This window comes from Calliphora vicina, chromosome 3 (genome assembly GCF_958450345.1).
Source record: "Calliphora vicina chromosome 3, idCalVici1.1, whole genome shotgun sequence".
Lineage (NCBI taxonomy): Eukaryota > Metazoa > Arthropoda > Insecta > Diptera > Calliphoridae > Calliphora > Calliphora vicina.
Window position 1 is genome coordinate 125,304,468 of NC_088782.1, and position 72,089 is coordinate 125,376,556.

The window sequence follows — 72,089 nt, forward strand, 5'->3', positions numbered from 1 at the left end:
GAAATTTTCTATGGAAAATATATCTCTTTCCAACAGAAATTTTCTATGGAAAATATATCTCATTCCAAGAGAAATTTTCTATAGAAAATGTAGCTCTTTCCACTACTAAATTTTTATGGAAAATGAATCTCTTTCCAAGAGAAATTTTCTGTAGAAAATGTGTCTCATTCCAAGAGAAATTTTCTGTAGAAAATGTGTCTCATTCCAAGAGAAATTTTCTATGGAAAATATATCTCATTCCAAGAGAAATTTTCTATAGAAAATGTATCTCTTTCCAAGAGAAATTTTCTTTAGAAAATCTTGTCCATATCTATTGGACATGGGATATTTTCTACAGATTTTTATGTCATGACAGAAAAATGAAATGACCTGACTTGATTATTTTTCTTAATTGCTTGATTACGTGCCTAAATTGTTTTCTTTATTAAAATGTAATAAACCACAAAAACTACAATTTTCTTTAAAAACTTATAAATGTCTCAAGTAGATTTCAATGGGTGGGTATTCATGTCACAGGGCCAGTTTGAGTGCTTGAGGGAGAGTGTCAGTTGAAGTAATTTTACTAATTTTCCTTACATTTTCCAATGCATAAATTTACATTTACCTGCAGTCCTATTTACAAAATGATATCAGTACTAACATACATACATTTAAAAACATAAATGAGTAAGTGTTCATGTATTTGCGTATTAATGTGTAAATCCTCTTAGTGTTTCTGTAGTTGTGTATTTAATTTCTTTTCTGACATTTTGTCGTGTCATTCATTTAGGGAAACATGTGTGCCACTGTTAGTTAAATGCGTGCAACTTAATGAGTGTGTGAATGTGTTGCAGGGTTTCTTACACTTTAGTGGCGGTTATGTGTGCGTTTGTGTGTGTTTTGAAGTGTATATGTCGGCGTCAGCGCCGGCTTAATTGATTTGTATAAAGCGACAATTAATTGCAGTTAATTAGACGTTTATAAAAACACTAACGAAAATAACATGTGGGACACAGAGAGAGCGAGAGCAAGACACCACAAACAAAACAAGAAAAATTAAGAAAAACCATTTTGTACCTTTAAACAAATTACCACCCTCTGCACATTGTTTGAATAAAGTATTTGTCATTAAAAATAATTGCATGAAATCAAGTCAACAAACGGCTTGTTGTTAATTAAATGCCAGGAAATTTAAACAATAATTTAACAGCTCACAGAGACTTAAATAAGCAATTCTAAGCAAATATATATTAAAATAACCAATACACTTCTTTATACAATTACTGAAATTTAATGAAACTGTTTTACTTTAAAGATTCTTATATAAGTATTATAAAGTTTGCTACATTATTTAATTTTAATTTATCTATCCAGTTTGCTATGTTTGTACTGTTGTTGATTTATTATTTCATCATTTAAATTGGAATCTATTTAGTTGCAATTGTTGTTAGAAAACACCTTAGAGATTTTTATAATACAAAATAACAATCATGTTGATTAGAAAATTTCATTTATATTATACGATACAATAAATTAAAGCACACGGACACATGAACAACTAAACACATACGAAAACAGTGAAAAACAAAACTTTATATTTTAAAAAAGAAAGCATTTCGACGCAGAATAAAATTTCATGTCAACACATGAAGCTTTTTTCATGTCTAGACATGGGCGAGATTACATATAGAGAATTTGGTTATGTCAAGAAATTTTCTATAGAAAATGTGTCTCTTTCCAGGAGAAATTTTCTATAGAAAATGTGTCTCTCTTTCCAAGAGAAATTTTCTATAGAAAATGTGTCTCTCTTTCCAAGAGAAATTTTCTATAGAAAATGTGTCTCTCTTTCCAAGAGAAATTTTCTATAGAAAATGTGTCTCTCTTTCCAAGAGAAATTTTCTATAGAAAATGTGTCTCTCTTTCCAAGAGAAATTTTCTGTAGAAAATGTGTCTCTCTTTCCAAGAGAAATTTTTTATAGAAAATGTGTCTCTCTTTCCAAGAGAAATTTTCTATAGAAAATGTGTATCTTTCCAATAGAAATTTTCTATAGAAAATGTATCTCTTTCCAAGAGAAATTTTCTATAGAAAATATGTCTCTTTCCAAGAGAAATTTTCTATAGAAAATGTGTCTCTTTCCAAGAGAAATTTTCTATAGAAAATGTGTCTCTTTCCAAGAGAAATTTTCTATAGAAAATGTGTCTCTTTCCAAGAGAAATTTTCTATAGAAAATGTGTCTCTTTCCAAGAGAAATTTTCTATAGAAAATGTGTCTCTTTCCAAGAGAAATTTTCTATAGAAAATGTGTCTCTTTCCAAGAGAAATTTTCTATAGAAAATGTGTCTCTTTCCAAGAGAAATTTTCTATAGAAAATGTGTCTCTTTCCAAGAGAAATTTTCTATAGAAAATGTGTCTCTTTCCAAGAGAAATTTTCTATAGAAAATGTGTCTCTTTCCAAGAGAAATTTTCTATAGAAAATGTGTCTCTTTCCAAGAGAAATTTTCTATAGAAAATGTGTCTCTTTCCAAGAGAAATTTTCTATAGAAAATGTGTCTCTTTCCAAGAGAAATTTTCTATAGAAAATGTGTCTCTTTCCAAGAGAAATTTTCTATAGAAAATGTGTCTCTTTCCAAGAGAAATTTTCTATAGAAAATGTGTCTCTTTCCAAGAGAAATTTTCTATAGAAAATGTGTCTCTTTCCAAGAGAAATTTTCTATAGAAAATGTGTCTCTTTCCAAGAGAAATTTTCTATAGAAAATGTGTCTCTTTCCAAGAGAAATTTTCTATAGAAAATGTGTCTCTTTTCTAGTCAAAATTTTCTATAGAAAATGTGTCTCTTTTCTAGGCAAAATTTATATTTGCAAAAGAATTTTTTTTGTTACACACTGTTTATTAACACATCCTTACTTACATGTAAACATTCTCTAATTGCATTAGTGTTAGTTATAATGACTATGATTGTGTTGCACTTAGGTGTATCCAGTGAGTCAATAATATTGTTATTCCTTTTTGCAACATGTCTAAATAAATGCTAAATATATTTGTTAAACACACATCTACTGCAGCTGTGTTGGAAAAAAATTATGCTTTTTTGTATTTGCTTAAAATCTATTATTTACCCCTGTTTTAACTACCACTTGATTCCCAAATGATCAACTGGGCAACAAAGAAAAAAACAACTAGTGTTGAACATGGTTTTTGCATTTGTTAAACAACAAATTTGCCATTGACACTACACTGTGAACAGGAAAAATATGTCAGCACTTGCTAGTTGTCTCTTTTAGCAAATCGTACACCCTTTCAACCCATTGACATCAACATTAAATATATTATATTTTCTATCATTTGCATGTTTATGGAAATTTAATTTATTGCAAAAATTTTACAATTCAATTCAATCAGTTTTATTAACATTATGTAAATTTAATTAACAACAACAGCAACTGCTGATGCAACAACACTAACTGACATTGGATGCTGCTAACAATGCCTGGATAATATTGTTGTTGCTGCTGCTGTTGAGGTTGAGGTTGTTGATGATAACGACAATGTTGCTGTTCATGTTGATCAGGATCATTATTGTCGTTATTGAGGCAAGTTTATTTTGCTGCTTGTTGTTGTTATTATAGCTGTTGCCTGGTTTGTTTGTTTGTTTGCATTTTATTATTGAATTTCATTATAATTGTTATTGCTAAATTTATATGAAAATTATATTTGTTGTTTATCTCCCAAATGATTCTAACGAACATGCAAGTTATTTATAACAAATATCACAAAATGACTATGAAAAAATATTTCTATTAAGGGCTTCTAGAATTTAGTTCACCCGGAATGTAATTTTACCAGAATTCATTGTCTTCAGTTCATAATTTATTTAAGGTAATTTCTGGTCACTGATTTTTGAAGGGACCTAATCAAATAAATTTTAGGGTGTTTTATGGTCATTGTCTACCATTTTAAATTATATCAGCTTTTAATGTCAAGAAATTTAATTCTGTTTTTGTTATTATTATGTTAATGAGAGCAAAAAAAAAACTACAACAACTTTTTATATTTTATAATCAGATTTGATAGAGATTTTTGTTATTGTTTACAAACAACGCCAGCATCAATAACAATAATAATCATAATAATTGAGTTTATAATAACAATGCTTATATCGAATATTTAATAGTAAAAATACACCATACTACAGGATTAGAGACACATTTAAAATGTGAGAAATTTGCTATAAAAAATCTCATGTCTTGACATGAGAAATCGTATGTCTTTACATGAGAAATCATGAATTGAAATGAATAAAATCTCATGTCTTGACATGAAAATCTTTCATGTCAAGACATGACAAAATTTTCTATAGAAAATCTTTCATGTCAAGACATGACGAAATTTTCTATAGAAAATCTTTCATGTCAAGACATGACGAAATTTTCTATAGAAAATCTTTCATGTCAAGACATGACGAAATTTTCTATAGAAAATCTTTCATGTCAAGACATGACGAAATTTTCTATAGAAAATCTTTCATGTCAAGACATGACGAAATTTTCTATAGAAAATCTTTCATGTCAAGACATGACGAAATTTTCTATAGAAAATCTTTCATGTCAAGACATGACGAAATTTTCTATAGAAAATCTTTCATGTCAAGACATGACGAAATTTTCTATAGAAAATCTTTCATGTCAAGACATGACGAAATTTTCTATAGAAAATCTTTCATGTCAAGACATGACGAAATTTTCTATAGAAAATCTTTCATGTCAAGACATGACGAAATTTTCTATAGAAAATCTTTCATGTCAAGACATGACGAAATTTTCTATAGAAAATCTTTCATGTCAAGACATGACGAAATTTTCTATAGAAAATCCTTCATGTCAAGACATGACGAAATTTTCTATAGAAAATCTTTCATGTCAAGACATGACGAAATTTTCTATAGAAAATCTTTCATGTCAAGACATGACGAAATTTTCTATAGAAAATCTTTCATGTCAAGACATGACGAAATTTTCTATAGAAAATCTTTCATGTCAAGACATGACGAAATTTTCTATAGAAAATCTTTCATGTCAAGACATGACGAAATTTTCTATAGAAAATCTTTCATGTCAAGACATGACGAAATTTTCTATAGAAAATCTTTCATGTCAAGACATGACGAAATTTTCTATAGAAAATCTTTCATGTCAAGACATGACGAAATTTTCTATAGAAAATCTTTCATGTCAAGACATGACGAAATTTTCTATAGAAAATCTTTCATGTCAAGACATGACAAAATTTTCTATAGAAAATCTTTCATGTCAAGACATGACGAAATTTTCTATAGAAAATCTTTCATGTCAAGACATGACGAAATTTTCTATAGAAAATCTTTCATGTCAAGACATGACGAAATTTTCTATAGAAAATCTTTCATGTCAAGACATGACGAAATTTTCTATAGAAACTCTTTCATGTCAAGACATGACGAAATTTTCTATAGAAAATCTTTCATGTCAAGACATGTCGAAATTTTCTATAGGAAATCTTTCTTATCAAGACATGAAAAAATTTTCTAAATTAAATCTTTCATGTCAAGGCATGACGAAATTTTCTATAGGAAATCTTTCATGTCAAGACATGACGAAATTTTCTATAGGAAATCTTTCATGTCAAGACATGACGAAATTTTCTATAGGAAATCTTTCATGTCAAGACATGACGAAATTTTCTATAGAAAATCTTTCATGTCAAGACATGACGAAATTTTCTATAGGAAATCTTTCATGTCAAGACATGACGAAATTTTCTATAGGAAATCTTTCATGTCAAGACATGACGAAATTTTCTATAGGAAATCTTTCATGTCAAGACATGACGAAATTTTTTATAGGAAATCTTTCATGTCAAGACATGACGAAATTTTCTATAGAAAATCTAATGTCTTGACAGGAGAAATTTTCTATAGAAAATCTAATGTCTTGACAGGAGAAATTTTCTATAGAAAATCGAATGTCTTAACAGGAGAAATTTTCTATAGAAAATCTAATGTCTTGACAGGAGAAATTTTCTATATAAAATCTAATGTCTTGACAGGAGAAATTTTCTATAGAAAATCTCATGCCTTGACAGGAGAAATTTTCTATAGAAAATCTCATGTCTTGACAGGAGAAATTTTCTATAGAAAATCTCATGTCTTGACAGGAGAAATTTTCTATAGAAAATCTACTGACATGAATAATCTTCTAATACAACGTTCATGTCCTAACATGGGCTATATGTTTTATTAATATCTCTTTAAAATTTTGTCATTTAAATTCCTCAAACTCTAGTTTTCCCCGATCTCTCTCTCTCTTGCGTAAGCAAATGTCTCATTAAGAGTTTGCAATTTTCTTGTTGTCGCAGTTTTTTTTTTGTTGTAATTTTCTCATTTTGTTCTTGTGTTTGTGAAATTAACCACAATCATATGTCTGACTTTGTGGTTAACAATGTCATCATATATGCGTTACGGTCATTAATTACCTTCACTCACATGCCTTGTCAACGACTTGAGTTAGTAGCTGGCAACCGAAATAAAAACACCAGCAATAACTAAGGGACAAAGGAAGAGTTGCAACAGCAACTATGAAAAGACATCAACTTCATCCAAAGACTACAAGGACATGTTTTGAGAAAAGATAAAGAGCATCCTTTCGAAAATAGAAAGTCAATGACATTTTACAAAAAAAAAGACACACACTCACCAAATGACTGACAGGATATAAAAAACACCATATAAGTATTTGGGTAAGCCAGCTTTGTTATAAAGCAGTAAATCCTTTAAAAGTTAATAAATGATATTTTCAAATTCAATACAAATTCTAAGAATTTATTATGGCAGAAACTAGCAGCTCCCTTTAAAATTTATTTTTAAAAAATAACTCTCTCATACTGTTCAATTGGGGTTTTGTATAATTTTATGTCTTGCTGCAATCATCTTAGTTGCATCTCTAGTATATTAGTTTGATGCTGCAATCACATGTGTAGAATTATACACAGATACACACTACTAAAGGACGACCACCAAAAACAACCAAAAGATATACATGAGTGACTTCTAACGATAAGAAACACTTGCATACAATTACTACTATAAACACACACATACATAAACGTGCATAAGGATACAGTACAATGCAACACCAATACAATGACACCACGTTTTACACATCCTTTCATACAGATATACATATGACCAATACACCTTGGTGTGAGGGTTTGAATGTCAGTTTGAATGTTTAAGTTTTGTAGTTCAGTTCTAGTTATCCTAAATAACAGTATATGGTTACAGAAACCATCAGACTCAGAGTTACTTATTTAAAGAGTATCAAGAAAGTACCTTATAGTTGGTAGGAGGAGGTCTGAGAAATTTGAAAAATTTTCTCATGTCAAGACATAAATATTTTCTATAGAAAATTTCATTTTTCTCATGTCAAGACATAAATATTTTCTATAGAAAATTTCATTTTTCTCATGTCAAGACATAAATATTTTCTATAGAAAATTTTCCCATGTCAAGACATGGATATTTTCGATTAATAATTTGATTCATGTCTAGACATGAATATTTTCTATAGAAAACTTTCTAGAAAATTGCCATATGTCAAGATATGGATATTTTCAATAGAAATTTTGTTCATGTTAAGACATGTATTTTTTCTGTAGAAAATGTTCTGTGTTTTTTTATAGAAAATTTTCTCATGTCAAAATATAGATTTTTTTCTCCAATTTTTTTTTTTATGTCAAGACTTGAATTTTTTCTATAAAAATTTTTTCATGCAAGACATGGCTATTTTCTATAAAAAAAAAAATTATGTCAAGACCGAATTTTTTCTATAAAAAAATTGTATTTTTTCAATAGAAAAATTTCTCATGTCAAGACATGAGAATTTTCTATAGAAAATTTTTTCATGTTAAGACATATTTTTTCTGCAGAAAATGTTCTGTGTTTTTTTATAGAACATTTTCTCATGTCAAAATATGGATTCTTTTTTCTTCAAATTTTTTTTTTTATGTCAAGACATGATTTTTTCTATAAAAAATTTTTTTATTTCAAGATTTGGCTATTTGCTATAAAAAATTTTATGTCAAGATCAGATTTTTCTATAATACATTGTATTCATGTCAAGACATTGATTTTTTTCTATAGAAAAAATTCTTATCTTAAGACATGGATATTTTCTATAGAAAATTTTTGCATGTCAAGACATGGATTTTTTCTGTAGAAAATTTTCTCATGTGAAAACATGGATCTCCATGTCTAGACATAAGAATTGTTTCTATAGAAAAAATCGATGTAGAATTTTTTCTATAGAAAAAATTCGTATGTCTAGATATGGATATTTTCTATAGACAATTTTATGCATGTCCAGAAAATTTCTCATGTTCAGACATTGACATAATTTGTTTGTAGAAAATTTCTCATGTCAAGAAATTAGCTTACATTTCTATATAAAATTTCTCATATCCGGATATTGACATAAATTTCTATACAAAATTTCTCATATCAAAATATTGACATAAATTTCTCAAGGCAAAACACTGACATAGAAAAATTATCAGGTCAGTATATTGACATAAGTTTCTATAGAAAATGTCTCATATCAAGAGATTGACATAAATTTCTAATGTCAAGACATTGACATACATATATTTTTATAGAAAATTTTTCATTTTAAGACATTGACATAAATTTCTATAGAAAATTTCTTATTTCAAGGCATTGACATTATTTTCAATACAAAATATCTCAATTCAAGTTATTCTATAGAAAATTTCTTATGTCATACCTCTTTGTTTTTTTCTATAGAATAAATTCTTATGTCAAGACATAGATATTTTTTATAGAAAATTACTTTAATTCATGTCAAACCATAGAATTTTTTACCAAAAATTTGGATTTTTTCTGTAGAAAATGTCAAGTCAAGGATTTTTTTCGTAGAAAATTTTCTCATGTCAAGACATGGATTTTTTCCGTAGAAAATTTTCTCATTTTCTATAGATAATCTTCTGGTTTTTTCTATAGAAAATTTTCTCATGGCAAAACAAAAATTTTTCTATAATTTTTTTTTTATGTCAAGACATGGATTTTTCTATAAAAATTGTTTATGTCAAGTCTGGATTTTTTTTTAGAAATATATCTGCAGAAAATATTTCAATTCAAGATAGTCCATAGAAAATTTCTCACCTTTCTGATTTTTTCTATAGAATAAATTTTTATGTCAAGACATATATTTTTTATATAAAAAATTATTATAAAATTTTCTGATGTCAAGGATATTTTCTATAGGAAAATTTATTGATGTCAAGACATAGAATTTTTCTACCAACAATTTGTTTATGTCAAGACATGTATTTTTTCCGTAGAAAATTTTCAAAACATGGATTTTTCTATAAATTTTTTTTTTATGTCAAGACATGGATATTTCCTATAAAAAATTTTTTATGTTAAGACATGGATATTTTCTTAAAAAAAATTTTTATGTCAAGACTAGAATTTTTGTATAAAAATTTTTTTTTGGTAGAAAAATATCTCATGTCAAGACATGGATTTTTTTTTGTAGAAAAATATCTCATGTCAAGACATGGATTTTTTTTTGTAGAAAAATATCTCATGTCAAGACATGGATTTTTCTGTAGAAAATTTTCTTATGTCATGACATGGTTTTTTTTTGTAGAAAATTTTCTCATGTCCAGAAATAGATATTTTCCTATAGAAAATTTTCTCATTTTTTTTATTAATTTTCTATAGAAAATGTCTAATGTCTAACCTCTGGACATGGCTGACAATTTCTGTAGAAAACTTCTCATGTTAAGACTCAAGATATGGATATTTTCGATAGAAAAGGAGGACATGCAGAAGATTTCCTATAATACATTTCTCATGTTACAAACCTTTCATTTCATTCAAAATGCCCACTACGTATTGTCCTTACTACAGGATGTTTTCTATATGCAGCAATAAGAAAAACTAGTTCCCTTTTATAAATGAAAATGCATTTTCAACTTAAGTGAAGCATAAACTATACACGCACACATCCATTTACATACAGACGTACACATGGAAATGCACATACAATACTTTCGCGTTTGTAAATATTTTCGCAAGAGTCGGTGTGTATTTGAGAAATTATAGTCATATGAAGTGTTAAGGGAGCGGAGCAAAGGCAGTGGTGGTGGTTGGGGATGCAGTTAGTGGTATGCAACTGAATGTATATGTGTGTGTGTGTAAGTGTGTCCGTGTGAATATTTGTGTGTTTAAGTGCAGGCAGGCAGGCATGTTCATGTTTAGTTGATATTTGTCGTTTTGACACCCTTTTTTGCCAGTAATAGAGTAGCTGCCACATTGCTAGCTAGTGATGTTTCTGTTGCTGTTCTTATTAATGTTGTTGCTGTTCTTTATAGTGTTGTTTTTGTTGTTGTTGTTGAATACAGCAGTCCCCTTCATTGTTGTTGCTAGTTGTATTTCAGTTATAGCATTTGTTAAGTTTTTGGACAGCAGTGGCAATTTGCGTGTATTTGACTTAAATGACTTTCGTATGTAAAGCGTCACAAGCACATAAATACAAAAACTGCATTATATACAAAATATATAGCAGTCTATAACGTTGCAAATGTAGGTATGTAACTGCATTTAAGTACAAGGGAGTGTTTGGTTGAGTTTCATATGCATGTGAAATTTTGTACAAATTTGTTCATTTATATAGTAAATTTTTACTTACTTATAATGCACAACTACCATTCAAACTGTAGCTGGCTGTATTATGTTCCCTCTTCCAGCCATCGTTGCTGTTATAGTTCTTGTGTTTTTCTTTTTTTTTTTGTTTTCAAAGGTTTTTGAGGTTTCAGTGGTCTTTTGTTGCAACTACTACTTATTGTCATGCCACTGTTCTTCTGCTAGTTATTCATGACTGTTTAGTTGTGTGGCTTTGCTAGTTTGTTTGTGTAAATTTGTATGTATTTTTGTGTAACATTTGTTGTTGCCTTTTTTCCCGAAGAACACCAAATCTCTGTGTGACAATTTATATATCTCTTTGTGTGTTTATGCAACATATATTAGTGGATCTTTGGTTTTTCCATTCATTCATTTTGAAAATTTAAAACTTATTTTTTTGCTAAACGTTATTTAGTATTTGTGATGTGCATGTGTTTGGTTTACGTACATATTTGTATTGTATTTTAGTTGGAAACCAATAAATTTTCTAAAATTGCATTCTAATTTGTATTTGCAACAAATTACTGGGTTGATCTCTGTGAGTGTTGCAAAGGCGTGCTGTGTTTATGTGCTATTTGTAGAATTTTTTTGTTGGCTGAAATACGAAATTAGTTGAAATTTATTTCGAAAAACAATTTAAACTGAATTTATTGTTGTTTGGCAACTAGAAACTATTTAAAAGAAGAATATTGTTTGCTAACTAATTGTAAAAAGCATGATATAAAATTACATTTTTTATACAGAAAATGCTTCATGTGAAGAAGCTGACAAGATTTGCTATAGAAAATTTCTCATGTCAAGACATTGACATAAATTTTCTATAGAAAATTTCTCATGCTAAGACATTGACATAAATTTTCTATAGAAAATTTCTCATGCTAAGACATTGACATAAATTTTCTATAGAAAATTTCTCATGCTAAGACATAGACATAAATTTTCTATAGAAAATTTCTCATGCTAAGACATTGACATAAATTTTCTATAGAAAATTTCTCATGTCAAGACATTGACATAAATTTTCTATAGAAAATTTCTCATGTCAAGACATTGACATAAATTTTCTAAAGAAAATTTCTCATGTCAAGACATTGACATAAATTTTCTATAGAAAATTTCTCATGTCAAGACATTGATATAAATTTTTTATAGAAAATTTCTCATGTCAAGACATTGACATAAATTTTCTATAGAAAATTTCTCATGTCAAGACATTGACATAAATTTTCTATAGAAAATTTCTCATGTCAAGACATTGACATAAATTTTCTATAGAAAATTTCTCATGTCAAGACATTGACATAAATTTTCTATAGAAAATTTCTCATGTCAAGACATTGACATAAATTTTCTATAGAAAATTTCTCATGTCAAGACATTGACATAAATTTTCTATAGAAAATTTCTCATGTCAAGACATTGACATAAATTTTCTATAGAAAATTTCTCATGTCAAGACATTGACATAAATTTTCTATAGAAAATTTCTAATGTCAAGCCACTGGACATAAATTTTCTATAGAAAATTTCTCATGTCAAGCCACTGGACATAAATTTTCTATAGAAAATTTCTCATTTCAAGCCACTGGACATAAATATCTATAGAAAATTTCCCATGTCAAGACATATACAATTATATCTATAGAAAATATTTCATCTTCTTCTAATTTTTTAGATAATTTAGTTTAAATCAAAATGTTGTGTATTTAATACCCTCTAAATGTAAATTAAAATCCAAGCAGTAGCAACAAAATACACATCTAAATGATAATAAAACTCATTACGGCAACATTTACTTTCAAGTTTTGAATTGATGTGATTAATAACAGAAATCCTTAAGATAAAAACTTCAAATCAAATAAAATTAAAAACAAAATACATTCCAAATCATACCTCATATAATTTACGACACTAAGACAACAGCAGCAGCAACAACAACTAAATCTTGATTACATTTCTTTAACTTTAGTTCTCTCCATTCCTCGCCCCTCCTTCCCTGACATTCCTTTTTAATTTCATTCTTTTGCCAGTTTTTTTTTTTTTTATTTCTGTTCATTTCTAACAACCACAAATCATTCATATGCTTTCACATACCCGGGGTAATCCGCAAAATTGTCATTTTCTTGTAGTGTCTTTTATATGTAGGGTATGAGCGGAAGTTCTCTGTCTGTGTGTGTTGAATGTCTCTTATAATTCCATGCACATCATATAATTCATTAACTCATGCCACAGTTTTCCTAGCTTAGAGACAGACACCCACATATTGAGAATTATTTCTAGTGTGTTTTTTTTACCCAACTGTGCAATAGTATTTGCAGCCATGCCATCACATCAACTTCATCATCATACGAGTTACAATAAGAACACATTAGTATGTATTTGTTTTTGATTTTTCATTTCATTACGTTGATGTTATTTTACTTCATTTTATTTTTTTTGTTACATTAAAGAATGCCCTACAGTTTATGCGGAAGAATATCGAATTTCGAGATTTATAGAAAATTTCTCATGTCAAGACAATCATTTTCTATAGAAAATTTCTCATGTCCAGACAATGACATACATTTTCTCTAGAAAATATTTCATGTCTAGATATTGCTAGAAAATATCTCATGTCAAGACATTGACATAAAGTTTCTACTGAAAATTTTTCATGTCAAGACATTGACATACATTTTTTATAGAAAATTTCTCATGTCAAGACATTGACATAAATTTTCTATAGAAAATTTCTCATGTTAAGACATTGACATAAATTTTCTATAGAAAATTTCTCATGTCAAGACATTGACATAAATTTTCTATAGAAAATTATTCATGTCAAGACATTGACATAAATTTTCTATAGAAAATTATTCATGTCAAGACATTGACATAAATTTTCTATAGAAAATTATTCATGTCAAGACATTGACATAAATTTTCTATAGAAAATTATTCATGTCAAGACATTGACATAAATTTTCTATAGAAAATTATTCATGTCAAGACATTGACATAAATTTTCTATAGAAAATTATTCATGTCAAGACATTGACATACATTTTCTATAGAAAATTATTCATGTCAAGACATTGACATACATTTTCTATAGAAAATTATTCATGTCAAGACATTGACATAAATTTTCTATAGAAAATTATTCATGTCAAGACATTGACATAAATTTTCTATAGAAAATTATTCATGTCAAGACATTGACATAAATTTTCTATAGAAAATTTCTCATGTCAAGACATTGACATAAATTTTCTATAGAAAATTATTCATGTCAAGACATTGACATAAATTTTCTATAGAAAATTATTCATGTCAAGACATTGACATAAATTTTCTATAGAAAATTATTCATGTCAAGACATTGACATAAATTTTCTATAGAAAATTATTCATGTCAAGACATTGACATAAATTTTCTATAGAAAATTATTCATGTCAAGACATTGACATAAATTTTCTATAGAAAATTATTCATGTCAAGACATTGACATAAATTTTCTATAGAAAATTATTCATGTCAAGACATTGACATAAATTTTCTATAGAAAATTATTCATGTCAAGACATTGACATAAATTTTCTATAGAAAATTATTCATGTCAAGACATTGACATAAATTTTCTATAGAAAATTATTCATGTCAAGACATTGACATAAATTTTCTATAGAAAATTATTCATGTCAAGACATTGACATAAATTTTCTATAGAAAATTTCTCATGTCAAGACATTGACATAAATTTTCTATAGAAAATTTCTCATGTCAAGACATTGACATAAATTTTCTATAGAAAATTTCTCATGTCAAGACATTGACATAAATTTTCTATAGAAAATTTCTCATGTCAAGACATTGACATAAATTTTCTATAGAAAATTTCTCATGTCAAGACATTGACATAAATTTTCTATAGAAAATTTCTCATGTCAAGACATTGACATAAATTTTCTATAGAAAATTTCTCATGTCAAGACATTGACATAAATTTTCTATAGAAAATTTCCATCATATTACTGGATAAGATGGATTTTCTCATATAGGGAGAATTGGACAAACTTCTCTTTAGAAAATATTTTATGTCAAGAGATGTGGGCATTCATTCGGTGTTTACCTTTCAATTTCTCTCACTTTTCTTTTTACAATAATATAAAATCTTTTTGCCTGGTTACAAATATGTTTGTAGTTAGATATGCACGGATATTTGAATTCATTTGCAACAAATTTTGTAGCAACATACAAATACATACTTTTGAACATTTCATACATTTAAGAAGTAAAAAGTCCTTATGTGTCACACTAACACTCAGCACAAACAGTCATAAATACTTATTGTATAGTTTGTTGTAGAACTCTGTACGAGTGTTAGATATAAAGTAAAAAGGAATGCCAAAGAAAATTTTAGAAAATTGTTGCAATTCCATTGAGTAATCGAAATGTATAGTAGATGATGATGATGAAAGTAAAGACAAACTCAAACCAAGTAAAAACTTTGTTAGACTTACCCTTACTCCTAAACATTATAAAGCTATGGAATGTATTGTAGCTGAGCGGAGAAGGGAAAATAAGGACAGACAGACAGAAATGCTTTATTTCATCAACTTCAATATTGTCACCATTTGTTTGCCAGCAGCTGTTTACAGCTAAAGCTAAAGTAAGGCTGTTTCTAATGTATCTCCAAAATACACAAAAAATACATGATGATGTCTTGTGTATTAATGGCAATGAAAGAAATCTGCAATTGAGTTTTGCTATTTCTGTTGCCAGTCCCTTTTGTGGGAATATTGTGTGTTTTTTTTGTTGGCACGTTAGTATTAAAATATCAACAATAATAACGCAAACAAATTTGTAGATATTTTAACAAAAAAACCAACTTTTTTTAAATAATTATTTAAAATTTCTTGCTTCTCATACACTTATTTTATGATTTTATTATGGCAAATAATAAAAAAACGAAATCCTATTTGTTTTGTTTATCTATCATAAATTTTGTTCACACACCCACCATATTATTTCATGGTCGATTTTCAGTTTTTTGCAAGACTTTTTTTTTATTGCTGTTGCACAAACGTTGCTGTTTTTTCGAGCTTCTCTAGCTCTGCTATCATCTGGGGAAATCAAACATTTTATAATTAGTCATTGGCACACGTTGCTGGCGTTCGTTCCTGGGTTGTGGTTATTATGAATGACTATCATACAATTCTATAAAACAGCAGCAAAAAAAAAAAACATGGAAAAAAAAACGCAAAAAAATAAATGAAAGAACAAACCATCATCATCAGCGCTAAAGCTTTGGGATATTTTTTTCTATATATTCATAAGGTTTTAAAAAATTGTATACAACAAATATCCACAGTCACAGGCAAATACTACAAATTCAAAGCACCAATTCTCAGCAAATATTAAAAATATGAAAATGTTAAAGAAAAAAATAAATGAATTGACCAGAAGGACACTCTATAATAATAATTGAAACAATCATTAAAAAATTCTACAATTTAAAGATAAAGAGTGAATCATTTAAATTTGCGCAAATTCTTTAGAAAGTTTTACAAAGTTTTACTAATGAAATTTGTGTTAATTTGTGCAAAATAAAAAAATATGTTGGGCAAATTATTACCAAAGAAATTTCTGATATTTTTAATTATTAAAAATTTTTCTTACAAAAAATTTGCGCAAAGAAATTTGGAATTTTTTATTAAAGAAATTTGGAATTTTTTATTAAAGAAATTTGTGCAAATTTTTTATTAAAGAAATTTGTGCAAATTTTTTATTAAAGAAATTTGTGCAAATTTTTTATTAAAAAAATTTTTGGATTTGTGCAAATTAAAAAAAAATTCGAAATTTTTACTAAAGAAATGTCAGTTATATTTAAGCAACGGAATTTAAAAAAATTTATTGACAAACAATTTGCACAAATTTTTTTTTTTAAAAAAAATTTTATTTACGGAATTTAAAAAAATTTCAGGAAATTTATTTAAAAAAAACAATTTTTACTAAAGAAATTTGTGTAAATTTTAATTAAATAAATTTTTGGATTTGCGCAAATTAAAAAAAAATTGTGCAAATTTAAAATTTTTTTTGTGCAAATTTTTACTAAAGAAATTTCAGATATTTTTAACTAACGGAATTTTAAAATTTGTGCAAATTTTTTGTCAAAAAATTTCAAACTTTTTATTAAAGAAATTTGTGCAAATTTTTATTAAAGAAATTTGTGGAAATTTGCACAAATTTCTTTATATTGAATTATTTTACTTTAACCAAACTTAAAAAACTACCCACCATATTCTGTGTAGCATTCAAATACTATGAAAAATACAAATCAAATGATGTTTGTTTGATTTCAACTTTATGGTAAATAAAACTGCTCCAATAAAAATTGGAAAAACAAACCCATCTGCAAAACAAGACCTGAACAAAAAAATAAATAATACATAACACACAACACACAACAACAAATAAAAAAAAGATTGTACTTTAAACGTTATTGAACAAGTAGCCTGAAAAGCTCTTTTAGTCTGCTTGCTCTCCCTATACAATTTATGCCGCTTGATAAATACATTTCTTTTTCCTTACATTTTATGGGATTGTTTTTTTCTGCTGCCATCATCAGCAAAAGCCTTCATTCGTCGTGTTTGTTTGAGTTTTTTTTTTTTTTTTGTACAACATTGTGCAATTAAAAATAAATCGCCAATGGTGCTTTTTATGCAATTTTCAAAAGCTCAAAGGCTCATCGATATATTGAAAATGGTTAAGGAAAAAAATTGTTATGATTCTTTATAAATTGTACATAGAAACCGGGGTTGGAATATAAATAATTTAAAAGATGAAATTGGAATGAATAAAAAAAATCAAATGAATTCAAACATAGAAAAGGTAAATTAAGATATTTGTTGGATACAAATGGGACACAAAGGAACAAAAAACTGGGACTGATGAAGGGAAAAGATTTTAGTGAAAACAAAATTAAAAAAATTTATTAAATTTAGAAAAAATATAAGACTGATACAAAGACAAAAACAAAAACCAAGACTAAGACAAATACTATGACTGAGACTAAGACTGAGACTAAGACTGAGACTAAGACTAAGACTAAGACTAAGACTAAGACTAAGACTAAGACTAAGACTAAGACTAAGACTAAGACTAAGACTAAGACTAAGACTAAGACTAAGACTAAGACTAAGACTAAGACTAAGACTAAGACTAAGACTAAGACTAAGACTAAGACTAAGACTAAGACTAAGACTAAGACTAAGACTAAGACTAAGACTAAGACTAAGACTAAGACTAAGACTAAGACTAAGACTAAGACTAAGACTAAGACTAAGACTAAGACTAAGACTAAGACTAAGACTAAGACTAAGACTAAGACTAAGACTAAGACTAAGACTAAGACTAAGACTAAGACTAAGACTAAGACTAAGACTAAGACTAAGACTAAGACTAAGACTAAGACTAAGACTAAGACTAAGACTAAGACTAAGACTAAGACTAAGACTAAGACTAAGACTAAGACTAAGACTAAGACTAAGACTAAGACTAAGACTAAGACTAAGACTAAGACTAAGACTAAGACTAAGACTAAGACTAAGACTAAGACTAAGACTAAGACTAAGACTAAGACTAAGACTAAGACTAAGACTAAGACTAAGACTAAGACTAAGACTAAGACTAAGACTAAGACTAAGACTAAGACTAAGACTAAGACTAAGACTAAGACTAAGACTAAGACTAAGACTAAGACTAAGACTAAGACTAAGACTAAGACTAAGACTAAGACTAAGACTAAGACTAAGACTAAGACTAAGACTAAGACTAAGACTAAGACTAAGACTAAGACTAAGACTAAGACTAAGACTAAGACTAAGACTAAGACTAAGACTAAGACTAAGACTAAGACTAAGACTAAGACTAAGACTAAGACTAAGACTAAGACTAAGACTAAGACTAAGACTAAGACTAAGACTAAGACTAAGACTAAGACTAAGACTAAGACTAAGACTAAGACTAAGACTAAGACTAAGACTAAGACTAAGACTAAGACTAAGACTAAGACTAAGACTAAGACTAAGACTAAGACTAAGACTAAGACTAAGACTAAGACTAAGACTAAGACTAAGACTAAGACTAAGACTAAGACTAAGACTAAGACTAAGACTAAGACTAAGACTAAGACTAAGACTAAGACTAAGACTAAGACTAAGACTAAGACTAAGACTAAGACTAAGACTAAGACTAAGACTAAGACTAAGACTAAGACTAAGACTAAGACTAAGACTAAGACTAAGACTAAGACTAAGACTAAGACTAAGACTAAGACTAAGACTAAGACTAAGACTAAGACTAAGACTAAGACTAAGACTAAGACTAAGACTAAGACTAAGACTAAGACTAAGACTAAGACTAAGACTAAGACTAAGACTAAGACTAAGACTAAGACTAAGACTAAGACTAAGACTAAGACTAAGACTAAGACTAAGACTAAGACTAAGACTAAGACTAAGACTAAGACTAAGACTAAGACTAAGACTAAGACTAAGACTAAGACTAAGACTAAGACTAAGACTAAGACTAAGACTAAGACTAAGACTAAGACTAAGACTAAGACTAAGACTAAGACTAAGACTAAGACTAAGACTAAGACTAAGACTAAGACTAAGACTAAGACTAAGACTAAGACTAAGACTAAGACTAAGACTAAGACTAAGACTAAGACTAAGACTAAGACTAAGACTAAGACTAAGACTAAGACTAAGACTAAGACTAAGACTAAGAATAAGAAATAAGAATAAGAAGCCAGGCAAAGACTAAGAACTAAGACTGTTTTAGCTGAAAGCCGGGTAGGGGGGAAAAGGCTCAGACTCTCTAAGCCGAAACAAAACGTTTAGCTTTTGTTACTCAGAACAATTGGACAAATGAATATGAAAAAAGCAAAGAAATAAATCGAAGTAATCAGTAGCGGAGTTCAGTATTAAGTGCGAATGGCATTGCATCATTGCAAGTGCAAAATTGTAAATGTTTTTGTGTGTATTTTGTTATTGGATTACGGTAAAATTTTGCATTTGCAATGATGCTAGACCATTCGCACTTAATACTGAACTCCGCTAGTATATTTTCTAATTATTTATTCAATTTTTTAAACAATGGATTCTTACCAAGTAGAAAGAATTTGGAGTAGCGACGTGAAAAGGTTAAAGAATATTTTTTGTCTCTCTGAAAAAGAAGTATTTACGACTCTTTACGATTAATTTAGAACTAATGACAATTGGTAGTATACGGCCACACATAGAATTCAGCATTAAGATATATTGAGGAAAAATAGGAATTCCAGGGAAATGAGGAAAATTGCTAAGTGTTGTTTTGGCGTAAACAAAGACTAAGAACTAAGACTAAGATCTAAGAATAAGAACTTAGGCAAAGACTAAGAAAAAGAATTAAGACTAAGACAAAACACTCTTTCTATTATATTTTACTAACAGTTTATCTTATCTGTGCTGCTACTTTTGTTACTTCTATATTAAGTATTAATATTAACACTTACTATAATCAACCTCAATTCACCTTTTCAAATATAACTACCAATCAAACTGTATTTAAACTTCTACACTCCCTGAACTATTCCAAAACAACCCTATCTAAAGTAATAAACATAATAAAACATCTAAACCAAAAAAAAAAGAACCGAAAAACGTAGGATTGCATGAAACAAAAGTCCATTTAACATTTTGTCATTTACAGTTTTCGAATTCAAAAAACAAAAAAACAAAACAACTTTGAAGTTTGACATGTCCTGCAGCATCAGCAGCAAACCAGCTACAACTTCTATTACAACAATAATAAAACAGCTCGTAATAGTGACAATGACAATGACTACAACGACAACTAGTAAAAATGACATTAAATAGAAAACAATAAGCACACGAAATAAATGGAAAAGTTTTTTAAGCGAAACTGCAAAACAAAAAATCCAAGGAAACCAAAACAAATTCTCACACACAGTAATGAAAACTTACACATTCGCATAATAGTAATATTACTTTGGCGACAGGATATTGTCCAGTAATCCAAGCAGGACTTTTCAGCTTAAACTGCTCTCTCTATGCCTGCACTCAACAGTCGCTTAAAGTAGTGGACAAATAAAACTATTGCATTGTAACGAGAGAAATGCTGGCTGTGTGGCACGCGATAAAGTTTTATTGTTGTTGGTTGGTGCAACAAACAAAATGAAAAAAAAACAGTCACAGAAACTAGAAAAACAAAATATAAACAATTTAAATAGAAATAAATAGAAGCTAAAACTGAAATTGTGGAAAGGATACCCAACTCTTTCTAAGGAACATTTTAAAAATTCTGAATATTTCCAACTGATACAGAAATTCATTAAGATTTCCTGCAAACATTAATTGCAGTTTGTGCAAGTTTTTTCTGATCTCATAGAAATTTTAGCAACTTTGTTCAAATTAACTGAAAGTTGTGCAAATTGAAGTTGATTTGTTCAGATTAATAAAAGTTTTGCAAATATTTATAGATATTTGCGTAATTCACAGAAATTTGTGCAAAATCCGTACAAATTTGTAAAAATTTCAAGAAATTTTTTTATAAACATTAACAATATTTTCAATATTTGTGCAAATTTCTTTAAGATTTGCACAAATTTATACAAATTGTGCACAAATTGGTCAAATTTTATACAAATCGGTACAATTTTACAAAACTGTGTGAAATTTACCTTAAATTGGTACAAATTTAAAATATTTTTTTATGTAATTGCACAAATTTCTCCAATTTTTTTTTTAATTTTCCCAAAAATTTTTTAAAACTAAATTTGACTTAAATATCTATAGAATTAGCACCAATTTAATGTAAGTTTGCAGAATACGCTAAAGATTTGTGCAAATTTCTTTAGAGTTTGCACAAATTGGCACAGATTTACACAAATTTTATAAAATTGCACAATTTGATAAGAAAATTGTAAAATTTTATACCAAAACTGCACAAGTTTATACCAAAACTGCACAATTTTATTTAAATAGAAAAAAAATGTCTTAAAATTCTATAAAGCTTTTAAATATATTCCCAAATTTGTACGAATTTATATAAGATTTGCTTAATTTGTATACATATCGGAACAATTTTACACAAATTGGTAAAAATTTAATTTTTCTTTTTATGAATTGCACAAATTTTTACAATTTTTTTTAGCTTTTCCCAAATTTGTGCAAATTTCTATAAGATTTGCACAAATTTAGACAAATTGTACACAAATTGGTAACATTTTATACAAATCGGTACAATTTTACAAAAATTGGTGCAATTTTACATAAATTGGTACAAATTTAAAATTTTTTTTTAATTTTCCCTTAAATACGTATAGAATTAGCACCAATTTAATGTAAGTTTGCAGAATATGCTAAAGATTTGTGCAAATTACTTTAGAGTTTGCACAAATTGGCACAGATTTAAACAAATTTTATAAAATTGCACAACTTGATAAGAAAATTGTAAAATTTTATACCAAAACTGCACAATTTTATACAAAAATTGCACAATTTTATACCGCTATAAAGCTTTTAAATATATTCCCAAATTTGTACAAATTTCTATAAGATTTGCTCAAATTTTATACATATTGGAACAATTTGACACAAATTGGTACAATTCGAAACAAATTGGTGCAATTTAACACAAATTAGTACAATTTGACACAAATTGGTAAAATTTTACACAAATTGGAAAAAATTTTCTTTTTCTTTTTATGAATTGCACAAATTTATACAATTTTTTTTAGCAATTTGTGCAAATTTCTATAAGATTTGTACATAAATTGCTAAAATTTGACACAAATTGGTACAATTTGACACAAATTGGTACAATTTGACACAAATTGGCACAATTTGACACAAATTGGCACAATTTGACACAAATTGGTACAATTTGACACAAATTGCTAAAATTTTACACAAATTGGTAAAAATTTTATTTTTCTTTTTATGAATTGCACAAATTTATACAATTTTTTTTAGCAATTTGTGCAAATTTCTATAAGATTTGTACATAAATTGCTAAAATTTGACACAAATTGGTACAATTTGACACAAATTGGTACAATTTGACACAAATTGGTACAATTTGACACAAATTGGTACAATTTGACACAAATTGGTACAATTTGACACAAATTGGTACAATTTGACACAAATTGGTACAATTTTACACAAATTGGTAAAAATTTTATTTTTCTTTTTATGAATTGCACAAATTTATACAATTTTTTTTAGCTCTTCCAAAATTTGTGCAAAATTTCTATAAGATTTGCACATAAATTGCAAAAATTTTACACAAATTGGTAAATTTTTACACAAATTGGTGCAATTTAACACAAATTGGTACAATTTGACACAAATTGGTAAAATTTTACAAAAATTGGTAAAAATTTTATTTTTCTTTTTATGAATTGCACAAATTTATAAAAATTTGTTTAGCTTTTCCCAAATTTGTGCAAATTTCTATAAGATTTGCACATAAATTGCAAAAATTGTATACAAATTTGTACAATTTTACACAAATTGGTACAAATTTTAAATTTTTATTATTTAATGCTCAAATTTATACCATTTTTTTTTTTTAAAAAATTCAAATTTCGCGTTACATAAAAATCATCTTGTAGGAAATATTTCACTCCAAGAAACCTTTTTGCACTTTTACAGGTATATCCTATTACTCTGAGCCACAACATTTTTTCTTTTTTTCAAATTTAAAATTCCTTATAATGTAAATGCTTTCTAAAACTAACATAACTAAGTAATTAACCAAACTTTTTGCTTAAAACATCTATAGAGTTAGTTAAAGACTTGTTCAAACAATTAATGTAAACAATTTAATGCAACTTTGAAGAATATTCTAAAGATTTGTGCAAATTTCTATAAAGTTTGCACAAATTGGCACAGATTTGCACAAATTTTTAAAGTTTGTTTACAAAACTGCACAATTTAATAAGAAAATTGTAAAATTTTACACAAAAACTGCACAATTTTATAAAAAAATTGCGCAATGTTTATAAAAATAAAAAAAAATTTGCACAAATTCAATATTTGTGCAAATTTTTATAAGATTTCCGAAAATTTAGTCAAATTGTACACAAATTGGAACAATTTTTTTTTATTAAAGACGTATTCAAACAATTAAATCCCTCTTTATATTGTTTTTTGTTTAATAAACTTTTAATATGTAGAAAAACATTAACCCTTAGTTACACATCTTTTAGCGCCTTATCTTAACAACTCTTGTGACCTTGGTTATTCATTCATATGTTTTAATATCATTTCCTTTGGGTATACTTCCTCCTGCTATCAACAACAAAATAGTTTTATGATGAAAACTATGTGTTGATTATGTTGCCAGCCAGACATATGAGTTGTATTTTCCCTTCACACTTTAACAATTCCTACTACAAAATTCATTCGAACTTCAAAATTGCCTGCATGTGTGTGCTCTAGATGGTCATTTCAAAATGAGAAACTACAAAATTGTAAAGGGTAATAGAATAAAATGAGGCTCTTGATGCAAATTGATTTGGATTAGGCAAAAACGTAATAACAATAGTGAGCGGCAACTATGAGTATAAATGCAGCAGCAACAAAAACTCATAAAACTTTAATAAAATTCTAGCAAAGTGTGACTACAATTAAATATTTAAAGCTAAACAACTGTTAAATGCTGTTGTATATAGCAGCTGCATTTACTATAGTTATTACTAAATATAAATGAAGGGTTTTTTTTTGTGAATTTTTTTTTTTTTTTGGAGTTTCAATGTTTGTAATATAAATAGAAGTTGGTGTCGAAGTTGTAAGTTTTTGTTTTTGTAGTGCTAAAGTAAACTGCATGTGACAACGCCTGGTTTTGTCACTAGTTGTAAATATTTGTCTGTCTGTCGTCTTTTTATAACGTGGTCGTAGTGTTTAATAAATATACACAAACACCCAGCTTTTATTAGAAACATAAATGTGTGAATATGCTAGAGAGTGTGAGAGTGAGTCTTTTGACTATACACATGTGTGCGTTTAAGCGCATAAAAATTTATTGCTTTGGACATAAACCTACTCAAACGTACACTTGCATGCAACTCAAACATTGCACAGTGGCGCCGATCCAAAAAAAGAAGTGGTAACATATCTTCTAACCTTGTATTCAGATTGAAAAATAATGTCTAAATGAATTATAGAGGAAGACAAAGGCTTTAAGCAAATAGAATTTGAGACCACCCTGATACAATACAATGTGAGATACTGGGTAGCAAAGTTGACCACCTCTGGTTAGGGGCACTTTGTATAGCTTGTAACTTGTACAAATATGGGCAGATTTCAGGGCATGGAACTTTGTTACAAAACAAATGGGAAGGTGTGAGATATCATTGGGCAAACCGATAAAATGGGTTGGCTTTGTATAATTTTGGTATAAAATTGTGCAATTTTGTAAAAATTTTAGACAACTTGTGTAAATCTGTGCCAATTTGTGCAAACTTTATGGAAATTTCCACAAATCTTTAAAGTATTCTGCAAATTTCTATTAAATTTGTGCCAATTTTTTAAAAATTTTGGAAAATTTGTATAAATCTGTGTCAATTTGTGCAAACTTTATAGAAATTTTCACAAATTTGTTGCGTTATCTGTACACTTCTATATAATTGGTGCCAAATTTGTAAAAATTTTGGACAATTTGTGTAATTCTGTGCCAATTTGTGCAAACTTTATAGAAATTTGCACAAATCTTTAGCATGTTCTGCAAATTTCTATTAAATTTATGCCAATTCTATAGATTTTCTTATAAAATTTGTGCAAATCTGTGCCAATTTGTGCAAACTTAATAGAAATTTGAACAAATTTTTAACGTATTCTGCAAATTTCTATTAAATTGGTGCCAATTCTATAGATTTTGTTATAAAATTTAAATTTTTTTTAAAAATTTTGGACAATTTGTGTAAATCTGTGCCAATTTGTGCAAACTTTATAGAAATTTGCTCAAATCTTTAGCGTATTCTGCAAATTTCTATTAAATTTATGCCAATTCTATAGATTTTCTTATAAAATTGTGCAATTTTGTAAACATTTTGGTAAATTTGTGCAAATCTGTGCAAACTTTATAGAAATTTGAAAAATTTTTTAGCGTATTCTGCAAATTTCTATTAAATTGGTGCCAATTTTGTAACAATTTTTGGATACTTTGTGTAAATCTGTGCCAATTTGTGCAAACTTTATAGAAATTTGCACAAATCTTTAGAGTATTCTGTAAATTTATATTAAATTGGTGCCAATTTTTTAAAAATTTGTATAAATTTGTGCCAATTTGTGCAAATTTTATAGAAAATTTCTATTAGATTGGTGCCAGGTTTGTAAAATTTTTTACAATTTGTGTAAATCTGTGCCAATTTGTGCAAACTTTATAGAAATTTGCTCAAATCTTTAGCGTATTCTGCAAATTTCTATTAAATTTATGCCAATTCTATAGATTTTCTTATAAAATTGTGCAATTTTATAAACATTTTGGAAAATTTGTGCAAATCTGTGCCAATTTGTGCAAACTTAATAGAAATTTGCACAAATCTTTAGCATGTTCTGCAAATTTCTATTAAATTGTTGCCAATGCTGTAATAACTTTGGACAATTTGTGTAAAGCTGTGCCAATTTGTGCACACTTTATAGAAATTTGAGCAAATTATTAGCGTATTCTGCAAATTTCTATTAAATTAATGCCAATCCTATAGATTTTGTTATAAAATTGAACAATTTTGTAAAAATTTTGGACAATTTGTGTAAATCTGTGCCAATTTGTGCAAACTTTATAGAAATTTGCACAAATCTTTAGCGTATTCTGCAAATTTCTATTAAATTGAATTAAATTGAAGCCGACTTTGTAAAAATTTTGAACAATTTGTGTAAATCTGTGCTAATTTGTGCAAACTTTATAGAAATCTGCACAAATCTTTAGAGTGTTCTGTAAATTTAATTAAATTGGTGCCAACTTTATAGATTTACAATTTTGGCATTAAAATGTGCAATTTCGTAAAAATGTTTGAAAATTTGTGTAAGTCTGTGCCAATTTGTGTAAATTTGTGCAAACCTTATGACAGTTTTGGCAATAAATTATGCAATTTCGTAAAAATGTTTGAAAATTTGTGTAAATCTGTGACAATTTGTGTAAATTTGTGCAAAACTTGTGACTAAAACTTTAGCATTTTCTGCAAATTTATATTAAATTGATTCTATTTCTATACATATTTATGCAAGCTATAAATTGTTTAGGAATTGTTTCTTTTTTTGCGATTGATCCCACTGTGCATACACCTAAACATGCACCCGCACTTGCTCAAAAACTATTGTGTTGAATTGTCCTTTATGTTCAACTCTGTATTTGTTGTTTCTATTTCTGTTGTATTTTAGACGCTCAACTTCACTTGAAGCTTGTGAACTTGTGTGTGAAGATTGTTCTAAAACATGAAATGGGTGTGTCCTTTATCTGTGCATATTTGTTATTTTCTACTATTGTCCAGAGATTTTTCAATTTTGTTTGACGTTCCACTGCGTGTTTAAATATTTCTGCATAGATCTTTATAATACACATTCTAGTCCTTAAAATATATACATATGTACATGGATATAATAAAAGTGTTTTCTTATTAAGTAATGAAATTAGGTTTTATGCTTATGTGTCATTTTATGGAAGCAAAACTAAAAAAAAGAAAACTATTTACTTACAAAAACTCTCCAACATTTATACGAGGTATTTTTTAGTACATTTATGAACGAAGAAAAGTTTTTTTTTGCTTAGTTTAGGGTTATTGTATTTGTTGTTGCCAATTTCATTTTATAATAATGTCTTGTTATTGTGAAATGTGTCAATTTCAATAATTTTCTATGATAACACACACGAAGCAAGTATTGTACAATTCAAGGATATTACAGCAGCGTAATTGCTTAGTTAGTTTAGTTTTAGAAAGCATTTACATTATAAGGAATATTAAATTTTAAGCAAGGAAAAAATAAGCTGTGACTCAGGAGAATAGGATAACCTGTAGAAATGCTAAATTATTTCTTAGAGATAGAAAGTTCGTACAAGCAAATTTTTTGTAATGTGAAATTTGAGCAATTTGTAGAAATTTGGGAAAATTTTTCAAAAAAAAATTTTGTAAATTTTATACAAATTTGTGCAATTGAAAAAAAAAATTTCTACATTTGTACCAATTTGTGTAAAATTTTACCAATTTGTTTAAAACTGTAGCAATTTGTGTAAAATTGTAGCAATTTGTGTAAAATTTTCCAAATTTGTGTAAATTTTTCCTAAATTTGCGCAAATTTTATAGCAATTTGCACAAATATTAAATTTTTTTAAAAATTTGTATAAATCTGGGTATATATTATTTAAATCTTTAGAGAAATTTAAAAAATTATTTAAGATTTTTTTACTAATTTAAAAAAAAAGTTCTAAAATTGAGCAATTTTAGTAAATTGCGCAGTTTTAGTATAAAATTGTGCAGTTTTGGTATAAAATTGTGCAGTTTAGGTATAAAATTGTGCACTGTTGGTCTAAAGTTGAGCAATTTTGGAAAAATTTTGTAAAATTTGTGTAAATATGTGCAAGTTTGCGCAAACCTTATAGAAATTTGCACAAATCTTATGAATATTCTGCTAATTTATATTAAATTGATGCTAATTCTTTAGATATTTATGCAAGCTATAACATATTTAGAAATACTTTAAAAAATTTATGCAACTTTATTTAAATATAGAAAGTATTAGCAGGCTTTTGCAATTTTTATAGAAATTTGTGCAAATTTGCAACAAGTTTGTAAAAATTTTATACCATTTTTGTAAATTTGTCTCAGTTTGTGTAAATTTATGCAAAACTTATAGAAATTTGCACAATTGCATAAACAAATTTTGAAATTTGCAGAAATTTGTGTAAAATTGTGTAAATTTGAGCAAATTTTATAGAAATTTTAACAAATATTAAAATTTTATAAAAATTTGAGCAATTTCTAAGGACATAATTTTTATATTTTTTCTATTTTTATACAAATTAGGCATCATTTTATGGAATTTTTTAAAATTTTTGGAAAATTTGTGTAAATCTGTGTGAATTTGTGTAAATTAGTGCAAACCTTAGATAAATTTGCACAAGTCTTTAGATATTCTATAGATATTTACGTAAGCTATAACATATTATTTAGAGGCTTTTGCTATTTTTATAGAAATTTGTGCAAATTTGATACAATTTTGTGCAAGTTAATAAAAATTTCTTCTTTCTTTAAATTTTTATCAAATTTTATAAAAGTTTGTGCAAATCTTATACAAATTTGTGTGAATTCATAAAAATTTTAATCTTGTTTGTAAATGTTTGCTAAATTTATCAAATTTATTTGAAGTTTGTGCAAATTTTAAATAATTTGTGCTTTTTTTTATAGAAATTTTTAATTTTTTTTTAAATTATCCAGATATATTCGGATACATTTTGAGGAAATGTGCAAATTTGTTAAACATAATGGAAATTGTTTGTGTATTTTTTTTTTACAAATTTTATTTTAATTAGAGCAAATATTATGGAAGTTTTGAAAATTCTAAAAAGTTTGTGCAAATTGAGCAGAAATATTTGAACAAAATTTATAAAAATATGTGCAAACTACTATAAATAAATGGAAATATTCAAAAATGAATTGAAATTTGTGCAAATTAATAAAAATTTGTGCAAACTTTTCATGCAAAAGTTATTAAAGCAATTTCAAGTGAAATTTGTTTGTAACATTTTCTTTTTTGTTAAAGATTTTCAAAACTTTCAAAACATTTAATTTCACACGCCACAAAAAAAAAAACAAAAAATAACACATCTAACTTATTAACAAGGCTTTTGATTTTAATTTTCTATATGCATTTTGTGTGGCTTCGTTAATGAGAAAACACAGAGCTACTACACAGAAGTTAATATAACATCATCTTCGTCAACAACTCAATGTCCTGGCAGTCATCATCACCATCATCATTACCGCGCCAACATCATCATTAACAGCAGCATCAATGCTATCTATCGTCAATGTACATTTTAATTAGTTTCAGTTGATTAATGCACATTGATAATCTAGGCAGTGTGTGATATAAGGAAACTTAATACAAAAGGCTACATTGCATGCAAATTTGTTTAAGCAAACACATTGAATTACTCATGATGTGTGGAAGCAAAAAAAAAGAAAAAAATTTAAAAAAAAAATTGTGAAATTTTTTCTCAAAAAGAGTTGAATAGATTAGTTGAAAAAGGAAAAAAAAAACAAACAAACACATAATATAATAGAACTCTGACCATACAAAATGAATAAAGCTGAATTTGATTATAATCACAAAGTACTAAAAACATCAGCGACAAAAAACGGCTGAAAGCACATCACATCATCAGCAGCGTTAAATTAGAAAAAGTGACACTTTTTTTCTAAAAAAAAAAAAACAAAATAAAATACATTTTAAAAACAAAAGCGTTGCAAACTTAATTAAATGTAAAATGTTGATCAATGGCAGTTAGCAGAAAAAAAGGACACGTCAAATAAACGAGAAAATTGAATCAACATTTTTCTATTTTACATTTAAAGAAAGGCTGTTTAAACAAAACAGCAACACTCTCTCACACACACACAATAACAAATGACCAAGGGGTGGATCTGGAAAAAAAATAAAATATTAAACTAAATTAATTAAACTGAAAGCTTTGTTTAACGGGGGTGTAATAGAAAAAATGGATGAACTTTATATACAATTTTGTAGTTTTTATACCCTACACCATTATAAGGAGCTTATAAGCTGAAGATTATGACACCCACAAATATTAGTACACCGCCCAAGGTATACCGATCGACTCAGAACCATTTTTAATCATGTCCATCTGGCTGTTGGATCTTTGTAGTAATTTATAGAGAATTTATGAAAATTAGTGAAAATTTTACAGAAATTTGTGCAAATCTTATAGAAATTTGTGCAAATCTTATAGAAATTTGTGAAAATCATAGAAGTTTGTGCAAATTTTATAGAAATTTGTGCAAATCTTATAGAAATTTGTGCAAATTTTACAGAAATTTGTGCAAATTTTACAGAAATTTGTGAAAATCTTATAGAAATTTGTTAAAATTGTGCAAATTTTACAGAAATTTGTTAAAATCATAGAAATTTGTGCAAATTTTACAGAAATTTGTGCAAATCTTATAGAAATTTGTGCAAATCCTATAGAAATTTGTGCAAATCTTATAGAAATTTGTGAAAGTCATATAAATTTGTGCAAATCTTATAGAAATTTGTGCAAATTTTACAGAAATTTGTGCAAATCTTATAGAAATTTGTTAAAATTGTGCAAATTTTACAGAAATTTGTTAAAATCATAGAAATTTGTGCAAATTTTACAGAAATTTGTGCAAATCTTATAGAAATTTGTGCAAATCCTATAGAAATTTGTGCAAATCTTATAGAAATTTGAGAAAGTCATAGAAGTTTGTGCAAATTTTATAGAAATTTGTGCAAATCTTATAGAAATTTGTGCAAATTTTACAGAAATTTGTGCAAATCTTTTAGAAAATTTTTGCAAATATTATAGACATTTGTTAAAATCATAGAAGTTTGTGCAAATTTTATAGACATTTGTTAAAATCATAGAAGTCTGTGCAAATTTTACAGAAATTTGTTAAAATCATAGAAATTTGTACAAATTTTACAGAAATTTGTGCAAATTTTACAGAAATTTGTGCAAATCTTATAGAAATTTGTGCAAATCCTATAGAAATTTGTGCAAATCCTATAGAAATTTGTGCAAATCTTATAGAAATTTGTGAAAATCATAGAAAGTTGACAGAAATTTAAGAAAATCTTATGTAAATGTTTGCAGATATTCTAAATATTATTTTACTTAGAGCAATAAATAATTGGAAATAATCCCTGAAAAAATCCATAGAGAGAAATCTGCAATAAAATGGCTGGGATATGAAAAATTCTTACAAGATTTATATTTAAAGTGATAGTTGTGCAACCTTTGTAGCAATTTGCCGAATATCTATAAAAATGTGTTAAAATTTTACATAAATTTGTGCAAATCTTATAGAAATTTGTGCAAATTTGACAGAAATTTAAGAAAATCTTATAGAAATTTGTGCAAATCTTATAGAAATTTGTGAAAATCATAGAAGTTTGTGCAAATTTTACAGAAATTTGTGCAAATTTTACAGAAATTTGTGCAAATCTTATAGAAAATTTGTGCAAATCTTATAGAAATTTGTTAAAATTATAAAAGTTTGTGCCAATTTTTACAGAAATTTGTGCAAATCATAGAAATTTGTGAAAATTTTACTGAAATTTGTGCAAATCTTATAGAAATTTGTGCAAATTTGACTGAAGTTTAAGAAAATATTATGTAAACTTTTGCAGATATTCTAAATATTATTTTACTTAGAGCAAAATTTGGAAAAAATCCCTGAAAAAATTCATAGAGAGAAATCTGTGCAATAAAAATGGTGGAATAAGAAAAATTCAGACAAGATTTATATTTAAAGTGATAGTTGTGCAACCTTTGTAGCAATTTGCGGAAAATCTATAAAACTCGTAGAAATTTGTGCAGATATTTTAAATATTATCCTACTTATATAATCGCTGTAGGTTATTATATGGTCCAGCTTGACCGACTATACTTTTTTCATGTTTTTTTCTTTATTGTTTTCTATAATCGATTGTTACTGAAAAATTGTTTAATTTATATTAAGTGTTATTTTTAACTCTACTAGAGCAACAATATCGACAACAACAACTTATATTACAACAATGACATCGAGTACACAATGACATTTGCTGTTCTTGACAAGCTGTCATATGATTTTTGTTACATGGCAAAGATACACAACCAAAAACAACATTTAATAAAGTTAACACTGGAACATTATTTCTATAAAATAAATATTGTTAAAAATTTTATTAAAAAAAAATCTACTATATAGGAAAAGAAAATTACAACTATATTGTATTTATATAGGCCTTGTGTTTGTATATACGTTGCTGTTTGTAGAGTCAGGCATAAAAAAGTGACAAGAGAGACCTTTTTTATATTTAATAAAAGTGTTGTTGACATAGCAAAATTGATATTGTAGTTATATGTAGAAAAAGAAACAACATTTTCCAGCGTTAGCTGGTCAATTGGATGTTATTTTATAATTACCCTACATTTTCACCAGGCAATTTGTTATTAACAGCAGAGGTGAAACAAGGAAATAAATAAAAAAATCAGCGTAATTTTCATTAATTTTCTATGAAGACGAAGAAAGTTAATTTGAAAATATTCTGGCATAATTACTTAGGCTTGATTTGTTTTAAAATGATTTAATACTCTATAGGAAAAATCACTGCAAGCCAAATGATTTTGTAGAGCAAAATGGCTAAATGGCTTGAATTTGGGAACAATTGGACAAACTTTTAATTTACAGTGAAATATTTACAAGTTTTTTAGCAACATGAAGACATTTTATAGAAATTTTATGGAAATTTGTGCAAATTTTATAGAAACTTGTGTTAGATGGCCTGAATAAGAAGAAAAATATTTTTAAAGTGATAGTTGGCAAAATTTGTGCAAATTTTACACAAGTTTGTGCAAATTTTACACAAATTTGTGCAAATCTTATAGAAATTTAACAATTATTATCATTAAAGCTATAGTTTTTTAGAAATTTGAGCAAATTTTACAGAAAATTGTGCAAATTTTATAGAAATTTGTGCAAATTTTTTAAAAGTTTGTGTAAAATGGCTTCAATAACAAAAAATCTAACACGATTTATCTATTAAAGTGATAGTTGTGAAAACTTTGTATTAATTTGCAGAGAATTTATAAAAATTTGTGCAAATTCTACAGAAATTTGTGCAAATCTTTTAGAAATTTGACAAGATTTATCATTAAAGCGATAGTTGTGCAAACTTTGTGGCAATTTGCGGAAAATGTATAAAAATTTGTACAAATTTTACAAAAATTTGTGCAAATATTCTAAATATTATCCTACATAGAGTAAAAAATTTGACAAAAATCCTGAAAACGATGAACAATTTTTCATACAAAGAAATCTTTGCAATAAAGTGGCTTGAATAAGAAAAATTTGGAAAAGATTTATATTTAAAGTAATAGTTCTGTAAATTTCGTAGAAATTTGCACAAAATTTATAAAAATTTGTGCAAATTTTACAGAAATTTTTTAAAAATTTAAAGACAGATTAATGTTACTTAACAGATTTTTTTGTAAATGTATAGAAATTTGTGTAAATTTGTGCAAATTTTATAGAAATTTGTGTAAATTTTACAGAAATTATTAGAAGTTTAGAATTTTTATTTACGATTTAAAATGACTTGTTTGTAAATTTATGGAAATTTGAGTAAATTTGTTAAAATTTACAGAAATTTGGGCAAATTTTAGAGAAATTATTAGAATTGTAGAGACATATTTAGGATTTTAAAGGACTTGTTTGTAATTTTATTACAATTTACATAAATTTGTGCAAATTTTATAGAAATTATTAGAATTTTAGAAAATTGTTTAGGATTTGGAAGGAATTGTTTGTATATTTATAGAAAGGTGAGTAAATTTGAAAAAAACTTACATAAATTTATGCAAATTTTATAGAAATTTGTACAAATTTAATAGAAATTATTAGAATTCTAAAATTTTTTTTAGGATTTTAAAGGACCTTTTTTTAAATTTATAGAATTTTGAGTAAATTTTTCAAAACTTACATAAATTTGCTCAAATTTTATTAGAAATTTGTGCAAATTTTATTAAAATTATTAGAATTTTGGAAAAAAAATTTAGATTTTTAAGAACTTGTTTGTTAATTTATAGAAATTTTATTAGATTTGTTACAATTTACATAAATTTGTGCAAATTTTTTAGAAATTTGTGCAAATTATATAGAAATTATTAGAATTTTAGAAATTTTTTTAGGATTTAAAAGGTCTTGCTTCTAATATTATTAAAATTTACATAAATTTGTGCAAATTTAACAAAAAATTTGTACAAGTTTTACATAAATTTGTGCAAATTTTATAAAAATTATAAGGATTTTAAAACTCCGTTTTGTTTATGACAGGACTTGAGTGTAAATTTGAGTAAATTTTATAAAATTTGCATAAATTTACATAAATTTGTGCAAATTTTATAAAAATGATTAGACTATTAGAACATTTTTTAAGATATTAAATGAGTTGGTGAGAAAATCATTAAAATTTTAAGAAATTTTCATAAATATTTGAGATATTTGTGTCAATTTAAAGAAATTTGTGTAAGCTTACTAAAGTGTTTGCTTTATTCAAAAATTAATAAAAATCGGCTCAAATTTGAAACATAAATCATTAGCTTCAATGGACATATCTTTTCACTAAAACATTTATTATTTATTTCGAAAAGCCTTTGTGTTTTGCAGGGCTTTTAAAAATCGCCTTTAATGGCTGAAAAAATATTTCCTTGTTTTTTTTATGTCAAACGTTGCAATCAAGTGTCACTGCAGTTATAATGACCACCCACTGATATAAAAATATGCAAGAAAATTGCAAACAATTTTTATAGAAAAATATTAATAAATGAAACAATTAATGTTAAATTTAATAAAAAGGAATATGAATACGAAAAAAAATTTAATAATAAAAAATTGAGATTTAGACATCAACAGAAAATTTCCAAAAGGTTAAGCCCCATTTTGATAAACAATTTTTAAATTTATAGAAGGTTTATAAGACAAAATATCCATATGCAATTTGTTTTATGTACCGCCTAATTTATTTTGGCTGCATTTTGTTCTGCAAAAGTATTAAAACAAATCTTTGTTTTAATCCCACAATTTACTATAATATTTCTAAATATTGAATTTATTATGTTTAAAAACTGTGTATACCAGACTCTTCACTATTTCTCTAGGACGTTTATTTATTTGCAAAAATCTAAAGCTTTTACAATGTTACCGGATATCCGTCGTAAAACGTGTGCTAGGCAGAGACATACTACATGTGAGAGTTTACTTCCTCTTCACATATTCCCAATATATTCATAAACATATGTATGCAACATACATTATTTAAAACTTCAAAAGTTTCTTTTGCCTCTGCTCTACTCTACCTACCCCCTCTCTTTAATAAACTTCTGTATTTTTGTACAATTTTACTTACCAGCAACCGGTAAACTGTCATTAATTTTCGTCTTGTAATTTCCTTAGTTGAACATCAGCACGTAGGTATTATGCACTACTGCTTTTGGCACTCAATTAAAACTCACATCGCAGTCAGCGTCAGCACCCTCAGCATCCTCATCCTGGGGACTATGAAACTTACAGTTACAGTTATTGGGAGTTTTATATAAAGATTTACGTTTTAGTCTTTTTTCATTTAAATTACGTTTTGAGTTTCTTCTTTTTTATTATTTTTATTTTTTTTTTGACAAAAATATATTTGTTCTTTTAACTGTTGTATGAGTCAGGGGAATCCTTTTTTTCCCACTTCCTTTTAATTCAAACAGCATTTCAACTAATTGCTAGAGAAGGATTTACATGATTTAGTTGTATGAAGTTAAGAGACAAAGAGTTTGGTATTCATAGTATTTTGCGTGCTTCATAAAGTTCAATTTTTAATATTAACAATATTAGGGATTTTGTTTTTCTGGTGTGTGTTTCTTTATACATTTGTTAGTTGTAACATTTGTTGTATCATTAAATATACAATTAATGTGAAGCTGCTACGATGTAATTTTTTTGGAATTTGATTGTGCAGTTGTAGTTAATATTGGGTTCTTTTGAGGGTGAACACAGTGAAGGTTAAATATATAGTAAAGAAATCTTAAAAGTTTTCAGGGCTAAGAACTAGGAACTAAGACTAAGAATAAAAACTAAAACTATGAACTAAGAACTAAGAATAAAAACTTAGACAAATATTAAGAACTAAGACTAAGATCTAAGAAAAAAAACAAAGAGTAAGAACTAAGACTAAGAACTAGCACTAAGAACTAAGACTAACAGCTAAGACGAAGAACTAAGACTAACAACTGAGACTAACAACTGAGACTAAGTACTAAGACTATGAACTAAGAATAAGAATTTAGACAAAGACTAAGATCTAAGACAAAGAATTAAGAAAAATAACTAAGATCTAAGAACTAAGACTAAGAACTAAGACTAAGACTAAGAACTAAGACTAAGAACTAAGACTAAGAACTAAGACTAAGACTAAGACTAAGACTAAGACTAAGACTAAGACTAAGACTAAGACTAAGACTAAGACTAAGACTAAGACTAAGACTAAGACTAAGACTAAGACTAAGACTAAGACTAAGACTAAGACTAAGACTAAGACTAAGACTAAGACTAAGACTAAGACTAAGACTAAGACTAAGACTAAGACTAAGACTAAGACTAAGACTAAGACTAAGACTAAGACTAAGACTAAGACTAAGACTAAGACTAAGACTAAGACTAAGACTAAGACTAAGACTAAGACTAAGACTAAGACTAAGACTAAGACTAAGACTAAGACTAAGACTAAGACTAAGACTAAGACTAAGACTAAGACTAAGACTAAGACTAAGACTAAGACTAAGACTAAGACTAAGACTAAGACTAAGACTAAGACTAAGACTAAGACTAAGACTAAGACTAAGACTAAGACTAAGACTAAGACTAAGACTAAGACTAAGACTAAGACTAAGACTAAGACTAAGACTAAGACTAAGACTAAGACTAAGACTAAGACTAAGACTAAGACTAAGACTAAGACTAAGACTAAGACTAAGACTAAGACTAAGACTAAGACTAAGACTAAGACTAAGACTAAGACTAAGACTAAGACTAAGACTAAGACTAAGACTAAGACTAAGACTAAGACTAAGACTAAGACTAAGACTAAGACTAAGACTAAGACTAAGACTAAGACTAAGACTAAGACTAAGACTAAGACTAAGACTAAGACTAAGACTAAGACTAAGACTAAGACTAAGACTAAGACTAAGACTAAGACTAAGACTAAGACTAAGACTAAGACTAAGACTAAGACTAAGACTAAGACTAAGACTAAGACTAAGACTAAGACTAAGACTAAGACTAAGACTAAGACTAAGACTAAGACTAAGACTAAGACTAAGACTAAGACTAAGACTAAGACTAAGACTAAGACTAAGACTAAGACTAAGACTAAGACTAAGACTAAGACTAAGACTAAGACTAAGACTAAGACTAAGACTAAGACTAAGACTAAGACTAAGACTAAGACTAAGACTAAGACTAAGACTAAGACTAAGACTAAGACTAAGACTAAGACTAAGACTAAGACTAAGACTAAGACTAAGACTAAGACTAAGACTAAGACTAAGACTAAGACTAAGACTAAGACTAAGACTAAGACTAAGACTAAGACTAAGACTAAGACTAAGACTAAGACTAAGACTAAGACTAAGACTAAGACTAAGACTAAGACTAAGACTAAGACTAAGACTAAGACTAAGACTAAGACTAAGACTAAGACTAAGACTAAGACTAAGACTAAGACTAAGACTAAGACTAAGACTAAGACTAAGACTAAGACTAAGACTAAGACTAAGACTAAGACTAAGACTAAGACTAAGACTAAGACTAAGACTAAGACTAAGACTAAGACTAAGACTAAGACTAAGACTAAGACTAAGACTAAGACTAAGACTAAGACTAAGACTAAGACTAAGACTAAGACTAAGACTAAGACTAAGACTAAGACTAAGACTAAGACTAAGACTAAGACTAAGACTAAGACTAAGACTAAGACTAAGACTAAGACTAAGACTAAGACTAAGACTAAGACTAAGACTAAGACTAAGACTAAGACTAAGACTAAGACTAAGACTAAGACTAAGACTAAGACTAAGACTAAGACTAAGACTAAGACTAAGACTAAGACTAAGACTAAGACTAAGACTAAGACTAAGACTAAGACTAAGACTAAGACTAAGACTAAGACTAAGACTAAGACTAAGACTAAGACTAAGACTAAGACTAAGACTAAGACTAAGACTAAGACTAAGACTAAGACTAAGACTAAGACTAAGACTAAGACTAAGACTAAGACTAAGACTAAGACTAAGACTAAGACTAAGACCAAGACTTATTGCAGTGTTATCATTTCAGTAGACGATCGGTAAGGATGTAAGACTTCTTCGGTTTCATTAAAACAATTTTTCATATTTTGTTCTCAAAGGCTCAAAAAGTCCGTGCCTTTTTTTTTAGCCCTTCCAAGCAATAAAATTTCCCGAGGTCATAAAAATTGTTATTTGTTTGTGAGCTGATTTCATCGTTGGAGTCAAATCTCTTTCCATCCAGACATTTCTTTAGGTTTTCCAACAAAAAGTAGTCACTCGGTGCAAAATCCGAGGACATGGGTGAAAGAGGGCACATATCATAGCCTCAATCATGAATTTTTGCCATGGAAACTGTACATGAGTATACCCTTGTGTGCAGCAATCTTGCGGAAAGCTTTCTCATATATTTACTCAACTTTTTTCTCTGGCCTTATGTTTTATATGAGTCCGTGTTTTTGAGTCTCTGTCCTCCATAGTTTGGTCCAAATACATTAATTATTTTGTTTATGTATGTCTCAGTTGCTCAGCACTAAGCTACCATGATCTTTTAATAAATCTGCTCTTTTTTTAAACTCCTCTGCTGAGTCTTGTATATAATCATTAAAACTATGCAACCATACAAAATACTTGTTATGTTTTTCTTGCTTTCAGTGTTTGTACATGTTGTTTTTTTTATCTTAATTTATTTTTATATAGCTTTTTTTTACGTACTAAATAAAACAAACAAAATATTTTTTTAATTAATTTTTCTTAGTCAACCATATGAATCTTTTGACGATGTGGTTATAAACCCGCAAAAATAAAAAAAAAGAAACAAATACATATTTGGAACAGACTAAACTGGACAGAGTCCTTGTTGTTAATAATAAACATACATAGACAAATATGTATGTGTTTTTTTATATTTTTTTTTTTGTATATAAAAACAAGGACTAATATGCAACAGAAAAATTTTTTTAATTTCAACACACAAGTCTCTTGTTTTTTTTGTTGCTTTTTCAAGAAAAAGCTGAAAGCTAAAGAATATTTTTGTTAATAAAACATAAAGTTTACAAAACATGAAAATTCATATAAGAAAAAAATGTTGGTTAAATAAAAATATTTTTGTTACCCTTTTTTTGTTAGCAAGAAAAAATTTACTTATTTATATGTGTAGAGTATGTCATATTAAAAAAAAGGGAAACAAATTGTGATATGATAAAGCTGAAATTGAAATAATTACTATATTGTGGATGTATTTTTTTTTGCTGTTTTTATTTCGCTTTGAGCTGCGTGTTGTAATGAAAATTAACAAAAATATTAAGCCACAAAAATATGTAGAATATAAAAATAACAAGTTTTGATTTAAATTTGACGTTTGTGTTTAAAAGAAAAACCAATTTGACATTTTTTTGGAAAATACATTTTTTGATTTTTAAAGATTTTTTATTTTATTTTTTTGAGCAATAAAAGTAACAAAAATACAACAACAATCAAAACTACAACATCTTGATTGCGTAATTGTATTTGTATATTTATTACAACAACATACAAGGCATTTTTCAAAGTGTTGTTTGTTGTTTTCTTTAATAAAATCAAATTTGTTAGATGTAGTCTTACATTTTGTTTCATAATTTTTTTTCTAATAAACCGATTTATTTGATTTTCAATAGCGAGCTTTCTAGAAGACTAATATACAATTAGGTGCAATTTCATTTATTTTCAGTCAGTAGTTTGAACGTAAGACTGATTTACACACACCTACTGGTGGAAATAGTTCATATTTCTTAGAAATTCATAAACCTCTGCAATGTATGAACATTGTAGTGTGTTAGGTTAATATTTCTAAGTGTTACACAAGAAACAATAAACTTACATTCATTTATTCTCATAGTACACAGCATTAAACTGGTGACGTATGATTAATTTTGGCAAAAAAATCAATTATACGCCTTACAAAATTTTAATATGAAAAATCCAAAATTTTAGTTTTCTTTTGTTTTATATCATATAACCTTATGCTTTACTTTGATCCGGTTTATTTGAGCCTAAGTTTTCCATCTAAATCCATATTAATCATACATCCTAAGACTCATTTGCATAATTATTTCATTTGGTAAATGGTCTCTAAGAAATATCAAAGCAAATCTTTAATTACAAATAGAATATTTACCATTCAACAAGAACTAGCAATAAAAAGAACGAAATTAAAAAATCTAGCTTTTAATAAATGATCATTTTCGTCTTTTAGAGCAGCAAAATGTAAGCAAAGAAATAAACCAACAAATTTCTGATAAATTCTAAATTGAAGTTGTTTGCTCCAAGTGTGCAAACACAGTTTACATACAGTACTTTAAACTATATAACAAAAAAAAAATACTGTACACATTTCATTTTGCAAAACATGCATGTCCTAAAGCAACTAATTAAAAGAGTCATTCATCACCCATGTGTATAATGCCATGATTCACACACAATCAACAAAATAACAACTATATGTGGACACTCATTCCTAGTTCCATGCAACACAGGCAACTACAAATATACAGCTAAACAAAAAAAGTTATCTCCCCTACTGCTATGTGTAACTATGAGTAACTGTATTTGATATTTGTGCATGTTGCAACCAAATACACACAAATATTAATGTGGTTTTTGTGCCACAAAGATCAACAAATACAAATGTAGCTGGCAAAGATATGTAGAAGTAACCAGTGACCAACCAATTGCTTTATGCAAACGCATTTCAACTCATATACAGAGTCCAATGAATAAACAAGCTGGAATAAGTTAAAGATGAGTACGAGCTGCAATATTCGGTGATGATAATTCCTCCTTCACCACCGCAGCTTTATTGTCAAGAAGTTCATTTCAAACCTTTTTGTTCTGAAATCTGAGTCATCAGTTCAATGGACAATCAAGGAAGCCTGCAGGAGTCCCTAAAAGTAATGAATCCGAAACCCTGATGGCAAACTATACGGGAACAAATAGCAGTTAACATCGACTCTAAACCAAAATGGCAATAAGCAGCAATTCGTGTGGATTTTTTATGTATCAATCAAATAATCCAATGATTATAATCGATCAATCGGCGAAAGAAAGAAAATAAATTCGAACCCTAACTGCTAAAGAAAAGTTGACAGAAGCATTACAGTCATATTTTTGAACAGAACACCCCAACGTTCAAATAATAGCTCGCGACTTGATTAAGCAGAGTTGAAAAGGAATTTTGAACTTGATGTAATTTCCACAGATGTGGCGTTAGGATTTGATTGACTAATCTCAAGAACAGCCTGTACTAAGTTAACTTTTTTGAATTTCTCGGCTCTTAACTGAAAGTGAAACTCTGCTCCTGACAACATGCATTTGTAATTTGATTCCTGTCAAAATTTAAACAAGCTGCGTCATTGTTTGTGTTCTACAGCACTTCATATCAAAGTACCATGTGACCTGAGGAGATGTTAAAAAAGTGAAATTCGAAAAAAAAAAATAAATGTGTTGGTCGATCGGAAATTGAAATTCTGAGAAATTGTGGAAGCTAAAGGTATCTCACATTTGGATATGAGAAAGCTTTCCGCAAGATTGCTGCACACAAGGGTATACTCCTGTACAGTTTCCATATCAAAAATTCATGATTGAGGCTACGATATGTTCCCTCTTTCACCCTTGTCCACGGATTTAGCACCGAGTGACTATTTCCTGTTGCCAATCCTAAAGAAATGTCTGGATGGAAAGAGATTTGACTCCAACGATGAAATCATATCACAATCAAATAACAATTTTTATGACCTGGGGAAATTTTATTGTTCCGAAGGGATAAAAAAAGGCACGGACTTTTTGAGCCTTTGAGAACAAAATATGAAAAATTGTTTTAATGAAACCGAAGACATCTTACATCCATACCGATCGTCTACTGAAATGATGACACTGCAATTAGGCCGGGAATAATCTTAGTCCTAGTCTTAGTCTTAGTCTTAGTCTTAGTCTTAGTCTTAGTCTTAGTCTTAGTCTTAGTCTTAGTCTTAGTCTTAGTCTTAGTCTTAGTCTTAGTCTTAGTCTTAGTCTTAGTCTTAGTCTTAGTCTTAGTCTTAGTCTTAGTCTTAGTCTTAGTCTTAGTCTTAGTCTTAGTCTTAGTCTTAGTCTTAGTCTTAGTCTTAGTCTTAGTCTTAGTCTTAGTCTTAGTCTTAGTCTTAGTCTTAGTCTTAGTCTTAGTCTTAGTCTTAGTCTTAGTCTTAGTCTTAGTCTTAGTCTTAGTCTTAGTCTTAGTCTTAGTCTTAGTCTTAGTCTTAGTCTTAGTCTTAGTCTTAGTCTTAGTCTTAGTCTTAGTCTTAGTCTTAGTCTTAGTCTTAGTCTTAGTCTTAGTCTTAGTCTTAGTCTTAGTCTTAGTCTTAGTCTTAGTCTTAGTCTTAGTCTTAGTCTTAGTCTTAGTCTTAGTCTTAGTCTTAGTCTTAGTCTTAGTCTTAGTCTTAGTCTTAGTCTTAGTCTTAGTCTTAGTCTTAGTCTTAGTCTTAGTCTTAGTCTTAGTCTTAGTCTTAGTCTTAGTCTTAGTCTTAGTCTTAGTCTTAGTCTTAGTCTTAGTCTTAGTCTTAGTCTTAGTCTTAGTCTTAGTCTTAGTCTTAGTCTTAGTCTTAGTCTTAGTCTTAGTCTTAGTCTTAGTCTTAGTCTTAGTCTTAGTCTTAGTCTTAGTCTTAGTCTTAGTCTTAGTCTTAGTCTTAGTCTTAGTCTTAGTCTTAGTCTTAGTCTTAGTCTTAGTCTTAGTCTTAGTCTTAGTCTTAGTCTTAGTCTTAGTCTTAGTCTTAGTCTTAGTCTTAGTCTTAGTCTTAGTCTTAGTCTTAGTCTTAGTCTTAGTCTTAGTCTTAGTCTTAGTCTTAGTCTTAGTCTTAGTCTTAGTCTTAGTCTTAGTCTTAGTCTTAGTCTTAGTCTTAGTCTTAGTCTTAGTCTTAGTCTTAGTCTTAGTCTTAGTCTTAGTCTTAGTCTTAGTCTTAGTCTTAGTCTTAGTCTTAGTCTTAGTCTTAGTCTTAGTCTTAGTCTTAGTCTTAGTCTTAGTCTTAGTCTTAGTCTTAGTCTTAGTCTTAGTCTTAGTCTTAGTCTTAGTCTTAGTCTTAGTCTTAGTCTTAGTCTTAGTCTTAGTCTTAGTCTTAGTCTTAGTCTTAGTCTTAGTCTTAGTCTTAGTCTTAGTCTTAGTCTTAGTCTTAGTCTTAGTCTTAGTCTTAGTCTTAGTCTTAGTCTTAGTCTTAGTCTTAGTCTTAGTCTTAGTCTTAGTCTTAGTCTTAGTCTTAGTCTTAGTCTTAGTCTTAGTCTTAGTCTTAGTCTTAGTCTTAGTCTTAGTCTTAGTCTTAGTCTTAGTCTTAGTCTTAGTCTTAGTCTTAGTCTTAGTCTTAGTCTTAGTCTTAGTCTTAGTCTTAGTCTTAGTCTTAGTCTTAGTCTTAGTCTTAGTCTTAGTCTTAGTCTTAGTCTTAGTCTTAGTCTTAGTCTTAGTCTTAGTCTTAGTCTTAGTCTTAGTCTTAGTCTTAGTCTTAGTCTTAGTCTTAGTCTTAGTCTTAGTCTTAGTCTTAGTCTTAGTCTTAGTCTTAGTCTTAGTCTTAGTCTTAGTCTTAGTCTTAGTCTTAGTCTTAGTCTTAGTCTTAGTCTTAGTCTTAGTCATAGTTGAATATAGCTCTTTAACGTTTTAAAATTGTCTACTTCTCTATAATATTCCCTAATTATAAAAGAAACTTTGCAACTATATGGTGTATTATTAAATTGCAATTCAAACATACGCACAATATACTTTATCAGTACAACTTAACAACATCTAAGAAATATTTATAACAATGAATGAGAATGTGTGTTCAAATATGAATAAATGTATATTTAATATTGGAAATAGAAGCGGTAGTTGTGGTGCCAAGAAGAAAACGTACATGTACGCGGTTAACCGGAAACACATCTTTTGATTGCTTACAAAGTTGCCAATGCCTCGTTATCTCAATGGCAACAAACACACACAATATCTAGAAATATATTGTAGAAATTCTATTGAACTCTCGCACATTTACAAACAATTTCTTTAAGAACTGTATTTGCGAACAATACAAATGTAAATTTTGCTATTGTTTGTTTGATTGTGAAATAGAATTTATGTTTTATATAATTGTTGTAGCTGTTGTTGCTGTTATAATAACGTGACTAACGAAAATGTTTCATTTGTGAAATGACGGTTTGCTAGGAAACATTGTTGCCATCACTAATATGCCATCATATGGCCTTGCCAATCGAAAAACACACCAATACCACTGACATTATTGTTAAGTATGTGAATGTAAGGACAGGGGCTTCATAAATTTGTGGAAGGAATTTACGTCATTCGAAATGTCCCTTAAAGTTTTCATATTTACCAAAATGGAGCTATACTATTAAAACATTTCAAATATTTTTAAGCCTATAGGGACTTGCCTTTAAACCAGTTTGCTTGATCTTAGTCCTTTTAGTCCTGTTTGCTTAGAAGTACATGTATGTAAGTGTGTACAGTCTCAAAACCATGTTTCACAAGTAAATGCCATTTTAATGGTTTTATATGATTTTCGCTCTAGTTGTTGTTGCTGCTACTGCTGCTGTTTATTGTATTTGTTGTGTTGTCAGCATAAACGCCCACAAAACTGTCAAATTTATCAAAATCACACGAAATTTGATTGTTATTGCAATTTAGTTAGTTACTGTCGTTTGTTGTTGCTGCCACTAACACTGGTACTCGCAAAATTTTGAGCAGCGTGTGTGAGTGTGTTATCATCATCATCATCGTGAACATGCTAGTTCATGTTCATGCTGTTTTGGAGATGTCAACTTGTCATTACGCTTCAATGCTTTTTTGTGGTCAAATGCCAGTAACAAAAACAAAAACAACAACACAACAGACAAAATAATATTAACAAATACTTACTCTCACATGGAAATGATTAAATAAAAACTTATTATAAATAAATATTCTAAAATATCATTTGGTTTTGGTGTTTGCTTACTTTTTTTTATTTTTTAAATAAATTAAAAAATAATCTAAAACTTGTCAGCCAAAAAGTTGATGGAGCGTATGAGTGTTAAAGAATTTTCATTTAATTGAATATTAAGTATACGTCATGAAGACAGCTAAAACAAAGGGAAAATAATGATATGTTTGCCATTACGTTTGTAATTTCTACATTTTTCATTTGCGACCCCACAAAGTATATATATTCTGGATCGTTATAGATAGCGAAGCCGATATAGCCATGTCCGTCTATATGTTGAAATCAACTTTCCGTAGCTTTCAAATGACTTACAAACATGATTGATTCATCAATATATTGGGAATTCTCCCGGCTCGGTTGCTATTTTAAATTCGAGAATATCGGAAGAAATCGGAACAACCTCGATTTTTCGCCCATTTTTGTTCTATATCTGGATTACTAAGTTATTAATATAGACAATATGGATACCTAATGATAGATAATTCAAAGTCCATTGTAACGATGTATATAAGGCTATATAGTAAGTTGGAAATACAATGCGTGAAAATCAGGAAAAATATTTTTTAAGCCGAATTTGTTTTTCATGAAAAAATTTTTTTTATCATTCATTTTTTTCACTTATCAGAAAAAATTTTTTTTTTTTTAAATTTTAAAAAAATTAAAAAAAACAATTTCGAAAAAAAAATTTTTTTTTTTTATTTTCAAAAACAACTTTTCAAAATATACAACTTGACGCAGGTTATAAGATTCGGCACAGCCGATATAAAATAATAAAATTCTAGTTCTGTTCTAGTTCTGTTTTAGTTCTGTTCTAGTTCTGTTCTAGTTCTGTTCTAGTTCTGTTCTAGTTCTGTTCTAGTTCTGTTCTAGTTCTGTTCTAGTTCTGTTCTAGTTCTGTTCTAGTTCTGTTCTAGTTCTGTTCTAGTTCTGTTCTAGTTCTGTTCTAGTTCTGTTCTAGTTCTGTTCTAGTTCTGTTCTAGTTCTGTTCTAGTTCTGTTCTAGTTCTGTTCTAGTTCTGTTCTAGTTCTGTTCTAGTTCTGTTCTAGTTCTGTTCTAGTTCTGTTCTAGTTCTGTTCTAGTTCTGTTCTAGTTCTGTTCTAGTTCTGTTCTAGTTCTGTTCTAGTTCTGTTCTAGTTCTGTTCTAGTTCTGTTCTAGTTCTGTTCTAGTTCTGTTCTAGTTCTGTTCTAGTTCTGTTCTAGTTCTGTTCTAGTTCTGTTCTAGTTCTGTTCTAGTTCTGTTCTAGTTCTGTTCTAGTTCTGTTCTAGTTCTGTTCTAGTTCTGTTCTAGTTCTGTTCTAGTTCTGTTCTAGTTCTGTTCTAGTTCTGTTCTAGTTCTGTTCTAGTTCTGTTCTAGTTCTGTTCTAGTTCTGTTCTAGTTCTATTCTAGTTCTGTTCTAGTTCTGTTCTAGTTCTGTTCTAGTTCTGTTCTAGTTCTGTTCTAGTTCTGTTCTAGTTCTGTTCTAGTTCTGTTCTAGTTCTGTTCTAGTTCTGTTCTAGTTCTGTTCTAGTTCTGTTCTAGTTCTGTTCTAGTTCTGTTCTAGTTCTGTTCTAGTTCTGTTCTAGTTCTGTTCTAGTTCTGTTCTAGTTCTGTTCTAGTTCTGTTCTAGTTCTGTTCTAGTTCTGTTCTAGTTCTGTTCTAGTTCTGTTCTAGTTCTGTTCTAGTTCTGTTCTAGTTCTGTTCTAGTTCTGTTCTAGTTCTGTTCTAGTTCTGTTCTAGTTCTGTTCTAGTTCTGTTCTAGTTCTGTTCTAGTTCTGTTCTAGTTCTGTTCTAGTTCTGTTCTAGTTCTGTTCTAGTTCTGTTCTAGTTCTGTTCTAGTTCTGTTCTAGTTCTGTTCTAGTTCTGTTCTAGTTCTGTTCTGTTCTAGTTCTGTTCTAGTTCTGTTCTAGTTCTGTTCTAGTTCTGTTCTAGTTCTGTTCTAGTTCTGTTCTAGTTCTGTTCTAGTTCTGTTCTAGTTCTGTTCTAGTTCTGTTCTAGTTCTGTTCTAGTTCTGTTCTAGTTCTGTTCTAGTTCTGTTCTAGTTCTGTTCTAGTTCTGTTCTAGTTCTGTTCTAGTTCTGTTCTAGTTCTGTTCTAGTTCTGTTCTAGTTCTGTTCTAGTTCTGTTCTAGTTCTGTTCTAGTTCTGTTCTAGTTCTGTTCTAGTTCTGTTCTAGTTCTGTTCTAGTTCTGTTCTAGTTCTGTTCTAGTTCTGTTCTAGTTCTGTTCTAGTTCTGTTCTAGTTCTGTTCTAGTTCTGTTCTAGTTCTGTTCTAGTTCTGTTCTAGTTCTGTTCTAGTTCTGTTCTAGTTCTGTTCTAGTTCTGTTCTAGTTCTGTTCTAGTTCTGTTCTAGTTCTGTTCTAGTTCTGTTCTAGTTCTGTTCTAGTTCTGTTCTAGTTCTGTTCTAGTTCTGTTCTAGTTCTGTTCTAGTTCTGTTCTAGTTCTGTTCTAGTTCTGTTCTAGTTCTGTTCTAGTTCTGTTCTAGTTCTGTTCTAGTTCTGTTCTAGTTCTGTTCTAGTTCTGTTCTAGTTCTGTTCTAGTTCTGTTCTAGTTCTGTTCTAGTTCTGTTCTAGTTCTGTTCTAGTTCTGTTCTAGTTCTGTTCTAGTTCTGTTCTATTTCTGTTCTAGTTCTGTTCTAGTTCTGTTCTAGTTCTGTTCTAGTTCTGTTCTAGTTCTGTTCTAGTTCTGTTCTAGTTCTGTTCTAGTTCTGTTCTAGTTCTGTTCTAGTTCTGTTCTAGTTCTGTTCTAGTTCTGTTCTAGTTCTGTTCTAGTTCTGTTCTAGTTCTGTTCTAGTTCTGTTCTAGTTCTGTTCTAGTTCTGTTCTAGTTCTGTTCTAGTTCTGTTCTAGTTCTGTTCTAGTTCTGTTCTAGTTCTGTTCTAGTTCTGTTCTAGTTCTGTTCTAGTTCTGTTCTAGTTCTGTTCTAGTTCTGTTCTAGTTCTGTTCTAGTTCTGTTCTAGTTCTGTTCTAGTTCTGTTCTAGTTCTGTTCTAGTTCTGTTCTAGTTCTGTTCTAGTTCTGTTCTAGTTCTGTTCTAGTTCTGTTCTAGTTCTGTTCTAGTTCTGTTCTAGTTCTGTTCTAGTTCTGTTCTAGTTCTGTTCTAGTTCTGTTCTAGTTCTGTTCTAGTTCTGTTCTAGTTCTGTTCTAGTTCTGTTCTAGTTCTGTTCTAGTTCTGTTCTAGTTCTGTTCTAGTTCTGTTCTAGTTCTGTTCTAGTTCTGTTCTAGTTCTGTTCTAGTTCTGTTCTAGTTCTGTTCTAGTTCTGTTCTAGTTCTGTTCTAGTTCTGTTCTAGTTCTGTTCTAGTTCTGTTCTAGTTCTGTTCTAGTTCTGTTCTAGTTCTGTTCTAGTTCTGTTCTAGTTCTGTTCTAGTTCTGTTCTAGTTCTGTTCTAGTTCTGTTCTAGTTCTGTTCTAGTTCTGTTCTAGTTCTGTTCTAGTTCTGTTCTAGTTCTGTTCTAGTTCTGTTCTAGTTCTGTTCTAGTTCTGTTCTAGTTCTGTTCTAGTTCTGTTCTAGTTCTGTTCTAGTTCTGTTCTAGTTCTGTTCTAGTTCTGTTCTAGTTCTGTTCTAGTTCTGTTTCAAAAAGGTTTTCTTTAATTTTTATTCCGTTATTTCTGCCAAATAAAAAAAAACATTAAACAGCTGTCATTTAAAATACAATTACATAAAAACACAACAATTTCTTTACCTCATCTTTGAAATTCTTCAAACTCCAAAACTCCTTTGTCTATTATCTTATTGATATAGCTGCAAATACCATTAAACTAGCATCCTTTTGAGTTTTAGCCCAAGAATGCCTTTATAAACTCCTACTAATAAAAAAATTCCTAAAATACCCCAGCAGCCAAACCCCAAATTATTATATCTTATTATGAATACAAACAAAATTCAGTACTTATAAATACTTTCAGCTTCACCTTATCAATATTTATTTTCAACAAAAATATTTCTATTGAAATCAAACTAAGTTAAGAAAAAGAAAGAAATAATATAAACAAAATACCATTTAATCTAAAGCTTATTTATAACCTGTCGTTTTTGTGTAAGCGAATGCAAACGAATTATTTTAAACACTTGGAGTGTTTAAGAGTTTTCTTTTTTTGCGTCCCCGAACCCCATTAGTAAATCCTTGTTTAAAATTTCATTTTAATCTGACATTTGTATGCTCAAGCATTTAGTGCTTTTTCTATTTTACGTTTATACGTTTTTACTTAAATCATCATTGTAGATAATTTTGGACAAACGAACCAAAAAATAATTCAGCAAAACAATTAATTATTATTTTTATAGAAAATGTAAATTTAAATATTGCTGTCGTTGCTAGTGCTGCTTAAGGTATTTTCTCTATCGTTTTTGTGTTTGGTAGACAAAAACAAAAGATTTAGTTGCTTTGTGTGTTGATTAGATGAAAAATTTTCTGTGTTTTGAGAAAAAACAACAAATTTTAAAAGACAAGGATTAAATTTACTTCCAGGCATCTTACTCATTTGAATACAATACAAAATGTATTTGTGTATGAATTAAATTCAACAGAAATAGAAAAACACAGCAGCAAACTTAACATTGCAACAATGTTATTTACTGTTTTTAGGTATTGTGTCTATGTGCAGCTTGTTTTAAAGTAGTCTTTAATACAATGACAAAATAATAAACTCTTGTTGCTTTTATAGAATTCAACAATGACTGTAATAATTCCCAAAGGTATTTATATGATGTTTTTGTTATTATTGCTGCTGCTTCTGCTTATGTTGTTTCCCTCTCTGATGATGTCCATGAAGCTGTGGGGTTTTTTTTGAAGGGGAGGTTGAAGCTTTTTCAATTTAAAAAAGTTGGGTTGGGAGGTCTGATTGTCTTTGTAGAGTATTTATTTTATATTTTAGTTTGCAGAGTCTTGGTTAAAACAGGTAGTAGTTATTTAAAATACAGAGCAGGGAAACCAATGAGAACACAAAACAAAAGAATATTGTTACGTTTATACCTTTTAAAAACGATGGTTTTTTACCTTTAAATATTACACTGGTAATGCTGTTGATGTTAATTCTAACAGCGTCTATGACAAACTGACTAACTCTGCAACTCGCTGTTATTATTTATATAAAATATCTAGAAGTTTCATGAATTATCTAACGGCCAAAACCAGAATGTTGTAATTCTAGAGCTTTTAGCAGCTTTAACAGTTAATTTTGTTGTACCCAAATATTCGGTTGGGCTGGATCTTATATAAGCTTCACCAAAGTATACTTCAAGATAAATAATAAAAACAATTTTTTAGGAAAAAAAAATTTTGGGAAAAAAATTAAAAATTTAATTTTTTTTTTTTTAATTTGTGATAGTCGCTATGTTTTGCTTATATCTCAGCCATATGTAAGCCGATTTTTTCGATTTTAAATAGAAACCGAACCTGATCTATAGCAGATATATTGATATATGAATTATGTATATCATTTGAAGCAAAGTGAAATTCTTTTTATAAGTATGACAAATAATTTAATACTGTACTCATTTCGTGCCCCAATAACTGTCTTCATTGTCACATTCACAATGACAGTTTTGTTTCCTATTGTTTAGGTGTTAACAGTTTACTGTTGAGTAAGCAACAGTGTTAAGCTTCTTAAAATTTATGATACTCTCTTTTATATTTATTTTATTTTATAAATTTTTGTTTGTTTGGTTTTTTTCTCTAAAATATTTGCTCTAAGACACAACAAGACAATACGATACTTAAACAATTGTTAACAAATAAACATTAAACCATAAAATTGTTGGCAAACAAAAAAAATTAAATGCAAAGCAGTAAAATAAATATGCAAAGAATGCCAGGTAGTTAAGGAGAAATTTTTATTAAGTTTTCTTAATGTTAAACCATTACAATAATTGAAAGAAATAGTTTAAGTTTTTAGAAATTTTATTATTAAAAATTATAAATAACAAAGGCAAGCTAATAAATAAATTGTAAAAAAGGAATATAAGTATTAAATAATGGCTTAAAGTGATTATCTTACGGTCTTAGTTAAAATTAAATTTTTTTTAAATAATTTTTTTACTATTAGTTTAAAGAATGTTGAACCAAGTGTTCACTATACCAAAGCCTTGGATGTTTTAATTTCTATAGTTTTGGAATTATTAAAAATGCTTCAAAATTGTGAGAGTTGTGGAGCAAAATATGAAAAATGTTATAATTAATATTAATCATACGTCTAGGTGAGAAAAATTAAAATTTTTGTGAATTTCTCGAAAAGTAATAAAAATTATTAAAATTTTTTGATAAGTTTATTAAAACAATTGATTAATTTATGATTTAAAGTAGACTTAAAGAATTTTTTTTTTTAAAATAAAAAAAATATTAAAATTTGTATTTTCTTATGTTGGTCATATTTCCACTATAAACCAAAGAATATTGAAAAAGGTGCTCATTACAGCATAGTCTGGGAAGTTTTAATTTCTAAAGTTTTGGAATTATTAAAAATGCTTAAAAATTGTGAGAGTTGTGGAGCAAAATATGAAAAAAGTCATAATTAATATTAATCATACGTCAAGGTGCTCCAAAAATTTTATTTTTGAGAAAATATCTTTAAGTATTCAAAATATTAGGAAATTGTTGATTGAATTGATAAAATCATTTGTTAATTTATGATTTAAATAAGAACTAAAACATTTTTTTAAAAATTAAAAAAAAAATAAAATAAATTTTTTGTAATATTGGTCATATTTTTTTACTTTTTCAATTATCTTTAAACTAAATGTTGAAAAAAGTGCTTACTAAAGCACATTCTTGGAAGTTTTAATTTCGAAAGTTTTGAAATTATTGAAAATGCTTAAAAACTATGAGAGTTGTAGCTTAAAATATAAAAAAACTCATAATTAATATTAATCATACGTCAAGGTGGACAAAATTTTAATTTTTGAGAAATTGTCGTTAAGTAATACAAATCTTTAAATTTTTTTTGATAAGATTAGTAATTCCAATCAGTTGATTTAAATAAGAATTAAAATTTTTTTTAAAAATTAAAAAAATAAATTAATTTTTTTTTAATGTTGGCCATATTTTTTACCATTAGTTTAAATAATATTGAAAAAAGTGCTCACTGTAATATAGTCTGTGATGTTTTAATTGTTTAAGTTTTGGAATTATTAAAAATGCTTTAAAGCTGTGAGAGTTGTAGTTTAAAATATGAAGAAAGTCATAATTAATATTAATCATACGTCATGGCTGATAAAAATTAAATTTTTGTGAAATTCTCGAAAAGTAATAAAAATTATTTAAATTTTTTGATATGATTAGTAATTCTAATCTGTTAATTTGTGATTTAAATAAAAATAAAGGATTTTTTAAAAATTAAAAAAAAAATGTTTAATGTTGGCCATATTTCTACTACTTTTTTCAATATCCTTTAAATTAATATTGAAAAAGGTGCTCATTAGAGCATAGTCTTGGAAGTTTTGATTGCTAAAGATTTGGAATTACTGAAAACTATTCAAAATTGTGAGAGTTGTAGCTTAAAATATGATAAGGTGGACAAAATTTTAATTTTTGTAAAATTCTCGGAAACTAATAAAAATTTCAAAATTTTGTTAATAAATTTATTAAAACAATTGATTAATTTATGACTTAAACATACATTTAAGCTTAAGTTGTGTAAATAAAATTTTCTGGAAAAAAATTTAATTTCACAAAAATGTTTGTATTTCATCGAAATCTTACCAAAAAAAATTAAAATAAATTTTTCCTCTTAACTAATTTATTTCCAATTTATTTATTACCATTTACCTCAGCTATTTCATAAATTAAACAACGTCCAACTATTAAATTTTTTTCACCATTTCATTTAACTGATAGCACATCATATTTTTGTTGAAGCTAATTAAAAATTCATTTACTCTCTGAAAACCAAAAAAAAAACAAAATTTTTTTCTATCTACACACTAAACGAGATAATAAAGTAGTTTAATACAATACAATGAACTGATTTAGGAGAGATAATAAATACAGTAGAGTCCACAGAACAAAAAAATCTAAAATAAAACAAACCAACCAACCTAAATGAAATACTAACGTTTATACAAACAAATTTAGAAAAAAAACTGAAAAAAAAATAACCAAAGTAAAATGCAAACAAATCCATAAAGATAAAATAATGTTAAAATAATGAATAATGAAATAATCGACAGCAAAAAAAATCCAACTAAATACTCACATTGCATTTCAATCAAATAAACTTTATAGAGAGAGAAAACTGCATAGAGTAGGATGAGTTTAAATTCAAAACAAAATAATGCTGATAATTTTAATTAACATTTCAACATAACAGTTTTTTTTTTGTAATACAAGTTTGCAGCAGACAAACTAATAGAAACATTGTATGAAATATGGTTAAACAATATAATCAAAATCAGATAAACTGGTAATAGAAATAAAAATGGAAAAATATTTATAAAAACTCTCTCAAATTCATAGAGTTTTACTAATAATCTGCTACCTCAGACACCCTTGCAATTAATCTACCATATTTATATAGAAATTTAAAAACATTCTACCAAAAAAAAGTATAGAAATATACATTATTATATGTTATTTTGGTTTTTTTTCCAAACGAATTTTGTTTTTGACTGTAATTATTTGCAAAAAAAAACAAGAAATTTACAAAAAAAAAGTTTGTGGAGGGAAACAATTTGAAAGCACAACTCTAATTTGAATACTAATGAAAACCAATTGTTTGTATATAACAAATATTTAATTTAACCAGGACCAAAAATATTTCACAAACTTACACACACTCAGAGTCAGGTCTATACACACAAATATACAAGGATGCAAATACCAAAGGCTCATTTATATGACATTAAGGTATGAAGAACTGCAGCATACTTTAAGGAAGGGCCACAGAATTTAAAGGCTGAAATAAAATTAGATTTTATTCAAAAATTTTCTATTGAAAAATGTATACTTTTGAAAAAATTTCTTCTGTCTCAAAACTGTCCCAACTAGACACTTTCCTATGGAAAACTATCCCAACTAGACACTTTCCTATGGAAAACTATCCCAACAAGACACTTCTCTATAGAAAACTGTCCCAATAAGACACTTTTCTATAGAAAACTGTCCCAACAAGACACTTTTCGATAGAAAACTGTCCCAAGAAGACACTTTTCTATAGAAAACTGTCCCAAGAAGACACTTTTCTATAGAAAACTGTCACAAGAAGACACTTTTTTATAGAAAACTGTCACAAGAAGACACTTTTCTATAGAAAACTGTCCAAATAAGACACTTTTCTATAGAAAACTGTCCCAACAAGACACTTCTCTATAGAAAACTGTCCCAACAAGACACTTCTCTATAGAAAACTGTCCCAACAAGACACTTTTCTATAGAAAACTGTCCCAAAAAGACACTTTTCTATAGAAAACTGTCACAAGAAGACACTTTTCTACAGAAAACTGTCCCAATAAGACACTTTTCTATAGAAAACTGTCCCAATAAGACACATTTCTATAGAAAACTGTCTCAACAAGACACTTTTCTATAGAAAAATGTCCCAACTAGACACTTTTCTATAGAAAACTGTCCGAACTAGACACTTTTCTATAGAAAATTGTCCCAACAAAACACTTTTCTATAGAAAACTGTCACAAGAAGACACTTTTCTATAGAAAACTGTCCGAACAAGACACTTTTCTATAGAAAACTGTCCCAACAAGACACTTCTCTATAGAAAACTGTCCCAACAAGACACTTTTCTATAGAAAACTGTCCCAACAAGACACTTTTCTATAGAAAACTGTTCCACCAAGACACTTTTCTATCGAAAACTGTCCAGACAAGACAATTTTCTATACAAAAATTTCTTCTTTTAAAAATTCTCTATTTGAGACAGTATTCTAGAAAACAATCTTTTGTAAAGAGTTTGCTAACGAAAAGTATCATTTCTAGCCAGTTTTTATTAACAAAAGTCTTTTACATAGAGCCCCTTTAAATAAAACTGAACTAAAACTGCCCCTGTTTCCATCACATTCAAATATTCATTTATTATTACTCTTATTTAGAAATATTAGCCAAATACATGTGTGTAATATAATATTTTTTGTGGTTATTATTGCTGCTGATGATTTCTCTGGTACCAAGTAAATGTGTATGAATGAGTTCGAAAATTTAGTTGTTTTCTAGTTTAAATACAAAATTAACACACAAACCTAAACATTTGAATTGTACAAGCATAAATGGTTTATAGAAAATTCATTATTTTGGTATTTTGTTTAAAATTTTTTTTTTCAGTTTTTTTGTATAGTTTTGTGGTGGCCGCATTGATTTTCAAATGAAATTTACTATAAACAAAATAGATTGCAGGGTATTTAAAATGCTCTACACGTCATATTAGAACACAGGTCACTTTTCTATAGAAAACTGTCCCAAAACGATTTTCTATAGAAAACTGTCCCAAAACGATTTTCTATAGAAAACTGTCTCAACCAGACACTTTTCTATAGAAAACTGTCTCAACCAGACACTTTTCTATAGAAAACTGTCTCAACCAGACACTTTTCTATAGAAAACTGTCTCAACCAGACACTTTTCTATAGAAAACTGTCTCAACCAGACACTTTTCTATAGAAAACTGTCTCAACCAGACACTTTTCTATAGAAAACTGTCTCAACCAGACACTTTTCTATAGAAAACTGTCTCAACCAGACACTTTTCTATAGAAAACTGTCTCAACCAGACACTTTTCTATAGAAAACTGTCTCAACCAGACACTTTTCTATAGAAAACTGTCTCAACCAGACACTTTTCTATAGAAAACTGTCTCAACCAGACACTTTTCTATAGAAAACTGTCTCAACCAGACACTTTTCTATAGAAAACTGTCTCAACCAGACACTTTTCTATAGAAAACTGTCTCAACCAGACACTTTTCTATAGAAAACTGTCTCAACCAGACACTTTTCCATAGAAAACTGTCTCAACCAGACACTTTTCTATAGAAAACTGTCTCAACCAGACACTTTTCTATAGAAAACTGTCTCAACCAGACACTTTTCTATAGAAAACTGTCTCAACCAGACACTTTTCTATAGAAAACTGTCTCAACCAGACACTTTTCTATAGAAAACTGTCTCAACCAGACACTTTTTTATAGAAAACTGTCTCAACCAGACACTTTTCTATAGAAAACTGTCTCAACCAGACACTTTTCTATAGAAAACTGTCTCAACCAGACACTTTTCTATAGAAAACTGTCTCAACCAGACACTTTTCTATAGAAAACTGTCTCAACCAGACACTTTTCTATAGAAAACTGTCTCAATGGGACACTTTTCTATAGAAAACTGTCTCAATGGGACACTTTTCTATAGAAAACTGTCTCAATGGGACACTTTTCTATAGAAAACTGTCTCAATGGGACACTTTTCTATAGAAAACTGTCTCAATGGGACACTTTTCTATAGAAAACTGTCTCAATGGGACACTTTTCTATAGAAAACTGTCTCAATGGGACACTTTTCTATAGAAAACTGTCTCAATGGGACACTTTTGTTTTTTTTTTCTATAGAAAACTGTCTCAATGGGACACTTTTGTTTTTTTTTTCTATAGAAAACTGTCTCAATGGGACACTTTTCTATAGAAAACTGTCTCAATGGGACACTTTTCTATAGAAAACTGTCTCAATGGGACACTTTTCTATAGAAAACTGTCTCAATGGGACACTTTTCTATAGAAAACTGTCTCAATGGGACACTTTTCTATAGAAAACTGTCTCAATGGGACACTTTTCTATAGAAAACTGTCTCAATGGGACACTTTTCTATAGAAAACTGTCTCAATGGGACACTTTTCTATAGAAAACTGTCTCAATGGGACACTTTTCTATAGAAAACTGTCTCAATGGGACACTTTTCTATAGAAAACTGTCTCAATGGGACACTTTTCTATAGAAAACTGTCTCAATGGGACACTTTTCTATAGAAAACTGTCTCAATGGGACACTTTTCTATAGAAAACTGTCTCAATGGGACACTTTTCTATAGAAAACTGTCTCAATGGGACACTTTTCTATAGAAAACTGTCTCAATGGGACACTTTTCTATAGAAAACTGTCTCAATGGGACACTTTTCTATAGAAAACTGTCTCAATGGGACACTTTTCTATAGAAAACTGTCTCAATGGGACACTTTTCTATAGAAAACTGTCTCAATGGGACACTTTTCTATAGAAAACTGTCTCAATATAGAAAACTGTCTCAATGGGACACTTTTCTATAGAAAACTGTCTCAACCAGAAACTTTTCTATAGAAAACTGTCCCGACAGGACACATAGAGACAGTTTTCTATAGAAAAGTGTCTTGTTGATACAGTTTTCTATAGAAAAGTGTCTTGTTGAGACAGTTTTCTATAGAAAAGTGTCTTGTTGAGACAGTTTTCTATAGAAAAGTGTCTTGTTGAGACAGTTTTCTATAGAAAAGTGTCTTGTTGAGACAGTTTTCTATAGAAAAGTGTCTTGTTGAGACAGTTTTCTATAGAAAAGTGTCTTGTTGAGACAGTTTTCTATAGAAAAGTGTCTTGTTGAGACAGTTTTCTATAGAAAAGTGTCTTGTTGAGACAGTTTTCTATAGAAAAGTGTCTTGTTGAGACAGTTTTCTATAGAAAAGTGTCTTGTTGAGACAGTTTTCTATAGAAAAGTGTCTTGTTGAGACAGTTTTCTATAGAAAAGTGTCTTGTTGAGACAGTTTTCTATAGAAAAGTGTCTTGTTGAGACAGTTTTCTATAGAAAAGTGTCTTGTTGAGACAGTTTTCTATAGAAAAGTGTCTTGTTGAGACAGTTTTCTATAGAAAAGTGTCTTGTTGAGACAGTTTTCTATAGCAAAGTGTCTTGTATTGTGTTTAAATTTAGCTGACAGCTCACTCATTGTGAAGGGTATAATGTTAAACAATTTAAGGCTTTTAGGGGAGCTCACTGTGTAGCTAGCTATGATTGTATATATTTTCCAAATATTCTACGAATAAAGTTATTGAATGTTTATGTAGGCATGCAAATGTTATAATAACAATAGTAATAATGACAAGAAGGGAAACCACAATATGTTAGCAAATACACAAGCACACTGACAAATACATGAACAAATACGTATGTATGTATTAATGAATAGAAATACATATATGCACATAAACATATACTTATGCATACTTTGTAATAATGCTACTAACAATTATATAGAAATTACATTAATTCAGAGTGTTACGAATATATCCGCTGGGTCTGTAAGTGGTCATAAGCCCCTTTTTTGCACCAGTTCTATATAAAACAGACTGAAACCTAGTGTAGACGAACTTGTCTAGTATCACATCTACATCTAATAGGAAAAAGTAGGTATGGTAACCACTTTTCTAGTGACTGGTCCCCCTTGCTCATTAAAAACTGTTTGGTAGTGTAAGTTTAAATTTATATTTGTATATGAGTGTGTATTTATGTTTGAGTATTGTATATTAAATTCAATTGTGCCTCCTCGTAATGCTTTCAGGCCTGCTGCTAACAACTTTAGCGGTCTTTAGCAAAATGTTATTATCATTATTTGCATCATAATATTGGTGTTTACAAACTGAGCATCTTTACTTGGGCAAAACATACAGTGGAGTTCTAAAGGAGAGCACGAATAAACCATAGAAAAAAATATCCAAATTTACAAATATTCAATTATTAAATTTTAACTAGTATTTAAACTGGTACACTATGCATTTGCATGATTTGTCTTTTACACAACTATTTTTTCTGTCTTTGCTATTTTTGTTAACCCAATTGTATTGTCGACACATTATGAATCCCTTGACGCAAATGAGAGAAATTTGGTTTTGAACTAAACACCAATTCAATATTCATGTGTATATTGAAAATTAATGATGATATTCAGGAATTGTTCAACAAAAGGCTTAAATACAGAGTAGGAACAATAGAAATAGGTCTTCAAATTTAAAACAATTAAAGAAACAAATTCAAAGGCACTTTTCTACAAGAAAACTGTCTTGTTTCAAAGGCACTTTTCTACAAGAAAACTGTCTTGTATCAAAGGCACTTTTCCACAAGAAAACTGTCTAGTATCAAAGGCACTTTTCCACAAGAAAACTGTCTCGAATTCAAGACCATTTTCCATAAGAAATTTTTCTATAAGAAAACTGTCACGAATTCAAGACAATTTTCTATAAGAAAACCGTCTCGAATTCAAGACAATTTTCTATAAGAAAACCGTCTCGAATTCAAGACAATTTTCTATAAGAAAACCGTCTCGAATTCAAGACAATTTTCTATAAGAAAGCCGTCTCGAATTCAAGACAATTTTCTATAAGAAAACCGTCTCGAATTCAAGACAATTTTCTATAAGAAAGCCGTCTCGAATTCAAGACAATTTTCTATAAGAAAACCGTCTCGAATTCAAGACAATTTTCTATAAGAAAACCGTCTCGAATTCAAGACAATTTTCTATAAGAAAACCGTCTCGAATTCAAGACAATTTTCTATAAGAAAACCGTCTCGAATTCAAGACAATTTTCTATAAGAAAACCGTCTCGAATTCAAGACAATTTTCTATAAGAAAACCGTCTCGAATTCAAGACAATTTTCTATAAGAAAACCGTCTCGAATTCAAGACAATTTTCTATAAGAAAACCGTCTCGAATTCAAGACAATTTTCTATAAGAAAACCGTCTCGAATTCAAGACAATTTTCTATAAGAAAACCGTCTCGAATTCAAGACAATTTTCTATAAGAAAACCGTCTCGAATTCAAGACAATTTTCTATAAGAAAACCGTCTCGAATTCAAGACAATTTTCTATAAGAAAACCGTCTCGAATTCAAAGAAAATTGTTTTGAAATCAAGACACTTTTAGATCAGAGTTGTCTTATAGAAAAGTTCCTTTATTTAAAGACATTGTGAGACACTTAATTAAACATTTCATTATCATTTAAATTTTTACTATTTTCACTTTTATTCAATAATTGCAAATCTTGACCGTCTCTCTATTATCTAAAAAATCTCTCCTTTATCATTTTTCAAATTAATCTATACTATAGTTTTTGTTATCTTCTTTGTGTGGCATATTTCTCAAAGTATATAATTATTTGCTTAATTAATTCTTTATTTAAATCTTATTTGCATATAAAACAACAAAATATTTTCTTTCAAAATCAAATTTGTTGAGTTTTTTTTTTCCAAACTTCTTAAACCATTTTTTTAATAATCCTGCTTACACACACATACACAGCTAAGTCTGCAACAGATTTTTACCTAAATAAAATGTGTAGCAGATTTTGGGGCTGCTTAATGCTTTGTGTTATTAATTAAATAGTAATCAATTACTTAAAACGTAAAATTATACAAAAATGTTGCTAAAATATCTCCCTTCCACAACCCCTAAATCATTGCAGACATTCCTGTGAAAACCATTTTATAGAATATATCGACATATTTAAGGTTGGGTGTCTCTTTTTTTCCATTGAACAGCACAATGTAATTTATTTTCTTTAACGCCTCTAACATTTTCTTGCTTACAGAAAGTTTTTTTTTCTGGAACAATTTTGTGTTGTGTTCTGATACTTTTTGCATTTCATTACGTTTTCATTAAATAAAATGGTAAATTACACGCATAATTTGTTACCAAATACAGACAGGAGCTGGAAAATCAAACTTACCCCCAAAAAAAATCTCTATACTTTGAAGCGCTCCTACCCTTTTGTAACCCCACCTATCTAGAAATACAAACGCACACTTTTACATTTATAAAGAAATACTAAAGAAATTTTCTTAACATCAGCAAAATGGTATGAAAAATTAAGGAAACACAGTATCAATATGTGCTCTTCAAGGATTTGTTGCTATCAACTTCTCTGTAATAGCAACAGTTAATGTATGCCAGTGTTTTTCTTGGCGTATGTGAGTTAATCTTTGATTGTATTGAAGACAGTTTATTTACATGAAAATTCATTTAGGTATAGATTACTTGCGGTAAAGTGAATAAAAAGGGAAGGATAGCTAATTAAAGTTACTGGACTTTTGTATAAGAAAACTGTCTGGAAAACAAGACAATTTTCCTTAAGAAAACTGTCTTGAAATCAGGACAATTTTCTATAAGAAAACTGTCTTGAAATCAGGACAATTTTCTATAAGAAAACTGTCTTGAAATCAGGACAATTTTCTATAAGAAAACTGTCTTGAAATCAGGACAATTTTCTATAAGAAAACTGTCTTGAAATCGGGACACTTTTCTATAAGAAAACTGTCTTGAAATCGGGACACTTTTCTATAAGAAAACTGTCTTGAAATCAGGACACTTTTCTATAAGAAAACTGTCTTGAAATCAGGACACTTTTCTATAAGAAAACTGTCTTGAAACTGTCTTGAAATCAGGACACTTTTCTATAAGAAAACTGTCTTGAAACTGTCTTGAACACAAGACAATTTTCTATAAGAAAACTGTCTTGAACACAAGACAATTTTCTATAAGAAAACTGTCTTGAACACAAGACAATTTTCTATAAGAAAACTGTCTTGAACACAAGACAATTTTCTATAAGAAAACTGTCTTGAACACAAGACAATTTTCTATAAGAAAACTGTCTTGAACACAAGACAATTTTCTATAAGAAAACTGTCTTGAACACAAGACAATTTTCTATAAGAAAACTGTCTTGAACACAAGACAATTTTCTATAAGAAAACTGGAAAACTGTTGGCTCAAGACAGTTTTCTTTACATTTCCTTAAAATCTGCTAAAAGTGTACTTCTCCTATGTATATTTTAGAATTTCTTTACTCTGTTTCTTGTGTTGCTTTCTCGTCTGTTTCTTTTTTCTGTTTTTCAAACATTTTTGCTTTTTTTTGCGGTCTTCAAAATGATAAATTACTTTAATTAATTGTACCACACTGCGAGTATAATTTGCCAAGAGCTTGTGCATAATTTCGGCTTCAACAAATTCAGATTAGAACTTATGGTTTTTCTTTATTATTTTGACTTTTCGTTTATTGTCTTCGAAACATTATTGACCTTCTAACCTTTTGACAGGCTATTGTTTCAATGAAAGTTTTTGATTTGATTAACTGGAGAAGTGCAAACAAATGAATGTATAATCAATGAGAGGCAGTTGATATTTTGCTTTAAAAATACTTTGAATTTGGAGGGTTTGATTGTCGATCTAGAAACGTGTTATTTGGAATGATTTAGTTGATTTTAAATTGTATTTAAAGGGGGCTTAATTTTTCTTTGCTATTTTTCATGAAAACTGCATTTTTTTATGTTTTGTGTTATAAAAATCCCTTTTTGCATAATCTAGCAAGTGTTTTTTTTTTAGCAAAACCTTTAGTATATCCCCAGTTTACTGTTAGTCTCCATGAAATTTTAAAAAGCTTCCGTTTGTGGCGACAAACATTTGCTCAAAATACCAGCATCACACTTGTATTTCCTGGACAGATTTTATTTAATACAGTTGGCTGTTTGTTTCTAAAAACTTTGTATTAGACTAAATAAAAATCATTGTTGCGTTTACAATTTCAACAGAACTGAATTCAAAGCTCTATTTTATTTACTGCTTTTTAAGACCGTAAATGCTGTAGGAAACTAAAAAGAAATTAAAAGAAGTAAAAAGCAAAAACCTTTAGTTAAAACCAGAAAGCCATCAAACCCAACACCTGTGGTCAACACTAGTTTTTTTCTGTTAAAGCAAAACTTAAGTAGCTTTTGCTTTTCATACTCTATACAGTTTTCTCTAGAATTTGTTTTCTACATTGTTGTAAATGTACAAATTCAGGGTTTTTTCTGTAGTTTTAATTTCATATGATGATGATTTTCTATAGTTTTGTATATGTCCTTCCTGGCTGTTTTTTTTTCTTTATTTTTGGTATCCTAACTCTCTTACTTAGTTGTTTAGTTGCTAAGGCTGTTTGTTGCTGTATATTTGGCACATATGATTTATGACTTCCGTAGCTGTTTTGCCTTCACCACTATTTTTATATGGCCAACAGCAAAAAATAAGTTGCTTTTACCTCTAGTTTTCCACATTTTATATTTCTTAAAATTCTGTTCTTTTTTTTATTTCGAATATATTTTTCGAATTTTATTTACTTTTATGTTTTTAGTTCTTTGTGACGTTGGCTAGAAGTATTAGCATGCTTGTAAATTTTATATGTGCTTGTCTCAAAACCACTTTAACCACTTTACCAACATGCTTTACATGATTCTTACAACTATGGATTTTAGTTAGTTTTTTATTTTTTTAAATTTTTTGTTGGCTTTAGTTTCTTTTTAGTTTCTGGTGTTTTATTTTTTTTTTAATTTTTGTTAAGAGTAATAAAAGCATATACATTTTTAAAATAAAATTGAAAATTACTTTGATATATCACTAAATATTTCTTTTAATATATGAGGATACAAAAAGTTCTAAATTTTCAATATATTTCTAGTGCCACAGAGCGTATGAGTGTTATTAGTTTCAAGACAGTTTTCTTATAGAAAATTGTCTTGAATTCGAGACAGTTTTCTTATAGAAAATTGTCTTGAATTCGAGACAGTTTTCTTATAGAAAATTGTCTTGAATTCGAGACAGTTTTCTTATAGAAAATTGTCTTGAATTCGAGACAGTTTTCTTATAGAAAATTGTCTTGAATTCGAGACAGTTTTCTTATAGAAAATTGTCTTGAATTCGAGACAGTTTTCTTATAGAAAATTGTCTTGAATTCGAGACAGTTTTCTTATAGAAAATTGTCTTGAATTCGAGACAGTTTTCTTATAGAAAATTGTCTTGAATTCGAGACAGTTTTCTTATAGAAAATTGTCTTGAATTCGAGACAGTTTTCTTATAGAAAATTGTCTTGAATTCGAGACAGTTTTCTTATAGAAAATTGTCTTGAATTCGAGACAGTTTTCTTATAGAAAATTGTCTTGAATTCGAGACAGTTTTCTTATAGAAAATTGTCTTGAATTCGAGACAGTTTTCTTATAGAAAATTGTCTTGAATTCGAGACAGTTTTCTTATAGAAAATTGTCTTGAATTCGAGACAGTTTTCTTATAGAAAATTGTCTTGAATTCGAGACAGTTTTCTTATAGAAAATTGTCTTGAATTCGAGACAGTTTTCTTATAGAAAATTGTCTTGAATTCGAGACAGTTTTCTTATAGAAAATTGTCTTGAATTCGAGACAGTTTTCTTATAGAAAATTGTCTTGAATTCGAGACAGTTTTCTTATAGAAAATTGTCTTGAATTCGAGACAGTGTCTTGACTTCAAGACAGTTTTCTTATAGAAAAGTGTCTTGACTTCAAGACAGTTTTCTTATAGAAAAGTTTTCTTATAGAAAAGTGTCTTGACTTCAAGACAGTTTTCTTATAGAAAAGTGTCTTGACTTCAAGACAGTTTTCTTATAGAAAAGTGTCTTGACTTCAAGACAGTTTTCTTATAGAAAAGTGTCTTGACTTCAAGACAGTTTTCTTATAGAAAAGTGTCTTGACTTCAAGACAGTTTTCTTATAGAAAAGTGTCTTGACTTCAAGACAGTTTTCTTATAGAAAAGTGTCTTGACTTCAAGACAGTTTTCTTATAGAAAAGTGTCTTGACTTCAAGACAGTTTTCTTATAGAAAAGTGTCTTGACTTCAAGACAGTTTTCTTATAGAAAAGTGTCTTGACTTCAAGACAGTTTTCTTATAGAAAAGTGTCATGACTTCAAGACAGTTTTCTTATAGAAAAGTGTCTTGACTTCAAGACAGTTTTCTTATAGATAAGTGTCTTGACTTCAAGACAGTTTTCTTATAGAAAAGTGTCTTGACTTCAAGACAGTTTTCTTATAGAAAAGTGTCTTGACTTCAAGACAGTTTTCTTATAGAAAAGTGTCTTGACTTCAAGACAGTTTTCTTATAGAAAAGTGTCTTGACTTCAAGACAGTTTTCTTATAGAAAAGTGTCTTGACTTCAAGACAGTTTTCTTATAGAAAAGTGTCTTGACTTCAAGACAGTTTTCTTATAGAAAAGTGTCTTGACTTGAAGACAGTTATCTTATAGAAAATCTGTCTTGGTAACAAGACACTAAATAAGAAATTTTTTTTATTTCTAGAGAAAGACATTTCAAAACTTATTTTAATATTTGTTATGCATTCGAATTGTTCTTTAATAATCTATAAATACATAGTATGTATGTTTGAATGTTTGAATTCAATTATTTTCAATAACAAATGAAATTATGACAATTTTACTTAAGGAAAACAATCATAAGCATAAAATCCTCTTAAAGTATTACAATGACCTTTCAAATAACAAGCCAAAATGGAAATAAAAACGTTACATTTTACAAAGAAATCGAACAGAAATAACTATAAAATAAGAATATAATACAATATTTTGTTTAAATATCAAGAGCAACGACGACAAGCACCAACAAGTTGAAAGACAAATGTAGCAAAAGTGGGCATTAAAGCCAGTTTTGCAAAGAGCAAGAGCTGGGGAGGCTGCGAGTCCAAAAACACATTTACTTAAGTAAAAGCACGCCAAACGGAAGCGGAAAGTAGGAAAAAGAAGAAAAATAACTTGTAGAAGCACCAGCAAACGAAGCGCTTAAAGCAACACGTGACTGACATACAATATGTAGAACAATCAAGACAAGTAAAAAGAAATTGAACTTATTTCATTTCGTATTTTTGCTTTTTTTTTCTTTTTCATTTAACAAAAGCTTAATACATACAAGTAAACCGCTTACAAATGAAAAAGAACAAAAAGTATTGGCTCTCATTCAAGTAGAACACAGTAGACAGACACTGTGAAGGCAGTTACATGGGGGGCACGTTAGACCAACAGTTGGTATGAAATGTAATGGGAAATAAAATAAAATTAAAAGAAAAACATTTAATACAAAATTATATAAAACTCAAATACTTGATTCAAAAGTACTACACTCACATACAACCGAATACTACAAACCGAAAAGGACAAGATAGACAGACGTACACACAGACATACCAACAAAAATACCATCATTTACAATCAACTCAACTCTGCTGCTCCATACACAACGAGTAAAGCAGCCAAGGACCCTCTAGAATGTAAGAAGGAATTGCAATTTAATTTGTTATTCGTAAGATGTAGGTTGAAAAAATACTTGTAATTTTACTTACATACGATTACACAAAAACACACTTTCTTACTCGGGGTAAATTGTAACATTCCTTTTACAATTTACCCCGACTTTACCTTAACTGTAGCAAGTGGACTGTAGGTTCATGTAGAATTGTTGCCAAGTGGAATTAATGTTACGAAATCAAAATGACCAAAAATTGTTACGAAATGTCATAAAAATTTATACAAATATTAATGAAGACACTGACAGAGAAACATAAAAGCATAATACAGCAATGATCGGCACACAGATGCTATTTTATTTCAGCTTTGGTGGGTTAATGCAAAGCTTTCTTACTCCATGAATGGGGAAATCAATTCATGAATTCATACATAAATGACTCGATCCGAAATGATCTTTAATTTTCTGATCGCTGATCTATACGCTCTCTTTTTTTGCTTATGTACAGATAATAAATTAATGCTTTAAATCAGTGGTCGGCATAAAGAGAACTTGTAATATGGATTATAAGACTGGCATCAGCTAGTGATTATGATTTGATAATTTTTACAAACATCATTCCATCTCACTTGTTTAGTTTTCAGATAAATATCCGATCATGTTCGGATCCTAGTGACACTAAATGATGACCTCTCTTATCTCATCATTTTTATGGACTTCGTTGACACTCGTTTTATTAACACTTACATAAATAATCGTTCATGGTTGCCCACTGGTGGCTATAAGTGCCGACCACTGCTTTATATATTCAATACTAAGATTTCACTAGAGTTATAATAAAAACAATCATATGCTACTTAATGAACAAAAAAGGAAAACAAATTATATAATTGTAAACCTTTTGCCACTACTGTTGGCCAAAGGCATAAAGGTTTTTAAGCCAAAGTGCAAATGATTAAAAATTAATTGAAAAATCAGATCAACAGGCAGTAGCAGCTAAGTGGATGGCACACAAGCAATCAGAGAAAATGCATTTTCACTAAAAACTTTATTATCCGGCTCAGCTTTGCTGTCCCATTCATAGTAAAATCAAAAATGTAAAAGGATTTGATAAAAAATTAAATGAATTTAATTAATACAGGAAATTAAATAATGATTTTGCCATAAGCTAAATTATATTACAGGGACTAGTGCGAAAATAAAGAAAATCTGTGATCAGTCGTATTTCTCAACAAAAATTGATTTTCATTAATGATTTTCATTAAGAAAATTCCAAACTATCTAAAATTCCTTATAATTCTAAGGACCTAGAGCGAAAATAAAGGAAATCTGTGATCACTCATATTTCGCTCCAAAATTCGATTTTCATGAAGAAATTTCAAAATATCTAAAATTGCTTATAATTCGTTAACTAAAGGACCTAGAGCGAAAATAAAGGAAATCTGTGATCACTCATTTTTCCCACCAAAATTTGATTTTCATGAAAAAATTTTCAAAATATCTAAAATTCCTTATAATTCGTAAACTAAAGGACCTAGAGTGAAAATAAAGAAAATCTGTGATCACTCATATTTTCCATCAAAATTCGATTTTTATGGCGAAATTGCAAAATATCTAAAATTGCTTATAATTCGTAAACTAAAGGACCTAGAGCGAAAATAAAGGAAATCTGTGATCACTAATTTTTCCCATCAAAATTCGATTTTCATGAAGAAATTTTCAAAATATCTAAAATTGCTTATAATTCGTAAACTAAAGGACCTAGAGCGAAAATAATGGAAATCTGTGATCACTTATATTTTCCATCAAAATTCGATTAGCATGAAGAAAATTCCAAAATATTTAAAATTGCTTATAATTCGTAAATTAAATTGCAAAATATCTAAAACTCCTTATAATTCGTAAACTAAAGGACCTAGAGCGAAAATAATGAAAATCTGTGATCACTAATTTTTCCATCAAAATTCGATTTTCATTAAGAAATTTTTAAAATATCTAAAATTGCTTATAATTCGTAAACTAAAGGACCTAGAGCGAAAATAAAGGAAATCTGTGATCACTCATTTTTCCCACCAAAATTTGATTTTCATGAAGAACATTTCGAAATATCTAAAATTGCTTATAATTCGTAAACTAAAGGACCTAGAGCGAAAATAAAGGAAATCTGTGATCACTCATTTTTCCCACCAAAATTTGATTTTCATGAAGAACATTTCGAAATATCTAAAATTGCTTATAATTCGTAAACTAAAGGACCTAGAGCGAAAATAAAGAAAATCTGTGATCACTCATTTTTCCCTTCAAAATTCGATTTTCATGAAGAAATTTTTAAAATATCTAAAATTGCTTATAATTCGTAAACTAAAGGACCTAGAGCGAAAATAATGAAAATCTGTGATCACTCATATTTAACTGCAAAATTCGATTTTTATAGCGAAAATTCCAATATTTGCTTATAATTCGTAAACTAAAGGACCTAGAGCGAAAACAATAAAAATCTGTGATCACTCATTTTTCCCACCAAAATTTGATTTTCATGAAGAACATTTCAAAATATCTAAAATTGCTTATAATTCGTAAACTAAAGGACCTAGAGCGAAAATAAAGGAAATCTGTGATCACTCATTTTTCCCACCAAAATTTGATTTTTATGGCGAAAATTCCAAAATACTTAAAATTGCTTATAATTCGTTTTTCATGAAGAAAATTTCAAAATATCTAAAATTCCTTATAATTCATAAACTAAAGGACCTAGAGCGAAAATAAAGAAAATCTGTGATCACTCATATTTCCCTCCAAAATTCGATTTTTATAACGAAATTTCCAAAATATCTAAAATTGCTTATAATTCGTAAACTAAAGGACCTAGAACAAAAATAACGAAAATCTGTGATCACTCATATTTCCCACCAAAATTTGATTTTTTAACGAAAATTCCGAAAATAAAGAAAATCTGTGATCACTCATATTTTCCATCAAAATTCGATTTTCATGAAGAAATTTTTAAAATATCTAAAATTGCTTATAATTCGTAAAGTAACGGAGCTAGAGCGAAAATAATGAAATTCTGTGATCACTCATTTTTCCCTCCAAAATTCGATTTTCATGAAGAAAATTCCGAAATATCTAAAATTGCTTATAATTCGCAAACTAAAGGTCCTAGAGCGAAAATAAAGGAAATCTGTGATCACTCATATTTTCCATCAAAATTCAATTTTCATGAAGAAATTTTCAAATTTTCAACGAGGGAAAATAATGTAAATCTGATTTTCATGAAGAAATTTTTAAAATATCTAAAATTTCTTATAATTCGTAAACTGTATGTTTTTTAATAGATATTTCGAGAATTTTCTTGGGTATTCTTCTTGTTTTTCCGGAGACCAGTCCGAATTAGTGCGAATCATTGAAAACCGTCCAGGCATTCTTGAGTTAAAAGCGTAGTAACTCTCTTTATATATATATAGCTTGCTCCCCCAAAAGCACGCTAAAATTATGAAATTTGTCCACCTCCTTTAAGTATGCTATAATTCGTAAGTATTTAATTGCAGCTTAATAAGCATTTTACAACTCCATCGCCAAGCAAATATAAACAACTCTATGCATTTGACTGGTTTTTCATTGTTACACCAAGTATAATGAAGTCGGGCCTAAGGGAATTTACATTTTTCATTTTGTAATTTCAACACAAGCAAAGTCAAACAGCTCTACAAAGATAAAGGATTTTATAAATATAAAAGGCGCCACATTAACGCCTGTTGCTTGAGCAAACATTGAAATGCTGTTTTTTGTCTGCTTTTGTTTTCTATTTAAAATGTTTTTAAAATGCTTGTATCCGCCGGATCTTAGAAATTGTATGGTTTTATTATTATAATGTTTTTTGTTCTTGCAGCAGAAATTTTGTGTGTTTAACTGCCAAGCAACAAATGTCAAAAACAATGGCCAAAAAAAAATCTCTTTAATATTAAATTTGTGGTTTTTATAATTTGAAAAATAAGTGTTTGTGTGTGTGTGGGAAAATAATAAAAATATTTATAATATGTTTGCTTTTCATTTAGATATTTTCTGCATTTCAAATGAGTTTTCTGTGGTTTTGCAGGTTTTTATTATTTTTGTTGAAATTTATTTTTTCCCCTCCCCCCAACTTGTGTTATTTTTGCTGAACTATTTTTTTTTTTGTTTTAAACGGAAACCGGATACATATGTGTTTCCGTTAAAAATTGCATTTTAAAAGTAAAAACATAACCATATGGTTAGCCATATGTTTAACAATAGAATTTTTTTATACATAAAACTATACAAGAACACATATGCAGACATACACTAACAGAAATTAAGGATATTGTTTTGTTTAAACAAAAGAGCTTGAGGAATAATAGAATAAATCTATCATCATCTAGATTTTTTAAAAGCTTTTTAGTTTCACCTCTAAATTGCAATTAGTTGATATAAGACTTAATTCCATCCTTTAATAAAATAATATTAAAGTGTTGTAAAGAATTTTTATATGTTTAAATAAATATTTACCCAGCTTCTTTCCCAACTTTATTTATAGCTTTATTTTGTTATTAAACACACCAATTTTCTCTTCAACCTAAATGCTTTGCTTCTTTTCTTCCCTGTCGTTCTTTATTAAATTGTTAATTTCTTTTTGAGATTCTGTTTCATTTTCTCTTTATTAGTTGCTAGGTTTTTTTTGTCATATACATTTTATACTTGAGGCGTTTTATGTTTAATGACACCACTTGTTAAGTCACAAGTGAACAACAAAGCCTTTTTTCTCATTTTCTCCTGTTACTCGTTCTTTTTTAAGTCTTGCTCGGTTTTCATTGCAGAAGATTCTTTCAAATCATACATTTTATTTTTAATTTTTTATTTGCCTGCTCATGCAGGCATTCATGTTAAATAGCACCTTGGGCTAAGAGTTCAAACATAAATACAAAGTGAAAAATAATGTAAAAGATTTAACAAAATATACTGAACATAAACTCACTAATATTCAGATATAAATCTGTATTTTAAATTGAAATATGAAACGAAAATTTGTGTCATATTAACAGAATAAAGAGTTCTACCTGAGAGACTTCACTGTTCTCTTCTGTTCTAGTTCTGTTCTAGGTCTGTTCTAGTTCTGTTCTAGTTCTGTTCTAGTTCTGTTCTAGTTCTGTTCTAGTTCTGTTCTAGTTCTGTTCTAGTTCTGTTCTAGTTCTGTTCTAGTTCTGTTCTAGTTCTGTTCTAGTTCTGTTCTAGTTCTGTTCTAGTTCTGTTCTAGT